This window comes from Eptesicus fuscus, chromosome 12 (genome assembly GCF_027574615.1).
Source record: "Eptesicus fuscus isolate TK198812 chromosome 12, DD_ASM_mEF_20220401, whole genome shotgun sequence".
In the NCBI taxonomy this organism is placed as follows: Eukaryota; Metazoa; Chordata; class Mammalia; order Chiroptera; family Vespertilionidae; genus Eptesicus; species Eptesicus fuscus.
Genome location: NC_072484.1, coordinates 13,252,326 through 13,324,414, shown reverse-complemented (window position 1 = coordinate 13,324,414; position 72,089 = coordinate 13,252,326).

Here is a 72,089-nt window from a genome sequence, read left to right as displayed (position 1 = left end):
CTAAGTACCCACTATAGGCTAGACCCCAAGGCAGACATGTGAATGACGCATCCGTATGGAAGAACATGATAACCACTCTAATAGCAGCACCAAGGGAGAGCTTTGAAAATGAGGAGGCTTACTCAGGGGCCATGCGTGGATCCTAGTCAATAAGCCCTTCTCCACTCTGCTCAGCCTACCCTGATGGCCCCCTCCTCCCCACTGCCACCATCTCCGGTGTGGAATTCACCGGAGGTCTGAGCTAGAAGCCAGTTAAGGGAGTGTCAATGCCTGCAGTGCAGCCTTCACCTTATGGGTGAGAAGGGGGTGGGTGGCCATCAGGGGCATGGCTCCTCACTCTCCAGCCAATGTACTTCCTGCTACTTGACTTCCCACACTTTCCCCATTTCTCACACTTCTCCACAGATCAAACACCCTCATCTTTCCCTCATCTCTGCCTGAAAAGGCTTATTTTTGAAAGAAAATTTCCTAAAGAGTCACACAGTCCATTGAATGAGGGATGGATGACTTAAATTGAATAGCTCAAACAGGTGACTCTATTTCTGACAGGTTTGGCATAAACATTTTTATGATGACAAATCCATAAATAATCATTTTTTCCTGGCATTTTCCAAATGATGAAAATTAGTCTGAATGGAAAAATAAAGCTCTATGTTATTACTGCCAGTCCCATAATCCTGGGTTTTTACACTGGCCTGACTTCATGGGTGCCCCGTATCATCTCCCAAGGGAGGTTTTTCCCTGGCCTTGGTGCCCTCTGGGTCAGCCTGGCATAGCAGACCAGGATCTCTGGTTCGGCACCACTTGCCACAGCTCTCAGCCAATGAGTGACAGGAGTTGGTAGTTAAATACCTCAGCACCCTCACTCCTCAGGTGGGATAACCAGAGACATGTGTTCCATGCTGTTCCCCAGAGATCCCCAGTGAAATGAGACTCCAGTGGCCACTGCGGTAATTTGCATTCAAATGCCCCCTGTACTGGCTGTCTTTCCTCCCTCTCAGCTCCCAGGAATTCCTAGTGCCATCTCCCAAATGAATGACCTGTCTAGACTTCTCATCTCAGGACATTCTCTCCTCCGTCAGATTCCAACAGCCTCAGCGATCATTTTCATAGTGCCTATAAATTTCTCTTCTTTAAAGCAAAAGCAGCCAAAAATGGTGCCTGCATACAGAAACAGTGAAGGGAGAACATCTTGACTCTGGAACTTTCCAGATGTTTTCATTCAAAAAGCCAGTCAAACTTCTAGGGTCTCCTTATTTACTCAACCCAGGTATAGACACTGAAATCCCTGCCAATCCAGTTTGCATGACAATTTTAGGTCTACATGCACTCCCTAACGTAACTCCCCTGTAAAATTCCCACAGGGAAATCAATGTCTGCCTGTATATTTATTTGTTTTTAGCAGTCAGGTGGGCGGTTTGTGTTTATTAACTCAGTCTGGCTTGCATACATATTGCAGGTAGGGACAAATCAGGATACTCCTCAGACTGCTTTCTCTTTTCATGTTTCCTTGTTTCTTAATATTTTCATGGTTGAAGGGAAACAGAAAGGAGAGACAAAGGAGGGGGAATATGTCACTTACATTTTTAAAAAGCAGATATAATTACCTTTAACAGGAAGCTGTTATATAAGAATAACAATATGGTTTGTTTTCCTAAAAAAGAGTAAAGCATACATGCCCTTTTCCCCCCAAATAATAAGAGAAGAGAAAGGGCATAGGGTTAAACTGTACACTCAAAATAGAGTGACATATTCCCATGATGTCAGATTATTAAGCAGTCTCCAGGATAGTGAACAGGAGAATAGAAAAGTGTCAAATCCTCCAGATCTAGATTTCATAAATACATATTGAATAGGCCCCTCTGAGCTAGATGCTGTGCAAATATAAAGAAAACAAAAATATTTATACTCAAGAAACACACAATCTGGTAGGGAAAATCAATGCAAATAATAGGATGGGATGAATTTTTTTTAAATAAAAATAAATAAATATGTATGTTATAGAGTTGAGAGGTTTAATGCCTTAGGAGAGATTAGGAAAGTTTTTATGGACAGTCTCTCCTGGGATAGGTTTTGGAGGATGAAAGGAGTTAGCAAAGTGAGGAAGGTGGGGAAGGGCATTTCAGGCTGAGGGAACAGCATATACCAAAGAGCAGTGCAATGCAGGTGCTATCTATCTATATAAAAGGCTAAGTGACTGACCGTCCGCACTGGCAATCTAAAAATAAACGACTTGCACATGCACAATACATATAAAGCTCTGGCTGGCACTAATTGCACGTGTGAGTTTCGATCTGTCATTGTCAATCGTGAATTTGGTTGTTTTTGTTGACATTCTTAAGCTGAAAGAAAGCAGTGTTGTGGACAGAATATGTCTGAAAACCAACTATTGGCACAATGTACCTCTGAAGTCGAAAGAAGCCGGCTTCGTCGACAGAATGTATCTGAATACCAACTATTGGCACAACATACTATTTGAGTGATGATTCCATCGATTCAACAGATGATGCCAAAAAGGAAAAATTTCCCATTGAATTTCTTAATAGTATTACTCCTTTGGGAATGCCGTGTCATAAATTAAAATTGAAAGTAGGTGCAATCATCATGCTACTGAGAAATCTTAATAGTAAATGGGGTCTTTGTAATGGTACCAGATTTATTGTCAAAATATTGCAACCTAACATAATTGAAGCTGAAGTATTAATAGGATCTGCGGAAGGAGAGGTTGTTCTGATTCCAAGAATTGATTACTCCCCATCTGACACTGATATCCCATTTAAATTAATTCGAAGACAGTTTCCAAACATTTGTGGTGACTATTAATAAATCACAAGGACAAACTCTAGACAGAGTAGGAATATTCCTGCCTGAACCCATTTTCGGACATGGTCAGTTATATGTTGCTCTCTGTATGACCTAAAAGGGTGGAGTTAGGGAAAGAGACTTATGGGAATCAAAAGTTTTGAGAGAAAGAGAAAAAGATAAGGAGAAAAATCTGTTTACTCTTTAAAAAATAACAATCCAGAACAAAAGTCCTACAGCAGCTCTGTCCCATAAATATAATGTGGGCCACATCTGGCATTTTAAATTTTCTAGTAGCCACATAAAATAAAGGAAAATGTTAACAATACATTTTATTTAAACCAATTTATCTAAAATATTACCTTTCAACATATAATTGATATTAAAAGATATTGATGAGACATTTCATTTTTTTGCCTAATTCTTTGAAGTATGGCATGGTTTTTACATTTATAGCATCTCTATATTTAGACGAGGCATATTGCAAGTGCTCACTAGCCACATGTTGCCAGTGGCTACTATACTGCTCAGCAGTCCCAGATTACCTAGTCATGGTTGGAAGCATGGGAAGGAGGAGGGAGGAAATGAAGTTTTATTTGGGAGGGGAAATTAATTCTCGACATTAATAAAAATAAAATTGTAATACATTTAAACAGTATAAATACTTATTAAAATAATGAGTAAAGGATATAAAGTCTATAATTTATAAAACAATGTAGAAAATATAAAACAAGGAAAAGTGATAAATCCAGTAAGAGCCTTCATGCACCACAGCAAGCATTGTAAAAAGGAAATTTAAAAGTGACATGGTGTGAATATGTCCAAATAAATCAGTAATCACAACTAATGTGAAGGGATAAGATTCACCTGTTAAAAGACAACAGATGCTCAGATTGGATTTTTTTAAAAGAATAAAATCACCTAGCTATGTCCTGTTTAAGACACACACACACACACACACACACACACACACACACACACACTTGAAATAAAACCAAGAGAAATGTTGAAAATAAACAGAAAAATATGCAAAACAAATGCTAACTAAGAAAAATAGGTATAGTTAATGCCAAACAAATAGAGCTCATGCAAAAAAAAAAAAACACTCTAAAAGGGTAATATTTCATATGAATAAAAATATATTGTTTATGAAACTTTATAGGTTCAAATAATATAAAACAAAAACCATGAAGAATAAAAAGGAATTGGTATTTCTAAAATTATAGGTAAGAGACATTAAGATGTTTTTTGGAATTCAATATATCATATACTCAGAAATAATAAAGGAAATTTGAATAATAAAGTTAATATACTTGATTTCAAAACTGTATTAATCTTTGTCACCCAAAGGCAAAAAATACACATTTCTTTATCTTAAACTATAAATTATGAAAGTCTCTAAACTTGCAAAATTACAATGTACCGGGCCCAGGCCCATCCTTCATATATTTGTGTCTCCCTCTGTAGGGAGAATACTTAACACACTTTGCTGTGTATTTTATATTACATCATCCCCAAACTTATGAGGCAGATCTTCATGGAGCAGGGATCCCCTGCTCTCTGGCTTCTGGATGGATCTGCCCATGGGGAGACCCAGCAGTGGATCACATCGGGAACAGGGTGAGGTCAGGGTCTTTCCCCCACACCTGACTGGCAGCTCCTGCCAAGCTGCCTTCTCACAGAACTGCCCATTCTGGACTTGAACATGGCCCTTCCTCTCTCCCCTTCAAGCCTAAGAGTGTTGCCTTCACTTTCTTGAGTAACCCTGACGAATGTCATCAGCTTTTTGCATGTGGTTCTTCATTTGTTTCCTCCCAACACCAATACACATCTCCTTTATTTGGGGAAAGAGGCTATTAAGGAAAATCCCATATATTTTCACTTCTAAATACTTAACATGCATCTCACAAAAGGAATTCTTTTTATATAATCACTATGTCTTATGATCCTTAATAAAATAAAAATATTTAAATAAAATAAAAAATATATTTTCTTAATAATATCTAATGTCTAGACCATTTTCAAATTTCCATAATTATCCAAATATCACAGTTTGTTTGTTCAATCAGGATTTCTAAAGTTTACTAATCATATGTATTTGTTACATCTCTTAATCTCTTTTCATCTGAAATTATCCCCTTTCCTTCTATGCTTATGTCTGGTTGAAGTCAATGGGCCTATTGAGTGCCACACTCTGGATTTACCTGACTGTCCCCTCCTGGTGTCCTTTCCTGCCCCCAACCCCCATAGAGCCCATTGGCTGGGGATTGAATGCAAAGACCTCATTAAATGTATTAAACTTTTTAAATAAATTTTTTTGTAAGAATACTTAACACACTTTGCTGTGTATTTTATATTACATCATCCCCAAACTTACATAATATCCACTGTAACACTTTCATGGATCCTAATATTGATCAGTGTGTTCAAGTAAAAGTTTACATCTGGAGGTATAGGAAGCCTTTGTAGCTTTTATATTTTATGTATTTTAAGAAAGAAAATTGATACATTTTACCACATCAACATTTGAAACTTTGTAATGACACATATCCCCCTAAATAAAATTAAGATAAATGACATACTGGGAGAAAATATTTTTAAAATATAGAACAAATAAATTATCTGAGACAAGAAAGAGAGAGGGAGAGAAAACAACAACTAATGACTAGCAACTAAAAGAAAAACAAGTAATAGAAAGGTAAGCAAAGGATGCCACCAGGATAGTCATAGAAAAGGGGAAAAAATCATTGTTGATAAAAGTATGAAAGGGTATAATTTCAGTAATAGTCAAGGAGCAAATTAAAATCTTACCTTATAATAGACAAATATGCAAATTGACCGCACCTTCGCTACGCCCAAGCCACGCCCACCAACCAAGCCACGCCCATCAACCACGCCCACCAGGAAACCGTTACAGGGACGCTGGGGCCGGTGGCTTTCCGGGCGCCTGCTCCGATGGCAGGGACCCGGCTGGGGTGCGGTGCGGCCGAGCCCAAGGACCGGAAAGCCGCCCGGGGCTTTCCGGGCCTTGGGCGCCAGCCGGGAGCGTGCTCCGATCGGAGCAGGGACCCGGCTGGGGTGCGGTGCGGCCGAGCCCAAGGACCGGAAAGCCGCCCGGGGCTTTCCGGGCCTTGGGCGCCAGCCGGGTGCCTGCTGCGATCGGCTGGGGTGCGGTGCGGCGCAGCCCAAGGACCGGAAAGCCGCCCGGGGCTTTCCGGGCCTTGGGCGTCAGCCGGGTGCCTGCTGCGATCGGAGCAGGGACCCGGCTGGGATGCGGTGCGGCCGAGCCCAAGGCCCGGAAAGCCGCCCGGGGCTTTCCGGGCCTTGGGCGCCAGCCGGGTGCCTGCTGCGATGGGAGCAGGGACCCGGCTGGGGGGCGGTGCGGCGGAGCCCAAGGACCGGAAAGCCGCCCGGGGCTTTCCGGGCCTTGGGCGCCAGCCGGGTGCCTGCTGCGATGGGAGCAGGGACCCGGCTGGGGGGCGGTGCGGCCGAGCCCTGGGGGTCTGCTCCTGCAATCGGGTCGCAGGGACGCTGGGTGCAGCTGAGCCCAAGGCCACCGCCCAGGGCCAAGCCCGGACCCTGAAAGAAGGTAGAGGGCAGTGGCCACAGCCAAGGCCTGGGTCCCCGGTGCTGGCAGAAAACTGGTGCAGGCAGCCAGGTGAATGAAGGTCTATTGCACGAATCTTCGTGCAAACGGGCTACTAGTTCAAATATAATATCTTACCTTATTATATTGGTAAATTTTAATAGTTTGATAATAACATTCATTCATTTATCCAATACATATTTTTATGTTCCAAACTTATGCCAAGCCTAATTCTAGCTGTAGCTGAGAACAAAATAGGTGTTCTATATTTGAGAAACTTGGATTACGTCCCGCGTGGTTCAATTTGGCGAAATGGGGGGCCAGGTGGTAGTCCAACTCTAGTGGGAGAACTACTCACTACTCTGGCCCTGCCATCCCTTTTACTGAGGCTTTGGGGAAAACATCTTAGGCAAGATAAACAGAAATTTACATGTAGCCCTTAGGCAGGAAATAACAGAAACTTACATGGGACAAACAAAGGTGGAGGCTGCTTCAACTAACAATGTCTCAACTAAAGGGTGAGTGGTTCGAGCAATTAAGGTTGTTGACCAGCCTTCCTGGCTTCCTGTCAACATCTCTCTTTTAGTGAAACTGATGTTTCCGGCAACTGAGCAGGTAGTGGTCAATAAATCAGTAAATAGATACAAGAACAACTTAATATCAGATAATAGCATCTTCACAAATAAATAGCATTACTTAGTAGCCCAGAAAGGGGAATTAGATGTACTATACAGGAAAGGCCTCACAGGATGAAAAGTGGGTGACTAAGATGTTGTTGGCCATGTAATGGGGATAGTGTTGGGTCGGGGTAGGGTGGGCAAAACTTTTCAGAGTGAAGATCTGGGCAAAGATCCAAAGACCAGAACAAGTCTTCCATTTTGGAGGAGCAAGAAGCCAGTGTGTCCAGAGCACTATGGATGGTGCAATGTGAGTCATATTACATCATGTCAGAACTTATATAATATATCCACTTGTCAAGAGCAGGATAGAAGTGAAGGTCAATAGCAGAATGGAACAAGAGCCTGTAAGAATCAAGACAGCCATTTTAAGAAGGTTATATTTGACTCAAAACACTGTAAGAATCCCTCAGAACTTTGTAACAGAGGAGAGATGTGATCTAATTTTTTTTAACTTTATTCTGTGACTGTGTGGATAACGTATCGAAGGTAGAAGACTGGAAACAAGGAGACAGTTAGGAGCTGAAGAGGAGTGAATGGGGACAAGTCATATTCTGGAGGCAGAGCCTCAGGTCTTGCCAATGAGATGAGTAAATAAGGTACAAGGTGGGGCCAGCGATGTCTTCAGGTCTTGGTTTGAATATCTGGTTGAATGATGGTCCTACTGACTAAAATAAGGAAAAAGTGTGGGAAGGAAGCAGAGCTCCTTGGAGTGGTTTGAACGTGACAGCTGGCTGATGGTGTTACTGAAGACATCATCAGGGGAGGAAAATAATCAGATTGGCACTTTTGAAGGATGACTTGATGCAGGATGGACTTGCAGGTGAATGTAGGGACTCCTAAAACAGTCCATGGGACTCAATAGTGAGGCTTAAAGCTAAGGTCATGGGGAGGGTGGAGAAGAGAGTACAGTTTTCAGAGAAGTGATAAGGTAGAACATAGAAATTCAAGTTGACTTGTTGAATGGTAAGGGAGGGGGCAGGAAGGATTAAGCTCCTTTGACCACAGTGGTGACTGGCTTGATGACTCCCCCTTTATGAACTGCCTTCTTGTCTCACTTTCCCCACTCTCCTAGTGGTATTTCCTGGGACCATCCCATAAATAAACGACTTGCACTTGAATCCTTGATTTTGACCTTCTTGGGGACCCCAAGTAGACAGTATGAGTTGACAGACATGTCTCCTTAGATTCACCCCGAGTAGGGTTAGTAGCAAGGGCTGGGCACCATGAAGGCCTGAGTGCTTGCAGAGTGCTCTCTCGCTCATGAGTTTTCTGAGATCCAGTTGGGTGAGTATGACCCACTTCTGCATTCCTTCCAACTCGGCACATCCGCTGCCAGGAGCAGAGAGCATTGAGGTAAACATGACATTTTCCTCATGCTCAGCAAGACAGGAAGTTCATTAAATTTGGTATAAATCTTTGCTTTTAAGTGCCAGTTGGTGATTTATTTTCTCCTTCTGTTTAGATTTTTTAGAGCGTAGGTGCCAACCTCTGAAATCCAATCCAAAACCCCAAGTGAAGTCTTGTTGATAAATCAACAAAAGCCCTGTTTGCACAATGCAAGCCAAATGCAAATTCCTTATCCTTGAGAGCGAGTCTACTGATCATTTTTCAATGTTATGAAAGGTGCCATGTCAAAGCATCTTACTAATTTTCACCTCGGCTTCTAAAAAACAGCCTCTGGCTGCCTTCCTTCAAAGAAAATCCACAGATAAATAAAACATCTAAAGAAATACCATGGCGGTAAACACATCTGAGAAGGGAAAAATTGCTTCAGGATGCAGTTGGCAGGCATATCCCCCTTTACCTCTACATTTGAGCAGCACAACTCCTCAGTGTGCATCTTCACCTATTAAGAGACATTAACATGGTACTTACACGGGATCTTAGAGATACCTACACAGTATAGCTAAGATATTGTCAACTTCTACTTGTTATTAGCTGAGACTTGGGCATGCTACTGAATCCATCTGATCCTCTATTTCATCATCTTTGGATTGTGAGAAGGATTAAATGCATTCGTTTGTTCATTCATCCAAGTAATACTTATTGAGAATCTACTCCTGAATCTAGGTGTTCCTCACTTGTTGATCTGAAGACAGTTGAAAAATGCAAACTTTTTTTGATATGGAGCTATAGTTGCAATTTTTGAATTACTTTTGTGTCAGTGGTTCCAGAATTGGGCTAAGCTTGGGAATACACAAGTGAACTGAACCATTATGGCCAACAGAAAGAAGATGAGTGGCAATGAAGCAATGAAAGCAAAGACACAGAGAAAAAATACAGCTGGGGACTTCTATGTGCCAGTGTTGAAACATGTCTCAGAGTCAACCCAACCAAGGGTTTGTGGGCTGTGGTGTTTTATCTACTCCCTCTCTCAGTTATTGGTTAAAGGCTCCCCCAGGGGTATTAATTCCTCTGCAATTCCAGCCAGTACCACCTTGGGGAAGAGCTGACTCCAGCAACCAAAACCCTCAAGCAAAGGGATTCAGTGATGGGCAGTTGGGAGTGGAGGGGCATTCACTGAACTGGTAAGGGCCTGGATGGGCAGGGCAGCAGCAGTGTCTTCTATCTACCTCAGTTATATCCTTATTTCTTTAATTGGTTCTCCTTTCTTAATATCCTTTAATAGTTTCCAAAAACTCTTTGTACAAAGACCAACCCCTTATCCCAAGGCCTGGTGTGGTTTGGCTCATACCAACATTATAAAAATGAATTAGAAGGCAAGAGGAGAATGGCTGCAAGAAGAGATAACATAAGGCACCTGGATCTGTGTGGCACAGGATAGGATTCAACAAATGTAAGTTTTTGCCATTTTGCTTTCCCCTCTTCGCCTCAGAAGCAAGAGTTATCATCTTACCCTTAACCATCTCCTCTAAGGCAATATTACCTGGTAACTGTTAAGCTGTCACCTAACTCCATGATCCAATTATCCACCAGGGGCAAAGATCACTTACCTTTGGCAGGAGGAAATTGGGAATTAAATTTTATGAGCTAACGTAGAAAAGGCTTATGTTTGACAAGAATCATCATAAAATTGTTACACATTTCACATCAATGCACATAGTAAAGCACCAAAGAGGTTATTAGATTTAGAAGTCATAATATATGATCAAAGACAGATCAAATGGTTGGGCAAGAGTGAAACATATGCCTTCATAAATATAAGGTGTGTGTCCTTGAAAAGTCCTTGGGAAATGCTAAAATCCTTTTTTGGAAAATAGAATAAATATTTGAAATAACAAGGGTATAGGTATTATTCATTTGAATTTGCAATTAGGTAACACATATAGTTTTTTATTATAAAACTTAGCTTGGAAAATGTTGGCATATATAAATTTGTTTAAAAAAAGGCATCTAACCAAATGAATGTGATAAAGATATTTCTGTTGAGCATATATCATTACAATTTCTAAAAGATGGACAGAGGTAAAGACAGAAGTATGTCACCATCACAGAAGAGTTTCAAGGACACCAGAAGACTGAATAATATTGATGCTTTCAAAGACAAAAATTGTGAGGACTCTCAGAAGGCTTTATTTTGTTGTACTTAAAATAAGTTAAACAAGGAAGTGATGAGCCCATTACTGGTTATAAATCTAATAGTCTATCTAGAGTAATAATCTTACAATTGGAAATATGAAAAAGAATCAAAATCCAGAATTGATGGAGTTCTAAGAAATTATCCAGACTTTGAAATGGAAACTAAAAGAACTGGCAGAGCTATATTTGGCAATTAAAATAGCAAACACGAATCATAAGAATTGTCAGAAGTCTAGAGAGAAACAAATATTGCCACATTTTTAAAATACTAGTCTATATTCTAGAAATAATAAACAAAGGGATTTGTTCTTGATCACTAGAAAAAGTTTCTAGAATGAAAGTTTAGACATGATTTCTGAGCTCTTAATAAGATGTGAGTATCAGGAGCCAAAATGTATTCACTAAAATCAAATCCTTCCCTATGGCTGTTGATTTCTCATTGTTACCAAAGAGGGAGATCATGACTACACAGTAGAACCACCTGGTTTACTGCCTGTAGATATGAACAATCACCTACTGAAAGAGTATTGTGCTAGATGTATCTAAATCAAATAAGTTCACTGATGATGATAAATGAAGATGAACTCCTCAATTCCTCATTGTATTCAATCACATCCAGGCTCTATCTGCTTTGAATTCAGGTTTTTAGTCTGGACTTTATTTGAGTGTGGGTGGACAAATCTACGTGTTAAGTTCCTCATGCAAATTAGATCATTAGAGTTGCCAACCTATGAACTGTGAGACAATACCATTTCCTAGTGTTACTCTTATTAATATTTAATGCTATCTTTTCTAACAGGTGGACAATAGTACTATCACTTTCTGGATAAAGATAAAGTTTTAGTGACTTGTCGAAAAGCAATTGTGTTTGGAATTAGTTGAGTAATTGTCATCCTATAGTCCTAGGCTGATGCTATCAGGAGAATGAAGTTGAGGTTCCATGATGAACAGTGAGGAAAGCACCCATTCTTTTGCAAGAGTTTTAGCTTGTCCAGAAACCTGGCTGGTTTTGCTTTAACATGGACAGTGGAGCCTGCATTCTTATCCTCCAAGTTCCATTCCAACATGGCCCCGGGGAAGCTCTGCACAGCAGAGCCCTTACATCATCTGTACTATATGTACACTTGGTCAGGCTGTGTAAACTTTGACATGTGGGTGTCAATCTTTCTCATATTTGCAGATGGCTTTATCAGAGCGTGATTAGTTTCCAGAACAAATTTGAGCAAAAGAAAACATTACCTACAGTATGTAAGCCAACAGACCAGCTAGTTTTCAGATTTGTCTATTTACATGGGCACTGGATGTTTTGCTAAGGCTCTCTAAAACTGATGGTAATTGAACAGTGCCAGTGTGTTAGTGGAAGCTGATGAGTTGTAAAGGTTTTATAAACAACCAGGGTGGATTTGGCCACAGCCTTTCTAGTAATGTTTGTTAATCTCCCTGAGCAAGTGTGCACCTAACACAATGTAAATACTCCAGAATTTGGAGGTGTCAATAGTGTAACTTTTACTGTTTGTAAAATAATTCTTTGATATCATCAGCAAGTTTACTGAATGTCCCATGGCCAAATATAATAAAACCTTAAGTAAGCGCTTGCGGAGAAATAAGGGAAAACATGTGTTTTATTTTTACCCCACTGCATGTTTGTTAAAGGATCACCGTGGACTGATACAGTAGTGCCTGTGCCTGAGTGTAGATTTCTGTTTGGCTCCCAGTGAAGGCTAGTTATTTATACTCCACTCAAAGGAGGAGAAGTATGTGTTTAAAATTATTAGATGGCTCAGTTTTATGTATTTTGTTGAGAAAGACTTAGTGTAGAACTTCCAGAGAACATCTTTATTGTCCCCAAATCATCAGCATCCAAGACAAAGTTTCTTTAAGATTTACAAGTAGAATTGAAGGTATGGGGTTAGGCAGTAACAGCTGTGTTCAGGTATGGACATCCCCTTGCATACACCTGTTTGTGGGCATGACTGTGCTTGCAAATGATGTCAAATATTGTCTGATGAGGCCTTCTGTTATTTATTTATTTATTTATTTTTTATTCCGCACACTTGGGACCACTAGAGGGCCTGTCCATTTGCAAGGGTTTTCAGAAAATTCTTCTGAATGTCAGAGAAAAAAATCTCTGAAAATACCCCCCCCCCCCCCCCTTTTTTTTTTTTTTTTTTTTTTAGTAAAGAACCTTACTGATCACTCCCTGAACCCACTCCCCACATTGTTGATATCTGTAAAAAGTGGGAATCTGCAGGGCCCCGGGGTGCATCAAATAAGACCACTGCCCTCAGGGTTAACAACCAGCTCCTCTGGCCACAGTATTGATGGATGGCAGAGGAAATAAGCTGCAGTGACATTTTAAAGAGGAATTTGTGAATCAGAGATATGAGCATGACTGGTGCGGCGTAGCAGCACATAAAATCAATACAAATAACCCAAACCTTAATACCTTGATCCAGGAAGAGTCTAGCTTTATCAGACACTGGGAGGGAGCAGCCCAAGGCCACCTGAGCTAGGCATGCTATTGACTTTCTTGCAGAGGTATTAAGCCAACTACAATTAGGAGGCTATTTTTTTTTTTTTTGAGGCATTTCTTTCCCCAGAATTTCCTGGGAAAATATGTACAAGTGTAAAAAAATATTTGAAAAACATCCTTCCAGCGACATTGAGCATGCCATGTTGTCATTGCAAAAACTAAGGTTTATGTTTTTCCCTCCCACATTTTATGAGTTGTCATTGTTTTTGAGTCGGTTAAAATAATCTGAAGACATGCATTGCTTTCCTCTGTGTGGTTTCTAAAAGCTGATATGCACCTCTCATTGTTCCCTATGGGAGGGAAGTCATTTTCTCTTCTTTTCGGTATGAAACTCTAACATGCATCACTAAGTTTGTGCAGCTCGCCATAAAAATCAATGGGAGCTTAGACCCAGCTTTATAAAAGGGCTATAGGCTATTGATGGCAATATTAAATGTTGCCTCTTCGCATAATTCCATTTAAAGGAATGGGCTAAAAAGGACCTGTGGCCAATTCCTTGTTTTACTTCCTCTTGATATGCTATGCAAAGAGTGATTTCATTTTTCAAACGTGAAAACTCAGAGTTAACAATGGTTTTGATTGTATAAAGTGTGTGGGTGATCACATGAAATCTGAGGGAGAGCGATTTAGTTTTTCAGACATGCCTTTTTAGTCATTTTCCATGTGTGCAGCCCTTGGTAGGTACTATTTGGAAGTAACTGGAAGGCCCAGTAAGCCCTAGACATAGGAGTGTGTAGACTACTCTTAATGTTGGGGTGGAAAACTGAATATCCCTGAATATCCGCTGAAATCACTCAGTCTCTTGTTTCTAGCTAAATGTCTGAGAAACCAAGGAGTCTTATTTATAATAAGCAAAGACTTGGCTTACTAAAATAGGGCCATCTTTAAATAGCAGGGGATTACATCCCTCATAAAATAGACAAAAAAAGAAACTATGCGAATTTATTTTCTTACTCATATTATTCAATGGTTGGAAAGAAAGCCCAAAACTGGCTTTTCCGGGCCTGAGTAGCAGGCGAAGATGATGAATTCTTCTTCTCTTATTAATTACTTACTTTTAAAAAGGGTAACCCTCTGCTTTTTAATTATGTGGGGTGTGGGATGTCTGGGCACGAGAGGCACCTGTCTGTCACACTGTCTCGCCGGACTGTGAGGAGATGGAAGACAAATGGTGCACACACTTGAGGATGGCTTGCTCTGAGGGCCAAGTGCACCCCAGCCCCCGTCTGAATTGGAGTTTCTCCCCTGCCCTCCTCTGCCCCAGACAAGCCAGCTACAAAAGTCCTAAAACTGGAAGTTCTTGGGAGACAGAGCCGGTGGGTTCTGAAACCCGCTGGTCCTGTGCAAAGGCATGTGTGAACCTGTGACCCTGCAAGGTGAAAGTCACAGCACATGGAGTGGCGTTTGTTAATGTGTGTACAGAGTAACTCTGTTTGTTTGTAGGTCCTTAGTAGAAGGGTGTCTAATGTTGACTTTTTGAGGCTAAAATTGTTTGAGTTTTCTATCCCGACTCTAAGCCACCTTATGGAAGGCTCTTTTTTTCTGTGCTATTTGTACATTTGTTACCTTTTAAAGTGTCTTGAAGTAGTAAACAGTTCAACCGTTCTCTCTCCATCCACCCATTACCAGTAAGAACGGGGTTCCAGCCCGCCAAGGGCGGTGTCAGATGCTGTTGCCTGCAGCTTGCCCTGCTAATAAATATTTGGAGTTTTGGCAATTATTCCCACACATTGTGCAGCCCTGCCAATTTTTAGTTAAAGAAAAAAAGGATACTTGGAGAAAAGACATGTTTTTAGGAGGGAATTTCTAGTAACATAATGGACACGGACTCTGATTTTCTGGTTGATAAACTGTCGTGAAGAAAGGGATGGCTAAGAAATAGAGCCCCTCTGTATTTGTACGAATGTGTGTGTGCATGTGTTTTCTGTAACTTGAGCAAACTCCTAAGAGCCACACTGCATTTTTCTTTAGTGTAAACTACAGTAAAGGGGTTCATAGTTTTCTGCTCAGGAGAAAAAGAAAATAATTTCGTTCCAGCCACCTCATTTCTAATCTTAGTGCATGAAGAAATGAACCCACATCTCTCTCTGTTCCTTTCGCTTAGTTTGGGGTAGGGGAAACGCACAAGAACAGGGCGGGGGCACCCTGGACATCCTTCCAGGAAAAATCCTCCTTTGTTTCTGTAGTTGAGCGAGTTAGAGAAGCCTTGTAATGACACCACTGTCAGGGGAATGAAACGCAGCGCCCTCCTGGCCTGGCAGCTTAAGGAGCATCCCTCTCTCTGTCTGAGCTCTTGCAGAGGCTCCTGATTGCCCCTTATGGTGTCAGTTAAAAAGCCAAGTCCGTGTTAGCCTCTTCTAATGTAGAGCTGTTTGGAACAGGTCCCAGTGCGTTTGGCCTTGGCTTTGTGCATGAGAATAGGTCTCTTTCTGTGGGGGGTTTAAGTAGGAAATTAGACTGGCTTGACTTTTATACTAACTTGACGAAGAAGCACCTCTAGCACAGAAGCAGTTGCTCTGTGGAGGATGTTAAAAAGCCCTCTAGCAACTGGAGTAGCGTCCGCATGCCCTCGGATGAGAAACATTAGAGCACTAAAGTGAGGTGTGTGAGGCAACCTGAATAGCATCCAGCCCCGGCTCCAGGTGGAAACTGAAGCCATTGCCAGGTTGTCTTTGCTTCATGAGAGTGACCCCCCTTGGGGACCAACATGCATTACCAGGAGGTAGAGTACTGCCTTATAACAAGGGCTGTGTAGGCACCCTGTCAGGCCTCAGCTGGAGTTTACAGAGTGAGACCCCCGTCTGGGCAAAGACTTTGGGTTTCAAAACTTGGTGTTGAAAGAACTAGATTCAAATTCCCATCTTTAAATGTCTATGAGCAAGGACTTGGCAAGTCATTTGGGCTCTCTGAATCTTCTCTTTGAAACCTCCTGGGAGTGATTTCCTATCTTGCCTGGCTATAGTGACAGTCAGTGAGCTAATGGGTATAAAAGCAAATGATAAATTGCTAATTTGGGGAAAAAACATAATAATTTGATATTCAAGAGAAAAGACAGGCTATCAAAAACTGTTACCTGTGATTGAATGAGTTAAAAGGAAAATGCTTGGTTAAGGGAAGGAACAAGGTAGAAAGGACACAAGCTATTTTTTCCCCATAAATTTTATTGAGTCTCACTTAGAAGTCTCTAATTTAGAAGGGTGTCCCTCTGACCAATAAAAAACCCTGCTATCACTTACTGTAGTTTATAAATAGGTAAGTCTCTAAGCCAGTGTAAGGTCATGGAAAGGACCACCTTCCCTTCATTCATCATAAGCAATTTTAGGAATTAGTGTCACTCCTGCAGGTTGGATTCTCTGGGAAGCAGACATTGAGAGGGAGATAAGTATGCAAATCAATTGCTGGGAGGCAACAGAGTAAAAGAGAGAAGGAAAGCACGGTTCGGGGCCAGTGGACACAGTGCAGACCTGGCAAAGTCAATGTCCCTTAGAAGAATCTCAGAGTAAGCAGAAGTCACTAAGCATCCGTATTCCTGTCTTGCTCTCTCGTTGGCCGGCTTAGAAGAGCTGAAGAGCTGAGGTGTGTCTGGAGGCTGCCACCTAACCCCAGTCCTTGTAGCTGGACAGAGTCCTTACTTGAAGGGGAATTCAGTGGTGCATCTGAGTGCCTTCTGCACTGACAGACACTCCGGTCCATTACTCTGGAAAAGAATGTATGTTAAGGACTTTATCCCATTGTTATGTTTTCACTGTTCTTTATATAAGACTAGAGGCTCAGTGCACAAAAGTCGTGCACTTGGGGGAGGCGGGTATTTCTCAGCCCAGATTGCGAAAGGACGCAGGCCGGGCTGAGGGACCCCACTGGTGCATGATCAGGGCCGGGGAGGGACGCAGGAGATTGGCCAACCAGGGAGGAACTGCGGGAGGGCTCCAGGGGATGTCCAGCCCATCTCACTCAGTCCTGATCTGCCGGACCCCAGCAGCAAGCTAACCTACTGGTCGACTGTCTGCCCCATGATGGTCAGTGCACGTCATAGTGAGCGGTTGAGCAGCCTTAGAAAATCATTAGCATATTACACTTTGATTGGTTGAATGGCCTACCAGATGACTGGGCACTTAACATATTAGGCTTTTATTATATAGGATGTGCACAGGTGAATATTTATTTATTTTTTTATTTTTACTCTTACCAGATGACATTTTTTCCATTGATTTTTAGAGAGATTAGAAGAGAGGGAGAAGGAGGGAGAGAGAAAGAGAGAGGGAGAGAGAGAGACATTGACATGAGAGACACATAGATTGGTTGCCTCTCATATGTGACCTGACCATGGCCAGGGATAGAACCCCAATGGAAATATATGCAGTTGACCAGTAATTAAACCTGAGACCCTTCAGTCTGTGGGCCAATACTCTAACCACTAAACAACAGGCCAGAACATGAATATTTATTTTAAGAGATGGATCAGATAGATCTGATAAACTCTTGCAAAACTGTCTTGATTCTTTTTTTTTTTTTTAACCACATGAGAGTTGTGAGATTTTTGGTTTTGCATTGGCTGCCAGGAGTCTGACAACTCCAGTGAATTTTTTGATAGAGAATCCATGACCTCTTTATTCCATATGATATTTGAACTTGTGTTTAATATTTGTATTCCTTATATCTTATGGTTAGTCTTCATAAATTTTTTTGGAAGTGTGGACATATAAAATGTAGATATAGATGTAGATACCTATTGTTCCAGTGAATCATTCCAGTAATTCCATTTTTATTTGGATACATACCCTGGTCCAGTCAATTCTGATTTTGTTTCGCTTTTTAGTCATCCCCACACACACACCTTTCCCTTATACATACTTTGTCAGGCAGCCTCTGCCTCAGCATCATCACCATCACTCTATGAATCTTAGTTCACCTTTTGGCTATACCAACACGCACAGAACAAACACCCTTCATAGCATATTGTCTCTGCAATGCCCCCTGTGACGTGTTGCTGTAGCACATGGGCCCTGCAGTGGAGATGTGGATTCTCATTATGAACTGGCCCTTAGGGGAGGTGTCGAGCTGAGATTTCTCTCCATCTCTACTTTACTTTTACAATTAATACCAGTTTGGATGATGCATGGATAGTGACTTCAACATCAAGAGGGAACACATTTCATTTTTACTTGATTTCCTCATTCTGGAATGAATACCTACATTACTAACTGCAGTGATCACTCAGGCTAATGTCAGAAAGTGTCTCCCATACTCTTGAACACAGGTCAAATCACATTAAATCTCTGTCTCATACCCCGGGGATATCCAAAGCTCCCAGATATTTCCATGCATTCCTGAAGGGCTTATGTTCTCAAGGGCAACTCTGCCTCCAGGTTCCAGCTCTCATTCTTGTTCTTTGTTTTCAAATTTCCCCCCAATATTATGACTAATTCACCTTTGTCTATGTCCACTTTTTAAATACCCACTCACATATAGAATTTGATAATGAATTAGACTTCAATGAGTATTTGGGTAGCTAGTGAGGGGACAGTCATATTGTGCCTAACACTAAACAAATTAATGTTTTAGCCATTCCTCTTCCAGAATCACTGATTCACATGGTCCTATCCCCCATGGTAACCAGTTTTCTGCCATATGATTGGTTCATCTGTTTTTCTCTTGTATATTGTTTGGAAGTCCATATTCTCCTCATTCTATTACATGAGAAAATTCAATAGTTACCAGCTATGATCTTGTGCATACCATAATATTTGCCAGAACTGATCCAGTAGAATTTACACTTAATCAAATAAATTTAAAAGATGGCAATTGTATGATAAGTGACAATTTTTCCAATTATATAGGTTTATGAGGTACTTGATTTAAAGGCTCTTCTTGACCTAGGAATTACCCCATCCTATATTACCCCCAGGTTGAATTAGGTAATATGCAAATGCAATATATTCTTAGGTACCAGTAATGGAAACTATCAATATTTTTAAAAATAATTTGGCATTTACTAGTGCCTACAAGTGCCTGGGGATGCTTCTCTGGCCCTGGGAGGTTGGAGCTGGGCCCCTTTGTGCTATTACTCAGGGGGCTCTTTGAATTTGCTAACACACATTTTTGTACTCCCAGGGCCAAAGGAAGCCTGATATCAGCCCAAAGAAGTCAGTGAACAGGGTGAAATCAGATGTGTTCCATCTGCCGAAGTTCTCGCACACAGGGCTTCCTCAACTGTTCCTTTCTCTTCACTTCTGAAACTAACCTGGCCTTTTGTGCCCTCGATGATTTTGCCATCCCCCCTTAACACAGCTTAGGGCAATTTCTTCTCCAAATGCCGCCATCAGACACTTTCTATAGGAGTCCAACAAGAATTCACAACGAGACATGTACTAGTACAGTGACATGTCACATCAATAGTCAGTATAAGATTGGAGCCTCAGATATTAAGATGGTTAGAGTGGTTTTCCCCAAGCAGGGAGACTTACAGGGAATTGTAAAATTCTATTTTCATCTACGTGTATTTCCCACAAGAAATGTTTTCTACAATAAGTTTTTTTTATTAAAAACAAAATGAAAAGAAGATATATTTAAAATGAAATTACATGGACAGATCACATGGCAGGCTTTCCCAGGTCAGGGGCTGGAAGCCTGCTGACTTGTCCTTTAGCCTGTATATGATTTTTTAAATCAAATTAGTTGTCAACACTTAGCAATAAAAATATTTTGCATGAGTAGATGACATGTCTTCTTTTGAAAACTTCCAGGAGGTTTGCCACCATGGCCCAGGTGTCAGTCCCAGTGTCAGGGCCTTGCAATTTACACTGCCACCTGGTGTGGATGCACTTGGTTATTTAAAAACTAAGAGAAATTAACTTTGAAACAAATAATAATAAATAAATAAATAAATAGAAATAACCCTATCTAATAAATAGGGAATATGCTAATTGACCCTCACACTGTCACAAAGATGGTGGCGCCTACAGCCAATAAGGAGGGAATATGCTAATTGACTGCCAAACCCTCAAAGATGGTGGCGCCCACAGCCACAAGATGGTGGTGCCCAGTCCCCTCAGCCCTGCTGGGGTGGCAGGTGTGCGGCAAGGCTGGGCCCACCCCCAGGCGGGCCAGGCCACTCCACGCACCTGCCTCCAGAGTCCACCAGTCCTCTCAGCCACCCAGGGCCAGCTCGAGGCACAGGCAAGCCTCAGATGTCGGTTGCCCAGCTGCCCAGGGCCGCCTGAGGCTCAGGTAACCAGGGCTGGCCGAGGCTTGCACTGTCGGCAGTGGCAGCAGCAGAGGTGTGATGGGGCATCGCCTTCCCCTGATCGCCGGGTCGCCTCCTGCCCCTGAGGGCTCCTGGACTGTGAGAGGGGGCAGGCCGGGCTGAGGGACACCCCTCCTCCAGTGCCTGAATTTTCATGCACCAGGCCTCTAGTAAATAAATAAATACCTATACATGTGACAGAATAAATAAGTACATGTGATGGGGTGTCAATTTGATCATCTACCTCTTTAAGTCAAGGGAACATGCTGGGGTATCCTCCAGGCAACCCCCGTGGGAGGTGAGAGGACATGCCGGGTTTTCCAGTGGCAGGAAGCTGTCTGCAGTGATGAGCTCACTGGGCCAGCAGCAGGTGAAAGTTTGGTAAAAGAGTTTTACCAGATCTGTTAGAGGAGAAAGAAGCAGGCCCCTTGGGTGGGCCCGACCTGACCCATTTAAATGAGAATCTAAAATCTCAATGCTTACCAAAAGCATGCCCAGCCTCCAGGCCCTTTTCAGGGCTGTGGATCTCAGTCCACATTCAGGACCTTTGCTTGGGATTAAGTGAAACTTAAGCCTGCTAAATAAACACAGGCACAAAAAATCATTGGGAGTCACCTGGCATCAATCATCGCTGCCCCAGTGTTTCTTGTCCTGACAGTTACTGTAGGGAGGGAGCCCTGAGCAGTCCAGAACAAAAGAGAGAGAAAAAAAAGGAAAATGACAACAGAAAAGAAAATTAATACATTATTAACTCAGGGAAAAAGTCAAATGAAAGAAAATAGTTATCAACAGGAAGATAAATCCATAATCAGACAAGAGGTTTCTGTGGTGGACTTCACACTGGTTTCTCCTTTTAATCCAATGGATTCAAATGTTTCACTTCACTGAATTCTCTCTGTGGCAAATACTGCCCTGGAAATTATATTTATTCATTAATTTGTTCTTTCATTCATTCATTTATGGTTTTACTTATACATTCATTTATTCAGCAATGTGTCCCAAGTGCTGGGGATATAATGGTGAACAAGGCAAAGGCCCTGCTAAAGGAAAAAAGTCAGAAAAGAAACAAGTGAACACATGAATATATCATGCTGAGAGTGATAGATGCTATGGAGAAAATAAACCCTGTAAGGGGTCAAAGGCTCTTTGAGGTCAGCAGGTCAGAGGAGCCCTCTCTGAGCAGGAGGCCCTGGAGCTGAGATCTAAAAGCAGGTGCCACCGTGGAATGATCCCAGGCAGGATCTTCCCGAAGAAAGAACAGCAGCAGCAAAGGCCTGTGCGGGACCTCCATCTGGCGCCATTTGAGGGGCAGGCAGGAGGCCAGTGGGCTGACCTGCACATGGAGTTCTGCCAATGAAAATCAGCGAATGAGAGCACCTCGTGGTCAGGAATGCCAACCTTTCATCCGAAGCTAGAGTACTGTTTCACTCTAGACCAAAAGACAGCTGTTGTTTGTTAAACCAAGTTCCTCTTGCTCCTGAAAAATCTCAGATATGATAGGTATACATATATGTATCAACCCAGAGGCAGACGCAAATCCACTGACAGGGAGGTGCTAAAGAAAAACTGGATTGAGTTCTTACCTGAAATCAGCCCCAGCTTTCCCCAGGGGCCTAGGAAAGCTGCCAGCAGGGAAGTTATCGCCAGGAAGACTGTGGGGCTCTGCCTCCAAATCAGATTTCACCCGTTTGCCATTTTAGCTAACCGTCTGAGTTCCTTAAGCCCATGGTTTCTGGGCTGCTCCCTCTGCCAGGAATGGTTTGTAGCTCATGTCTCCTGAGTCCCTCCAGGAGATGCACACATGCCCTGGGCCACCAAGTAGCCATTCCTGCATGTGCTCCTGCAACATCTTCCAATTCCAATAACCTGCAACACTTAAGCTTTTCAGAGCTTATGCAAACCTACAGGGCAGGTCTGAGTTCCAGGAAATTATTGGTGCATAAACACCCCACCTTTTTCTCCCAATGGGGGACTACTCTGAGACCCTCAGCAGCATGGACCCCTGGTTATCCACAGTCATCATACCTGAGGATGACAAACCTTCTATTGGCCTCCTTTCCTTACCTGTCTCATTTCCCCCTCCTGCTTCTGGGGCTTCCCAGCATCACCTCCCAAAATAAACACCCTGTCCTCACATCCTTGTTTCAGAGTCTGCTTTAAGAGAAACTAAATACCAGTGCTAAGTAACATTCATCATTTAGGACTCAACTTAGAAGTTATATCTTCCCAGGATCATTCCTTGGTCTCCTAGGCTCACCCCTTCCCACAACATACATGTTTGGGGTCAGGAATCTTTTCAATAAGCTCTCTCAACACATAGAAGATGTTCAATGCTGTTCTTCAACAAATTAACATGATACATCTCTCAATAAGCAGCAAATGTAAGGAGTGAGACCTGAGACCACCCCAGGCCTCAATCCGCCCTGGCCTCCCCTTCTGATTGGGATGATCCTGCCTCTAGAGCACATATTGATTAGTGCTCTCTGGGGACAGTCCTATTGACAATTGGGCTGTTCTCAGGAAAGCACAGCAAAGCAACCTTTCAGATTTAGGCCAACCTCCATTGCTCAACATTAGCAGTTTTTCCTGGAAACATCTGATGGGGAGGGGATGTTAAATACCAATAGGAATCATTTCCCAAACAGTGGACACATGGACCCAAACACATACTGGACAGTGAACTCTGACTTTTAATAGTCAAGCCTTTTATGTTTCAGCATTTGGCCCTGTCCATGATGAAGAGACTTTCTTTCCTCCAGGGACTTCTACTGGCCAAGTAGCCTCCCCACGTTTAAAGTACCCAAGCAAAGCAGCACTAAGTCATATCTCTCATAATTCAAAGAACAAAAGTACTTAAAATAGATCCTCATTTGTCTGAACTTGCAGTTATTTTACCTGCAAACAAAACAGATTAATTTCTTGGCTTGAACCCAAAGTAAATGGACGTGTGTTCATCGCATTTTGAGGTAAATGTGTCTCTTGCAAATCTGCACCAGTTCAATGGCAGCAAAGAGCTGATAAGGCGTTCAGAGATTCATTAGTTATTTTCAGATAACATCTCTACCAGGAGGTCCATCTACTGAGTAGTGCAAGCATGTTCCCCAGGAGCTAGAACCATACAAACACAGATCTATTTCCTGGAAACAAACCAGAGCAAGAAAAAAGATTCTGCAATGAAAATCTGAGGTGTAATTTTTGGATAAAAAAAGATGCTTTGATGGCCAGATTGCTCAATACCTTTAGGAAAGTACTGCTAGGGCTTTGCTAAATGTTGAAGGGAATGCATACTAGTACACCCTAGGTGGATAAAATAACTGGAAGAGTCATTTGCCAAATCTTCCCAGTGACTCTACACTGAGCCTCCCACTTAGATGAAGAGGTGAGATCAAAACAGCAGAAGCCTGCGCGTGCCCAGGTTGGCTTGTTTTCTGTGGCACATGGGTGCATGGGATGAGACACCAGTGTTCTGAGGCAGAATGGATGGGCTGTTAATAAATTTATTTTTCTTTAACTTCATGATGCTACTTCAGACAAATCGCAATAGTGGAGTTGGTAACATACGCATCTACACAGTCAGGAAGGTTGGGAAACAATCGTCCAAAGCCAGGAGGGAGAGAAACTGTAAAGGAAGGGAATGGAATATAGTCATCATCCCTATTGTGTGACACAGGGTCCAGGCAAAAGCTGGAGACTGCTGTAAATGAGAGTCCTGGGCAGGTGCTCAGAGAATAGCTGTTTTGCACACAAAGAAAGCTCACATTAAAGCACTGTGTTTACTGTACAATTGTAGTTGCCTTTAATGTCTTCTGGGCATTATTCACGTGCTCCATTATTGCCCAGTGAACATTTTATTTTACATAATGAAGGGTTGATTCTTCATTCTGTTCCTACTGAGCATCAATACTCTTTCTGAATTAGGGAAATTGGCACAGTTACTGAGACCAGTTCTGAAAGACTTTGTTGCCCTGATGGTTTATAAACCATAGGGTAAATGAGGTGAGAAGGCTAACAAAGCTTGGGCTCTTTCCCATCTGATTCCAGGTGTCATTTTAGTCAATACAGCACTGAACCAAATCCAAGTTTGCAATGGCAGAGGGAGAGACTGAGCGGAGCAGTGGTCAAGGGGCTCTCCATGTAGCATAGCACCGGACTGGCTAGCCCCAACCCTTCAAAATAAACACAATGGAATAAACCCCCCTTTATTTAGTAAGGAAATTCTGTAAGCATTAAAATATGACAAGTTTGCCCTGGCTGGATGGGTTTCATTTCCAGCCAGAGTCGGATTGGATATGGGAGGCAACCGGTTGATCTCTCTCTCTCTCTCTCTCTCTCTCTCTCTCTCTCTCTCTCTCTCTCTCTCTCTCTCCCTCTTCTCTCTCACTTCCTTCTTCTCCAAAAACAAATCATATGCTCAGGTGAGGATTAAAAATAGATATGACACATTGAAACTAACCTTGAAAAAACTACCACTTAGTGGGCTTTAGAAATTTTAAAAAATATCCACAATTATCTGAAAAGGTTATCCAGCAACAGTCCAATAATATAACTTCAGCCCAATATTCAACCCAAATAATATAACACAACAGATTGAAGCCAGATAGTGAGATCACAAAAAGGTGGGAAATGCCACTCTTCTCCCTAAATGTTTCTGTTTAGGAAATATAGGTGGGTTTTTTTGGTTGTTTTTTTTTTAATGGTATCCATGTTAACATTTAGTGGACTTACTATTGTTATTTCAAGATGAATTAATGAGTAAATGTGTGTGTTTTTTATATTCTCTCAGTTTGAAGTTCTAATATGCTAAGTATCACCATCAATAGATGTAGCCCACATGAATAAAAGCTCTTTGGGAACTTCAATAACTTTAATAATGTAAAGAGGCTCAAAGATCAAAGAGTTTGAGAACCATTGATATCTGAGTTCTTACCCAACTTAGCTTCATAGTAAAAGGTGAAACCTTTGGTCTACCAAGATCTGTTTGTCTCTTCCAGTCACAGAAAAGATGCCAAAACCGGTTTGGCTCAGTGGATAGAGCATCAGCCTGCGGACTGAAGGGTCCCAGGTTCGATTCCGGTCAAGGGAATGTACCTTGGTTGTGGGCACATCCCCGGTAGCGGGTGTGCAGGAGGCAGCTGGTCGATGTTTCTCTCTCATAGATGTTTCTAGCTCTCTCTCTCTCTCCCTTCCTCTCTGTAAAAAATCAATAAAATATATATTTTTAAAAAAAAGAAAAGTTAAGATCTTGAAGGAACCTTTGAGAAGTTCCCACACCAGTTTTCAGCCAAGCTCCAAGCTTAGTCCTCGATCTGTAAGTTCTTCCATGGGCTCAGCCAAGTTCATGCAGTGAAGTGAAGACTTAGTTACTAACCCTTCTAAGCATCCCCTCTCCTTTTAAGGAAGGGACTTCTATGATTAGATGACTGGATCAGAAAGGGGCAGGCATACAACCAGTCTCCACGGACATGATTCCTGTGTGCCTCTCACACAGGATTTCTCTCACAACTCATACAGACAAGGGCTGCCCAATGGAGCAGACACAAAGCAAGGCAGTCCCAGCCCTACTCTGCAGGAACTAATGAAGAACTGAAGCCACAGCAGAATTTGCCTGCTAGACACTATCTGCATCTCTTTGGATGCTGGCATGATGCTCCAAGCACCCCACTGTCATGCCCTGCAGGGAGGAACACCTCATCTGTTTGCTTATCTACAAACACTAAAGTGATCCCATCACTTATTTCCCCACCAATTCTCAAATTATTAAAAGACCAACACTCTCCACCCATCTATTATCTACTCAAATTGCTGTTGCTGTTTCCTGGAGCAAGCAAAAGTTTCATATATATCATTTTTTATATCTAATGTGGACAAAGTATAGAGATTCTTAAGAGATCCTCAACTGCAGAAGAGATGCTCAAACTTAGAGAAATTCCAGATCCATTAATAATTATAATCTGAAAATGCAGCTCTGTAAACAGGGGAGTTGACAGCTTGGCTGTTGGAGTTGGTCAACTTTGCCAAGACCAAGTATTCCATTCCTCACTCTTGATGATGCCAAGAACTTACTTCCCGTTAGTGAGTCTCACTTCAAAACACCCACCTGGAAAATGGTTAAAAAAGACTATGCCAAGTAGAAGATGACACTCACCTTTTTTTTTTTTATGATTCCTGTGGAATCCTGTGTAGCCTCTTTTGCATCAGGTGATAAATAACATCTTTAAAGCACTTTGCTGCCTTGATTCTCAATCCAAGTCTTCATACTCCATGATCTTTCTTATATTTCAGGTTTGCAATTTTATAAACAGGTAGATTATATGTAAAATGATACAGGTGATTTGCTGATTTTAAAGGAAAATAGCAAAACTAAAAAAAAAAAAAGAGCCATTTATATTCCCCATACGACAATGCTTCATCATTCATACCTTTCTCTTTAAAATTAGACATGCATTTATTTATTCATTCAACAAAATTCAAAGCATCTTTTAAGTAATGGGATTAAAGAATTTGAAATAAATGTTTCAACATGGTAGGCATGGGAAATATGACAGAAAAAGTCACAAACACTTAATGATGTTATATGAGGTAGTTCATTTTTAATGCATCTACCTTTTACAGATAACTTTTTTTAAAAAGAGAGATTCAGTAACTTGCCCCATGTCACACTTTATTTTTCCAAGAATGAAAAATAATGGAAATATTTTTTCCCTGCTGCTGGCCTCTAACTAGATATTTGATAAACATTAATTTCTTTCCCCTGTCTCTGAATTCAGATCCTGGTCATCATCCTCCAATTTTTGTTTTATTCTTTCCTTGGTTGTCACATAGAATTCAGCATCTATGATGAAATAGACCTGCTGACTCAGTCACAGAAAAAAACGATGATGAACACTTCTGGCTCTGAGTGAGTGCAGCTGACAAATAACCCTGGGGACTGTGCTTAAAGAGATACACCTGCCTAAGGTGGTTAAGGAGAGATCTATTTCTCTACAGGGAACCACCATAAATCAGAAAAGATAAAAGCATTTAAAAACAACAAAGCAGGCAACATTTTTTGAGTAATTGAGCCTAGTTTTAGAAAACAAGAAATGTCTGTGTCAGTCCTTGTCTTTCAAACATTATTCTCTGTTTGGTTAAGCTATACAAACACCAGGACTCTGATGTAAGAAAGACTTTTCTTTTTGTACATTGTACATAAATGTCTTTAATCTTTCAAGTTAGGAATTTATTGGTTGAGTCTTCATGGGTAAATTCAGCAAAGCTCTGAAATGTTTTTTTTCTCCAAAAAGAAATAGAGAAGGAGGAGGAGGAGGCAGAAAAGGGTCAGTGAGGCTCAAACCAGACCCACCACCCATTCTCCCAAAAAACTGTTTTCCTCGCATAAGAGAGTAGTTGAGAGTCCAGCCAACCTTCAGCCAGCTGACCTCTGGGGCCCAGATGGACAGGCTTTGGGTCAGGCAGGCGCAAAGGGACTGCAGTTGAGCTGACCAGTTGTAAATGAAGGTTCTTTCTAGGGATTTCGACAGCAACAACCAACCAAACAAACAAGCCTGCCACATCACAGGTAAGCCTCACAACTCTGTTCTGGCCACTTACTCTGGTTCTTATTTCTTCTTGCCCCTTCTTCAACGCCTTGGTCAAGGCCAGGTCACAGCCTTCTCTAGTTTGGCCCATGAACTGGAAGCCAACTTTCCTCTCATTCTTGAATGATAGAGAACAAGTGAGAAGTGCTTCATGAGTTGGTTGGAAAACAGTGTGTAGAAGAAACAGAGACTGCTGCTTCTGGTTTCAGTTCATTTGCTCTCTACCTTTCCTGCTCCCAGCCCTAACCCTACATCTGTATTTCCTGCTCATGAAAAGATTTCACACTGGCCACACACACACACAATACACCCAACACATACATCACATACAACATACACAGCATACACATACAACACACACACACTGTCTACTGTACACATATCCCACCACACATACCATCACCACCATCACTATAATATCCTAGGCACACACGCATATACATTCCCCACACATACATACAATACACATATCCAAGGACATATATACCACCGTATGCACATATACCTCATTTCCACACACACATACAATACTTATACATACACAATATATACACCTCATCTATCACACACATATCACATACTATAGATACTACCACCACATTACTATCACAACCTGTTCATACACACACCACCCACCACACACACACATTCATACACACACATAGCACACACATACCACATACACCAAGACACACCCACACATACAGACCTCATGCACCACAACACCCTCCCACCTCAGATACTTCCACATAACATACACTCATATATGCTCACCACCCCCATATACATACACTTTCAGGTCCCTCCTGTGTGTTCTGAATGTTTTAGTGATAGTTTTATTGATGGTCACCACATGTGGCTCTGTGTTACAGTTATTTCTATTTTCTCCCAACTTTTTCTTATTTGGTGCAGGTTCTAAGTCTGGTTAATTTTTGCTTCCCACAAAAAATCACTATCACATGTACAGTGGCCTCAGTGAACATTGGATAAATTAAACGGAATACAATAAAATTATAGTTAATTTAACAGGTGGAGGATGTAGAATAAATAAATGCACAGCAGGGGGATTTCACAGGCCATTAGGGAAGGAGAACTGGGCATGTTCTTAAGTCTGTGACAAAAACTCGTTATCTGACTGACTGTATACCAACTGTGACATGCATCTCATTTGAAGGAAACGCATATCTGTGTTGAGTCCATGGACTCAAAGGTCCACTCTGAAAGCAGCATTAGAGGACCCAGAGGGGGAATTCAACCTTAGACAGGGAGGCTGTTGCTGCTGAGGTCTGGACAAGCCAGGGCAAGGGCTTGAATTTCAATGGGAAATCACAGGGAGCCATTACAGGTCTTGGAGCTGCGGTGCAATATAATTGAGGCTGCACTTTAATAACGAACCATTAGGTATAGTTATGTGGAAAAATCTTCACATTTTGCAAATAAGCCAGGTAGGCATTGTCTGCCTCATCAAGAATTCCACACACAGTTTGATGCGCTCACAAATTCACAATTCAGAATTAATTGGTTTTTAGGCCATGCATTTAGGTCATATCATCCAGACACTCCATTCCATGTGGTGAAAAGAAATTAAGTCAATTTTCCCCCCCGCCAGACCCTCAGCTTCCTTACAGGCCTGGCGATCCATCCCCCTGCGTGCGCGGGAGGAGGACAACCTTTGAAGGCATTCTCATTATTTCTCAGGGAGATGTCATTAAGTACTGTAAACATGTCCTGAATGAGTCCATGTCACAAAGACTGCAAAGTGTTTGTAGAATAAAAAACCTAAAAGCACCAAAGTGAGATAAAACAGGGGAGGGAGAAAAGAAGAGGGAGAGACTTAAAATAAAAAGGAAAAGAAAATGCCTTTGTGATCAGCGAGTGGAGCTAAAGATGTGGACTAAAGTAAAGTTGCCCCCTAGGAGCTTTGACCACAGAGGAAAGAAGGATGGAACCCCTCTGGTTCAAGGGCCCACCCTCCCGGTTCCCAGGCTCCTGGCAGACATCACTAATCCATCACACACATCTTCCTCTCTGAATTTACAACTGGAAGACATTACTAATAAATCACACTAATCTTGCCCTCTGAATTCACATCTGGCAGATATCACTAACTGATCACACTCATCTTGCCCTCTGATTCGCATCTGGCAGACATTGCTAATCAGTCACACCCATCTTGGCTTCTGAATTCATACCTGACCTCAGAATTCTTGGCAACAAAGAAGTCCAATCAAGCAATTTAAATTAGTTTAAATTTACTGATATTTCTGTTTGTGAAGGACTCAAGTATCCTTAATTGGAGTCCATGATACTGCACTATTACAAGGAGGTTGATTGGCCAAGATGAGATGAGTACACTGTCTTGGTTGAACATTGCCTTCTTTGTTATTTTATTCTGCATGGTGTTTACAGTCAAGTTAGGGAGACAAGATACTCAGAGGTGTGCATTGATTTGAATTCCCAGGAGTTGACACTGTGTGTACACACAGCCCCAGGATAATGTCTGGTATACAAGATGCAAGGAACTGAAGGGATCCATGTGTTTATTTCCAAGGAATGATGATTGCATCAAGGCTCTCCTTTGGGGACTTACCTTCAGCTCCCAGGAACCCTTTGCTCACCTATGCAGACAGCAGAAGGCCCTGGGAATGTACAGCCCCATCCTCCCTCCCCCAACCCCAGGGCAGGCCTTAGCTGTGGACCAGCAGTGTTAAATCCCAGCCACCTTGTCTTGGGATGGGAAAACTCGGAGGCACACATTAGGCTCCAGAGTCTCCGCAGGGTCAGGCCAAAGGTACCTTCTGCACAATTTGGAGCTCACACACTTGCCTGGCTTCCCCCTCCTGCTCTGCTTCTCCCGTTTCCTCACCATCGCTGGGAATACCTTCTTCATACTTTGTCACTTGCACATGAATTTTCATCTTGGGCACCGAAAGAACGGTAGATAATAAACTCTCACAGACACAATGCAAACTTCACCTGTGTTTCTTCACAGGTACGCCAGACCTGCTCCTGGCACTCCACTTGACCTCTTCTCCCAGGGTGTGCCTGGCCAGGTCTGTACCCTGGAGAACAAGGGGCTGGGACAGCTGGGGCAGACCTGATGGGGTGTACAAGTTCCTCTCTTGGTGAGGACACACATCATCTGCCCCACCTTCTAGGAGCTACCTGCAGGTTTTGCAGGGATCCCTAGGAAATATGTCACCACATCAGCTGATGCAAAAACACTAAAGATTATCCAAAATCTCCCCAGGAGAAAGCATGAGTAGAAACTATAAGGCAACACCTAGCTCTGGTAAAAATTTTTGGAAAAAGTTTTAGGTATATAAAAATATTTTCTGAATGCCCAGCCAGTGTGGCTCAGTGGTTGAGCATCAACCTATGAATCAGGAGGTCACAGTTCGATTCCCAATCAGGGTACATGACTGCTTTGTGGGCTCAATCCCCAGTGAGGGGTGTGCAGGAGGCAGCCGATCAATAATTTTCCTCTCATCATTGATGTTTCTCTTTCTCTCTCTTCTTCTCCCTTCTCCGAAATCAATAAAAATATATTTTTAAAAATTTTTTTCTGAAGAAACTGAAAAATAAAAACAAATTTAACTTTAAGAAGCATAAATGCCTATCACAGAGTTGGCATTTGTGAAGTTGCTAAGCAATTTGCAAAGTAGTTTTACTCGTTTTATTTATTGTATTTCACAGGTAATGTGTTCTGCTTTTAAGTGGAGGGAGAACTTGTGTACTAAGATGGGTATTATTAGTTCCTTCAAATCAATAACCTGAGGGTACTGTGCTCTATTCAAAATGGGTCAATTGTAAAGTTTACCCTAGAGCCTATGATGCTTCTTCAAAAGACCCCAAATTGTGGGGCTCTTCATTTGTTTAAAACAGTTTAAAGTCAATCAGAAAAGGCAGATGAGAGAAATAGCTAAAAGCGTCTGCAGTCAAAATTACAGTGTGACAAGGAGGTAACAAGATCTGATGTACGGAAGCAGATGCAGGGAGGAAATCCGTTATTCCTGGAAGGACCACACTCAGGGTAAGTGAACCTTCAACACACACTAGCGTTGCAAGGGTATCATCTTCTTGGACTTATACTTACATTTTATGGCATTCATGTATATTAAACAGCAGTCTCATTCACAGGATATTTATGTAAGTTCTCATTTCTTTCCTACTCTGGGCCTCCTCTCCAACTCTGGTCTGTGCCTGCAATACCCCATGACCCTGTTCAAGACTTCTCAGACCTCCTCCACCTGAATCTGTCTCCCACTTGCCCACTCTGGACAGAAGGCAGTATTCCTGCTGCTCCAGTTACTACTTGAGTGTCAGACCACGAAAACCCTACCTTTTCCCTCTTTGTTAGCCCCACGGTGCCCAGTGCAGTGTTGGCACTCTGACTCTGCACCAGGGCACCTCAACACATGGCCTGTGGCACAGACTCTTGCATTTTGAAACTGTAGTGTGTGGCAGTAATCATGTGTTCTGAGGCCAGCAATGTTTAGTCTTAGAAGTTCTCCGTGTCTTGTTTCCTACCTGGAACATAGCTCTTTATGTCAGAAATGAGATTCTTCACCTGGAGTCTATCATCTGGGAAATCCTAAAATTGAATGCATTGTTTTCTTTTCAAGAAGTATGTGTAACTTTCAGCAGAATCTGAAAGGGGTCTGTATTCACTTTCTAGGGCTACTGTAACAAATCAGTGGCTTACAAGGCAAGTTTCTTTTCTGACGTTTCTGTGAGTTAGGGGTCCAGCACTGATCTCACAGGCCTAACATCAAGGTGTGGCAGAGTTGTCCTCCATTCTGGAGACTCTGGGGGAGGGGCATATTCTTGGGAGGAGAAATTTTGTTTGCCCATTCCAGCTTCTAGAGGTAGCCCATGTTCCCTGGTCCATGCCGCTGACCATCTATCTTTAAAGCCAGCAAGGGCGGGGTAGGGGGTGAGTCTTTCCTCTGTGCCATCTTCTGTAGTTACATCTTTCTCTGAACTCCCCTTTTCTGCCTCCCTCTTCCAGTTTTAAGGACTCTTCTCATTTCACTGGGCTCCCAAAACACTTAAAAAAAACACACACACAGATCAAAAGGTGTGTAATGAAGTGTCATGTGTACTCATTCCCATTCATCAAGCATTTATTGAGCATCTACCTTACAGCAGTGTGCTTAGATGGTAAGATACGATTATAAAGGAGAGAGGAGTAGGGTTACAACCATCCTGATTTACCCAAAACAGGGGTTTCCGGAGACACAGGACGTTCAGTGCTAAATCTGGAACAGTCTAGGTGTGTTCTCTGCCACGAGGAGCTTACGACCGAGGGAGGGACAGGAACAAAATGCAGTTGAATGGACTTCACAAGATGCCACGTGTGCTTTCAAGGGAAGAGAACGGGGCTGAGGCAGACATGAACGGAACCAGAGCACGCCTTCCTCTGCAGCACCCCTTTTGGAGAACATTGATTGAGCTCCAAATGCACGCCAGACGCTGGCTAAGTGCTACCTACACACATGATCTCGTTTAAACCTCAGAACAGCCACATGAAACAAAGAGTTATTCCCTGAGTTGGCAGAAGAGGAAACAAAGAAGGAGAAGTAACTTGCCTAACATCACACAGCTACTGCCTAAGGTCAGATCCCCAGGAACAGACCATAACATAAGGAGTTGTGAGCAAGCAATTTATTAAGGAAGTGCTCCCAGAAGAAAAGTGTAAGGGAGTTTGGGGAGCAGGATAAGAAAGAGAAAAGACAGCAAGGATGAAATTTCAGGAAAAGTTCCAGAGAGGGCACCTTCATTCTAATGTGGCAGGGGCACTCTGGGGTCTAAGTCAACCCTCAGTTTCCTCCGACAGGAAGTGAAGTTTATCCTCCCTCACATTTAGTTGGCTAGCTGTGGGGCCACTGAGGGAATGTGTGTGGAACTCCCAGGCATTTCTGGCTCTCTCTGTTTTATGGGTAAAGTGGCTCCTGCACACAAACAGGCTGTTAAAGAAGAGTCGCAGGTGTGGGCTGTAAAAGCAGAAGCACCAAGGCTGGGAGAAAGAAGGTGGCCAAGGTGGTCTGCATGGAGTATGAGCCGTATTCACTGCAGCTAGTAAGAGGTAAGGCAGACTGTGAACTCAACCTAGCAAGTTCCAAAGCAAGGTAGCTAAACTTCTCTTCCAGTCTGTCCATTTTCACATTCTTGCACGTTTTATTAAAACCTAACAATTATGGAATTTTTTTCCAGAAATTTTTAATCCTCTCTCAAGAATATGTTTATTGATTTTTTTTATTTATTTATTTTTTTAGAGAGAGAAAAGGAGAGAGAGAGACATTGATGTGAGAAAGAAACATCAACTGGGGATCGAATCCATAACCTAGGTATGTGCCCTGTTTGGGAATCGAACCCACAACCATTTTGGTACATAAGATGATGCTCCAACCAACTGAGCCACCTGGCCAGGCATTCATAATTTTTTTGCAAGAATACTTTCTACTCACTAGATCGTTGACACAAATATTAAAACTCAAAGTATGTTACCATTCGAAATGGACAATCATGTAGTATCGTGGCTTGTAGGTACTTTATTCTCATTTCCTTCTAACAGTTGACTTGCTAATAACAGGACTACTTAATATGTCCCTGATAAGATTATAAAGATTATGTACAACTATCTGGATCTCAATGATTTTTCAAATGGCTTTAAAGATCATAATTCATTGTACAATTTTTATACACAGGGAGATTATAGTTATGTCAATGACTTTGTGTACCTGGGAAACTAGGAGATAGTATTGTCTTTTCAGAATTATGACAGGAGTGGTAATTCCTAATTTCAAACATCAGAAGGCTCCCTTATTCACTGCAAATGAGATGTTTTAGTGTGACCTTGGCTCTTTACTGTCTGAGAGAACAGATCCTTTATGGGCTCCAGATGGAAAGTTCAAAGTTAATAACCCATTTTAGACTATCACCCTCATGCTTTCCTCAAACTGCAGAGATGTACTCTGCTGATAGTGTTATTTTTAAATGACATTAATATATAAATGGTGATAGAGTGCTGTTTCCGAATTTTGTTCTAGACATAGCAGAAAAAGGTATTTAATATAGTCATTGGAAAGTCTGAAAGAAGAAATAGGTTGTCCAATTGGTAATTAAGAATCACCAACCACAGGGTTTTTTCAAGATGGTGAGGGAGTAGGTGGATCTTTCTCACACCTCCTCGCAGAACCAAACTGGAAATAAAACAGAATTGGGGAACCTTCACCCTTCCATACTAACTGGAGACTAGCTGAAGAGGAGACTTAAACATAAACCACCTCAGACAGGTAGGAAGGGTGGGGTGGCGAAAGAAGCTGGCCCCACTCCCTCAGGCGGCAGGCCAAGGGTGTGGATGGGTTTCTCGGCTGTTGGAAAGGGGAGGATGGTTCCCTGAGAGGAGTGAGGCCTGGACCCCAGGCTGGGCCCCGAGTCCAGAGCGCCAGAACAGGGAAAAGCTGCCCACGTAGTATCCAGTGGTGAAAAGTAACAAGGCTCCTATTTGCCAGGGAGAGATGGAGGCTGTTGGAGACAAAGCCAAGTTTTTCTTTAAAGGGCTGGAGCATAGGATGTGCATTTATAGTCACTCACCCTGGGCTTCCGCAGAGGGAGGGTGGTGCAAGGAGACTCTAGAGTGCAAGGCAATGGGGAGAGATGTGTGAAAGCGGCTGCCAGCAGGATACCTGCATTCGGCATCCCCCTCACCCCCAATATCACAGCAGCCATTTTTCCTGAGAGGCACAAGCCCCTCCCAGCAGCGGCAGCCAGGGAAAAGGCAATAAACCCACCCATTGGGGTACAGCACACCCCACCCTGCCTCTCAACCCCTGCTGAGGAGGCAGCATCAGAGGTCAAGCCAATGTGTCTGAGCAGTCTCAGGGGTGGGTATCAGTGCCGACTTAGAGGTGGGGCTATTCCCCCCACATTCCCAGGAACCCAACTGATGTTTCCCCATCACAGGAAAGCTGATAGAAATTCCCGCCTTCTGGCAGACCCCACTGGATTGTCTATAAGGAGCTTTGCCCTGCTGAGGTCGGGGAAATACTCCAGGACAGACTCAGAAGGGTGGCTCAGGACCAGGGGAGCACATGCACCATCTTCCCTGATCTCTGAAGGGCACCTCCCCCTCATGGGATATTCAGAGGTTCCATCCTCCAAATTCTGCCAAAAGACTTTTGAGAAACAGCCTTTTCAGTGACTGAGTCTGACAGCTGACTGGCAGGCAGAGGTGGGTGGAGCAGATCCCAAGGTCATGGTTCCATTCGGGTCAAGGGCACATGCCAGGGTTGCAGGCTCCATCCCTAGTGGGGGTTGTGCAGGAGGCAGCCGACCAATGATTTTCTCTCATCATTGATGTTTCTATGTCTTTCTCCCTCTCCTTTCCTCTCTGAAATCAATTAAATATATATATATATATTCTTTTAAAAAGAGTTTAGCCCTGGCCAGGTAGCTCAGTTGGTTGAAGTGTTGTCCCATACACCACAAGGTTGTTTGCAGATTCTATTTCCAGTCAGACCACATACCTAGGTTGTGGGTTTGATTCTGGTTGGAAGCATTTGGGAGACAACCAACTGGTATCTCTCTCACATTGACGTTTGTCTCTCCCTCCCCCGCTTTCTCTTTATCTAAAATCAATAAAAACATATCCTTCAGTGAGGATAAAAATAGAAGTTTATTTCTCTCAGACATAAAAATCCAGATTCTGTTCCATAAATTCCTTACAGCTCACCAGTCACTCTCTCAAATCTGTGGCACTGGTGCCCATGATCCAAGATGGCAAGCCACACTCTTTTCAGGCAGGATGCTGGGTCAACTGTTTTTTTGTTTGTTTGTTTGTTTGTTTTTTACTGATTAAGGTATTACATATGTGTCCTTATCTCCCCATCCCCCCATTCATGCCCTCACCCCCCTGGTGTCTGTGTCCATTGGTTATGCTTATATGCATGCATACAAGTCCTTTGGTTGATCTCTCCTCCTTACCCCCATCCTCCCCTGCCTTCCCTCGGAAGTTTGAGCATCTGATAGATGCTTCTCTGTCTCTGGATCTGTTTTTGTTCATCAGTTTATGTTGTTCATTATATTCCACAACTGAGTGAGATCATGTGATATTTATCTTTCTCTGACTGACTTATTTCACTTAGCATAATGCTCTCCAGTTCCATCCATGTTGTTGCAAATGGTAGGAATTCCTTCTTTTTTAGCGCAGGGTAGTATTCCATTGTGTAGATGTACCACAGTTTTTTAATCCACTCATCTGCTGATGGGCATTTAGGCTGTTTCCAAATCTTATTTATTGTAAATTGTGCTGCTATGAACTAGGGGTGCATATATCCTTTTTGATTGGTGTTTCTAGTTTCTTGGGATATATTCCTAGAAGTGGGATCACTGGGTCAAATGGGAGTTCGTTCCATTTTTAGTTTTTTGATGAAACTCCATACTGTTCTCCACAGTGGCTGCACCAGTCTGCATTCCCACCAGCAGTGCACGAGGGTTCCTTTTTCTCTGAATCCTCACCAGCACTTGTCATTTGTTGATTTGTTGATGAAAGCCATTCTGATAGGTGTGAGATGGTACCTCATTGTCATTTTGATTTGCACCTCTCATATGATTAGTGACTTTGAACATGTTTTCATATGTCTCTTGGCCTTCCTTATGTCCTCTTTCGAAAAGTATCTATTTAGGTCCGTTGCCCATTTTTTGATTGGGTTGTTTATCTTCCTTTTGTTAAGTTGTATGAGTTTCCTGTAAATGCTGGAGATTAAACCCTTATTGGAGATAACATTGGCAAATAAGTTCTCCCATGCAGTGGGCTTTCTTGTTATTTGGGTCAACTGTTTTTGAAGGAAGGCTCCACAAAGCAAGCAGTCATGCAATACTTCTGCTCTTATCTTGCTGGCCTGACTTTGGTCATATGGTCATACCCAAACTTAGGGGGAGGCTGGGAAATGTAGTATTTTACATGAGTAGCCAAGGACCCTAATAAACCTGAGGTTATATTACTGTGGACAAGAAATTAAGGGATCTCAAAGGAAAAAACAGCCTCTGCCACAAAGCCTTTATGATAATTTCTAAAGTTGTCAATATGGCTAATCTCAATAAGGACTATTCCTGTTTCTTTGGGCCCTTGTCTTGCTTATTTCAGAGTGAGAATTAAATCTGAGGTCAACTCTAATTGTAATGTTGAACAACATTATTTTGGAGCATGTGAAATCAACCTGTGGCTTTGTAATGAATAATTTTATTGCTTCAGGGGCAGAAAGCCTCCTCACATCCATGATTCATCCATATGGAGGCATAAATGCCCTGCTTTCTCCCACAGCCCTGGGTCAGTGCTGAAGGGTCGTCCTACCTACAGAACTCTCAATGGTTGTCTGAGGCTTCCCTGAGCCTATATCACAGATGCCACCCCCCTACACACACATACACACACTTGCCTGCCCTGCTTTATCCCCAAGCCTACTCCTTCAAAAACATTTCACAACAAACCTGTGTACACTAGTCTGCATCTCAGAGGCTGCTTCCCCAGGGGAGGAATGAATCAAACAACCAGCTGAAATCTATATTAGATCACTCTCCAGTCATATTTCTTGCACTTGTCAACTGTTCTATAGGGCAGTTCTCAGCCCACCGTGCCAGTCAGTAAGCATCTCTCTGCTTCTGATAGAGATGGGCTCTGCTCAGCTCTCCTCTTCCATCCTGGGAATCCTTCCGGATATTCCAGGAACCCTCTTTGTGGGAGCAGGTGCTCACTGGGTCATTATCATCTTTAGAAAGAATGTGCAGGAGAGCTGGAATCTGGCTACCTGTGTTCCATCTCTGCTCCGCCATATCCAGGCAGCGGGATGCTGGCTGAGTCAATTTCCGCCTCTCGAACATGAGGATACCCACCTCTGCTTCACAGGTTTATTGGATTAATAATCTAATTTGGTTTAACCAGCTTTTCAATGCTTTCCAGAATACTTCTTGTATACCCCAGGCTGAGGTAAAATTTACTTGCCCAAATGGTCAAGGACATGCTTTGATTTTCTTACTGAACCCTGAGAAGTTCAGGGGATTTTCAAAAGAAATGTTCAAAACAGCCCCACTGTGTTGGAGCCTCTTATTTTTCTGGTGGTGGCCACCTTTCCTTTGGCTCCTGGCCTCTTGTCGCAGTGTGGACCTGTCAGAGTTCAGTGTCTGACCTTGTGTGGCCACTCCAGTTGCTGGATTATTCTCTCACCCTTTGTCGCCTCCAGGCCCAGCAATTATTTTTGACTCAGGAAAACATGGAGATTTCATGAGAACATCCACCAAACCACTGATGTAACCTCTGCCCAACTGGAAGACCTGAGAATAAAGCAGGGTCCCTCCACTAGAAGCATCAGCAGGAAACTTGTCAGAAATGTGAATTCTGTGGCCCCAACCCAGATTTACTGAATCAATAGCTCTGAGATCCAGACTCAACAGTCTGTGTTTCAGCCAGCCCTCCAGAGCAGGGGTCCTCAAACTTTTTAAACAGGGGGCCAGTTCACTGTCCCTCAGACCGTTGGAGGGCTGGACTATAGTTTTAAAAAAACTATGAACAAATTCCTATGCACACTGCACATATCTTATTTTGAAGTAAAAAAACCAAACGGCAATAACACCCGCATGTGGCCCGCGGGCCGTAGTTTGAGGACGCCTGCTCCATAGGAATCCTGTAAGTTTGAGAGTCACGGCTAGAGGAGGTGGCCCAAATGATATAAACAAGAGGGCTTTCCTTGAGAACCTTGCACATTAAATCCCCACCCCCACTCCATGCAAGTGGTTGTTTGGGGGCTTACTCTCACACAACCGTGTTTTCTAATATTGGTTCTATGCCTTTGAAAAAAAAACCTACACATTTGTAAAAATTTTAGAGTAAATAAATACTGTACTTCGCAAATCTTTTCCTACCTTTCCTCAGCATTCTGGCAAATAAATAAATAAATAAATAAATAAATAAATAAATAGTTATTAAACTTTTAAGCCACATGATCTGGAAATGATTCCAGCTGCTGACCGTGGGTCTGATTATCACACTGTAGGCAATAAAGGGCTAGCTAACCTGCCTTTATTTGCTTTCTGCTCAAGATAAACATTTATCACCAGGTGTATTGATTAACACCATATCACTTCCCTCCTTACACTTTCACAAAAGAAACAGGCTCCCCTGGGCACTCAAACCTATGAAGCCCTGTGAGCTTCAGGAAGGTAAGGGACCCCCCTGCCAAGGAGAGGCCAGTCACCATCCTCCAGAGCTGGTTTGTGCATCAGTGATGCTTTTCCAATGGGAGCCGATCAAGGAACAAAATGATTGTGACAGAATGAGATGTGGAGTCCCCGGTAGGATGTATAGGGCTTTAGAAAGTGGCATTGCTCAAGTGCAAAATCCCTGCTAAGAATGTCTACATTATTCATGACCTGGAAAATAAGCTGTAAATAAACCTTGCATTTCCTGAAATTTTGCTTTGGGTTTTTTGTTTTGTTTTGTTTTTATGTGTTTTTGCCAAGTATGGGAAAGCAGGGCTAGAGAGAAATCAGAAATATTGGCTTGATTTACCATTTATGAAAATCATTAATGAGTAACTATGATCTATGAGTGTTTTAATATTTGTGACTGCCTCAGTTCCTATCTAGAAGTGGGCGAAGTACAAATTATAAATAAATGAATTGATTCCCCACTAACTCTTTCTGTGATCTTCTGTTTTTGTTAATAAACCATTCTTGTAGCTAATAATGTGGGTTTAGCATCTATACAACTGGATAATTAAATAATCTATATTTTAAAATCATAATTATGCATCCCTAGAAGGGTATTTTTATCAGTTAAACATAGTATAAAGAGGTTGATTTGTGGTTAATTACGTACTGTGACTAACCTACCCTAACCTATTGTTTTTATTTATTTTTTTTAATTTCTTTATTGATTAAGGTATCACATATTTGTCCTCATCCCCCCATTCCCATCCCACACCCCTCCCCACACATGCCCCCACCCCCCTGTTGTCCTTAACCACTGGTTAGGCTCATATGCATGCACACAAGTCCTTTGGTTGATCTCTCCCCTTTACCCTCACCCTCCCTACCCTCCCTCTGAGGCCTGACAGTCTGATCCATGCCTCCTTGTTTCTGGGTCTGTTCTTGTTCATCAGTCTATGTTGTTCATTATTTCCCCTAGATGAGTGAGATCATGTGCTATTAGAAATACACTTATAAGAACCGAAAATGAGACAAGCAATAATGGTTATGCTGACAGGCAAATGAATCAGTCTGTAGTGAGTTTCTTTCTGGGCCAACAGTTCTTTTGAGACCCAATTTCAATGTCCAACAGTTCCTTATGTGTACATGTCAGCCATGACATTTCAGTTCTGGATGGTGGACAAATGGTGGTAATGCAGGTCCGACTCTCTCTGGTTTGGTCCTGGGCAACCTGCAGTGATGCACAGCTGCTAACTGCTAGTATGGGAAGGCCATGTCAGCGTCTTCCATCTCTGGACTGCTTCTCTTCTGTCTTCATGGCTGGAGTAGTCCTGTTGATTCCTCTCTGTTGCTGGAATCCACATGGTCTCGGAGTTGTTTTCTGAAAATATACAAACATATTCTCGACCAAAAGTTAATAAAGGAATATTTTCTATAAATTTGACTTGGGATCCTATTTCATTTTTTGCCCACTAACCTATTGTTTTTAAAACAAAATGTTCTGACAGTAAACTTGTTTCCTCTCTCTCTCTCTCTCTCTCTCTCTCTCTCTCTCTCTCTCTCTGTCTCTCTCTCTCTCTCTCTCTCTCTCTCTCACTTTCTCTCAGTTCTGGAGAGAAGCTTGGAATCTGTCCTATAAGGGAGCTAATGTGAGAAAGAGGCATTGGGTCTGCACCTCTGAGTCCATGTAGAGCCAGTGTGTGTGACATTAGGATCAGTGACTGCAATTGTTTCTTCATGTTTTTCTGCAAATAAAAATGTAACATATAAAAAATGTTTAAACTACAAATTTAAAAGTTGTCCTTTTTAAAAACTTTCTAAAATCTTTTCCAACCTTTATTTTTAGATAATGAGATAATTATAGATTCCTATGTCATTGTAAGAAATAATACAGACATCCCATGTACCATTTAGCCAATGGTAAAGCCTTGTAAAATTATTATATAATATCACAAGGATATTGACATTGATATAGTCAAGATATAAAACATTTCCATCACTATAAGGATCCCTCATGTTGTCCATTTTTGTCCAAGCCCATGTCTTTCCCATCTTGCCCTCTCATTAATCCCTGGAAAAAAATGACTAATCTGTTCTTCACTTCTACAATTTTGTCATTTCAAGAATGTTCTATAAATGGAGTCATAATACTATGCAATTTTGGAAGATTGAATTTTTTTCTCTTCAGTATAATTCTCTGAAATTCATCCAGATCATTGCATGTATCAATATTTTCTTCCTTTTTTATTGCTGAGTAGGATTCCAATGTATGAATGTACTACATTATATTTAACAATTCACTCATTAAAGGACATCTAGATTGTTTTAGGTTTGGCTGTTATAAATAAAGCTGCCACAAATATCTGTGCATAGATTTTTATGTGAACACTAGAGGCCTGGTGCATGGATTCGTGCACCAGTGGGGTCCCTCGGCCTGGCCTGTGCCCTCTTGCAATCCAGGATTCCTTGGGGGATGTCCAACTGCTGGTTTAGGCCCAATCCCCACAGGCCAGGCCGAGGGACCCCACTGGTGCACAATCAGGGCTGGGGAGGGACCACGGGAGGGCTCCAGGGCATGTCCAGCCCATCTTGCCCAGTCCCAATCGGCCAGACCCCATCAGCAAGCTAACCTACCAGTCAGAGAGTCAGCCTCCTGGTGGTCAGTGCATGTCATAGCAACTGGTTGAGCGGTCAAACGAATAGTCAGACACTTAGCATATTAGGCTTTTATTATATAGGACTAGGGGCCTGGTGCACGAAATTTGTTCACTGGAGAGGGGTCCCTCAGCCCAGCCTGTCCCCTCTCACATACTGGGAGCCCTCAGGGGATGTCCTACTGATGGCTTAGGCCCGCTCCCCACTGGGAGCAGGCCTAAGCCGCAGTCTGACCTCCCTTTGCTTGAGGTGACCAGGATGATCAGGGGAAGGCACCAGCCCCATCACCCTGCTGCAGAGTACAATAATGAAAGAATCATTATTTTTTTTTTTAGAAACTAAGCAGAACACATCTATTTAAGTGATTGTAGAATCCTTCAGAACAGTCACTTTGAAAGATTAAGCTCTTCTTTTGTTCAAATGGTTTAGGAACTTGTACCACACCCTGCCAACACCCCTGCCCCACCCCCTTAGCCCACCCCAGGGGTCATCTGCCAAAGGATCCAAACACGCATGAGGCTTTCACCCTCTCTTTGCCTGAAGGAATTCTCCAGCACAGCATAAGCAGCGTGTTTAGGTGCATGTGGAGCAGGCTGAAATCTCTGAGCTGCTAACATCATAGAAGTAGCCACTAATCCAACAGAGCAGGGGTTTAGTAGATCAATACCCAACTTCCCACCCTTGGTAGGATGATTCTGAGGCATATTCTGCACAGTTTCTCAGAAACTTTCTAGCTGATTTGAACCCTAACTGCCCACAGTTTGTGTTTTAAAATAACAGAGTGCCCCCCAAAATGTATACATACTTTGAATAATTATAAAGGAACTAAAAAGGCAGTGTTTATTAAAATACATTTCATTTTCAAAATGTAATAGAATCTACAGACGAAGTGTGTACACCTTTTTTGGGACACCCTGTATACGTATATGTATGTATATATAGAAAAATGTATACACTAACAGCTGATGGTTCAATGTTTCTTTCTTTTCAGATTTAACTATTAAATAGAAAAAGATATCCTGGTGAATATTCAAGACTGAGGCACAGAAGGGAAGTGAGACTAACTTTTATCTTTGTGGGGAACTAGATTGTCTGGATTTCATTCCCAGCCCTGCAACTGACTGTGTGACCTTAGGCAAGTTACTTAACCTCTCTGTGAACAGCATATATCTTATGGTTCACTGTGAGGACAAGAGTAGTAAGTATATGAAAAGTGCTTAGAATGTCTGGCACATAATATGCATCGTATAAAGGCTAGGTATTATTATTCTTTATATGTTTTGTTTCTTGTTGTTATTTCAAAATGTGTACCATATGTATGTATTGCATTTTTCAAAAATAAATAACTTGAGAATTCTAATAGACATGTGAAAGAACAGCTTTCTGACAAAAAATCAATCAGTAATCATTATTTCAGCCACAACTGCATTTTTTTTCAGTGGGTACGATGGGGTACTTGATCCATAATGGTGACTTTAAAAAACTTAAGGAATGCAATTATATCTTTTTATATTGTTAAATAACATAAAGAGGAAGAAAAGCCCTTGGGGATATACGAATAGCTGATTTTTCAGTTTATACGCATAAGAAAGCTCCTCAATGCCAGTGTCACAATCATAATCTTGTATTTCTGGTTTGGCTGCGAAAGTGTTTTTATTTAACTATGATTTTTATGTTCTAAGTAATTCAGGCAACAGCAATACCACCTGTCTGTAAGCATTTGAAAGAGTAACCCAATTATTTATCAGCTGAGAAATAATAAATGACTCCCTAAAATCATTTGGTGTCTGAAGTCCTCAATGGGCGCCTGTACTCAGAGGTAACCAAGTCTCCCCTGCAGCTGGGGCCTCTAGCCGCACCATCTCCATCAAAAAAATTCAGAGCTTAGGCCCAATAGGGAAGCATGCAGAATAACACCCCCACAAACCCCCAACATGCACACTAATAGATGACAGCAGCTTGGCCAGGGTGTTTTGGGCTGGAAGCTGCTAACGTTTATTCTGTGGCAGCATCAACTGGACGAGGAAAGCAGCACCCCACACCCCGCAGCTGTGTTTGAGTTGACATTCACCAACTCTGGAATACATTCGAGTGTAAAGACCTCACAGGGTTGTGGGTGTGTTTGTTTGTTTGTTTGTTTGTTTTCCCTTTAACTGGGAATCCAGCAGAATGCTGCATTTAAATATCAAACATTGCAAAAAAAAAATATCAAACATTGGTACTCATTTCAGCGGTAGTGTTAGTTCGGATGAAATGTCTTCCTCATTGTAGCTAATTGCTTGAATATCTGCAAACGGGTATACTCTTTGTAGAAATGTACGTTGTCTTCTTTTTATAACTTTATTTCATGTTCTGTTCATTGCTGGTATTGACTCAAAGGGCCTTTATCACCTCGCACTGATAATCTGTGCTTTATGGCTGCTGGTGTGATAGGGAACAGTTGAAGCAGCGTGCAGTCATACACACATATAAATATTTGAACAGGAAAAAGAAAGTCTGACTGATGGAGGCCAAGAAGAAATGCATTTAAACAAATAATGCCACTAGAGGGAACTTGACTCTAACCCAGGACTAGGCAAGGTCATCCTCTCTTTGCACTGCTTGGAAGGTGGGCAAAAGTGCCATGGCTGACTGCACAGAGTCGGGCCACACCAGGCCCCAGGGCACGGGTGCCTAGTGGGGTCCACTCTGGCTATCATGTCATTGCTGCAGCTTGCTGATCAGGATCGCTAAAATCATCCCTCTGAAAAGAATACATTTGCTCCTGCTGGGAGTTAAAGACCTGAAAGGTTTTAATCAGTTCACTCTTTGCGTTTGGTTGCCACATGTCACTGCAGGGAGGGTTCAAAGAACATGATGCTGTGTCTCCCTTTCCCATTTTTGCGTGGGGGCTTCCCCCCACTTTTTGCACCTCTTTTGAACAATTAAAAATGAGTGCAAAGTGGCATGCGACTTAGAAAGTAAGAGCACCAGGAAGCAAAACTGGAGACAAACAGAACAGCTAATTTTGCCAGGCATAGCTGGTGCTGGCCACGGTTGTCCCTGACAGCAGGCTGACTAGGAACCACCTGTGTTTGCTCACTAGCTTTCCCCAATCTGCGAGAAAATGGCCTGGGCTGGTCACATGGCAGCCAGATAGGCCAGGCAGCATGGGAATACAAAAGCCAGAGCTTTTAGCAGAGTTAATCATTAATGCGCCTTTTCTTTGTCCCATTCAGGAGTGCTGACAGGGCTTTGATAGCCAGTGTTTGCCATTGGGCGGCTGCAGTCACAGCCAGGTACCAATGAGCCCCTGGCTCCCTCGCAGCATAGTGCCCGCAGAGCCTGATCTGGACCCGGGCACTGCCCTCCACCCGGATCCTGCCCCCTGAACACACCACCTAGCCCCAAGTTGGGCCCCACCCCCTCTGGGCCTCCACCTACCCAGCTAGAGTCCTGGGTGTTTCTGCGTGTTTTCTGCCAGAGTCCAGCACAGCAAGGCTAGGAGATGTAATTGGGAAACCCCTAATCCTACCTTCCCCGTGTGTTATATTTCCCCCAACCAGAAAAAAAGCTAAACTGAATCTGGCTTTGTGTTTTTGTTTGTTTGTTTTTTAATATATATATTTTTATTGACTTCAGAGAGGAATGGAGAGTGAGAAAGATAGAAACATCAATGATGAGAGAGAATCATTGACTCTTGACTGGAATTGAACCCAGGACCCTTCACTCCACAGGCCGACACTCTATCCACTGAGCCAAACCAGTTAGGGCTGGCTTTGTTTGTTTTAATGTGGACCAGGAAGGGACTACTTTGGTATAACAGCAATGGAGTATTATGTTCTCAAAACTTAGCTTAGAGAATCACCCACGGGTATATTATGAAATTTCCATCTCAGGAACTAATATGCAGGTGTCCCTGACAGCTTTTTTTTTTTTTTTTTTTTTAATGGAAAGCCCTCAGAGTAAGTAGCTTGTGTGTCAACAGACTGAAGTTAGGGTAAATGGGAACCACATGAAAACTTCTTGCTGCCTGTCCGTTTATCTGACTCTGTGAAGCTGCCTCCCTCCTAGGAACAAGATCTCCAAACCCCCCAAAATCTATGCTTTTGCCTCCAGCTTTGGAAAATGTTCTTTGGGTTTGTGCAGCCAACTTCCTGCCAGTCCCTTGAAAACATAAGCTGGCTGTTAAGATATAAACCATGAATGTCCCATTGTCCTTTAAGAAGAGTTCAAAACAAGTGAATAAAAAGTACATCTTTGAAGCCTGGCTTACAAAGAGACAGAGATTTTAAACTTTTCAGCCATTAAAGGCCGGATCTTTTTTTCTAGGAGCTGAGTACATGGACAGTTTGCTGACTGTTGATTGTGCATGAGGTCATTATCAGTAAAAACATTACACTCGAAACATGGCACTACCGCCCGGCCACTGTGCTCAGTTGGTTGAGTGGCATCCCATACGCCAAGAGGTCGCAGGCTCGATTCCCAGTCAGGACACATGCCAGGGTTGCAGGCTCGATCCCCAGTGGGGTGCCCCAGGAGGCAGCTGATCAAAATGTAATCAATAAAAATGTATTTAAAACAAGTCATGGCACTACCATGTGTTTATATCTCTCCCATTGGGCAGAGTCAAAACGCCTTTAAAGATTTTATCCAATTGGTCTTTACAAAGTCTAGGGCATACTAGACGATGACAGATCTTATTACCATCTTTTTTCTTTTTCTTTAACAGATGAGGAAGTAAAAGTTGACTGACTTGCTTTATCGTCTTGGAACTGTAACAATAGACAGATAATTAGAATCCCAGAAGGATTAGATTGTGCAACCAGTGTTTTGGGATAGACTAGCTGCTTGTTATTGCATCCTGTGCCCAGCAGCCTGGTTTTATTCTTTTTTTTTTTTTTTCATAGCCATAAAAATGCTTTATTTTAGGGGCCTGGGTTTTACTCCAAGTATACTATAATGTGCCTAATACAGAGTGGGATTTAATATGCTATTCTTTCTTCATATAATATAGAATCTCCATTGTATTTTAAAATATTGATTAAAATATTAAATCACTCAATTACTTTATGTTCAAAAGTTCTGAACATCTTTTTTATTTTATTTTATTTTATTTTATTTTAATTTCTTTATTGATTAAGGTATCACATATTTGTCCTCATCCCCCCATTCCCATCCCACACCCCTCCCCATGCATGCCCCCACCCCCCTGTTGTCCTTAACCACTGGTTATGCTCATATGCTTGCACACAAGTCCTTTGGTTGATCTCTCCCCTTTACCCCCACCCTCCCCTACCCTCCCTCTGAAGCCCGACAGTCTGATCCATGCCTCCTTGTTTCTGGGTCTGTTCTTGTTCATCAGTCTATGTTGTTCATTATTTCCCCTAGATGAGTGAGATCATGTGCTATTAGAAATACACTTATAAGAACCGAAAATGAGACAAGCAATAATGGTTATGCTGACAGGCAAATGAATCAGTCTGTAGTGAGTTTCTTTCTGGGCCAACAGTTCTTTTGAGACCCAATTTCAATGTCCAACAGTTCCTTATGTGTACATGTCAGCCATGACATTTCAGTTCTGGATGGTGGACAAATGGTGGTAATGCAGGTCCGACTCTCTCTGGTTTGGTCCTGGGCAACCTGCAGTGATGCACAGCTGCTAACTGCTAGTATGGCAAGGCAACATCAGTGTCTTCCATCTCTGGACTGCTTCTCTTCTGTCTTCATGGCTGGAGTAGTCCTGTCGATTCCTCTCTGTTGCTGGAATCCACATGGTCTCGGAGTTGTTTTCTGAAAATATACAATCATATTCTCGACCAAAAGTTAGTAAAGGAATATTTTCTATAAATTTGACTTGGGATCCTATTTCATTTTTTGCCCAAATGATTTTCCTCTGGCTTGTTTTGACACCTTGTGTGTTTTTCATGGGTGTCTTGCTTTTAGCCTTACAATTAATTTTCTAAAGTATTAATTTTCTAGATGTAATTTACTTACAGGATATTTTTCCTTACATGATATTCTTCTACTATCCCCCCCCCCTTTCTTGATTTAAATATTAGGAGGCTTTTGAAAATTTTATAATGTAGTCTTGATGGCTTTTACATTTTAATTTTTTGCACTATAATATTACTGCTTTCGGTTCATTACATGGTGCGCAATTTTATCATGAGATGAACTACCAATGAAAATTTTAGTTAACACTTTAGGAACACCTTTTTGTCCAGTACAATTAATTTTTCTAGAATATTCGCTTGTTTCAACTAGCCAATTTAAATTTGTCTGAAAACTTGACTACTATTTTACTGTCAAATTTATTACTCTAACAACAATCTTATTTTACCCTGTAAATATTAGTGGAAGGGATTATTTGCCTTCTTGAGTAGGTCCTGAGCATTCCTGGTGGTAGGCTGGATTTAGATATCGTAAACCCACTTCCCCACACCATGGGTACAAGACAACTCAAACAATTCTTGTTGGAGTGAGAGGGCAGCTGCTGTCGGCCAAGTCTCTGTCGGTCACCTGGGTCCTGATCTGAGCTGGGCATGGGAAGCACGAAGCAGCCATGGGGGCAGGAGACCTCCCTCAGAAGGGGCTAGGGTTTAGGCACCTGCAATGTTGTGGGGGGCGATTTTATTCTTAAGGAAATTATTTAACTTCTCTCAAGTTCACTAGTTGACTACTATGGATTCCACAACACTTAGCTCTGGAGGGAATAAGAAAGACAGTATGGTCCCTGCTATTGAGAAACAGCTCAGAAAACAAGACTCGCACCGCATATAAATACAGCAGCAGAAGAAAGTGGGTGTCGCATTCAAGTGCCACGGGATGAAATGCCTAAATCCTTACATCCTGGTAGACTTTACCCCAGATCTGAAAACTCTCCACAGGCAGAAAAAGCTAGTGATTTCAGAACCCCTGGGTGTTAGAATGTGGAAAGCTTCCAATTCAAATAATCTTATCAGTTAACATAATGAGCAGGGTCTGTGGCATGATCAGCCTTTACTTTTTAAAATGCTCGTCATTCAGGGAGCATAACAAAAATATATACCCTACATTGTCCATCTCTTCACGGGTTTATCAACCATAGATTTGTGTTTAAGCTTACAGTTGACTCTACAATAAAAAAAAATCCATCTTTGTTCCTCTACATGTGCAGTGGCTGTAGAATACAATCTTTAGCTTTAAAAGGGGGCAAAGCTGTTGGTTAAGTACAAATTCAAATATATTTCAGTGTACACAAAGGACATAAGTAAAAAACATTGTTATTTTTGGGGCAAAATTATCTTATTTACTCCTTAAAATTTAACTGGTAATTAAATGGACATTTGAGGCAGATAATGATGGCTAAATTGATGTATTGATAATGATGCATTGATTGTAATTAATATTGACAGTCTCCTTGAATTGTTAAAATGGAGAGATTGGATCTGTGTTGTTCAGTCTTATTTCCTGGTGGGACAACAGAAGTCTTAGTTTAGGATATCCCAAGAGCAGCCCCTAAGTCAAGAATCTGTGTGTGTGTGTGTGTGTGTGTGTGTGTGTGTGTGTGTGTGTGTGTGTGTTTGGAATGTGAGCCCAGGAAACAGACAGAGTGAGTGAAAAGAGAAGTGAGACAGGGAAGGGAGGACAGATTATGCTCACACACTGCTGTGGATGACTGGAGCTTAACCCTGTAGGGACACCCACAGAGAACCTGCACAGAAACCACCCAAGGATTGTCCCACTAATGGGAAAGGAACCTGGGTTATTGGACCGCCAACTCCTGACCTTCATTGTTTGAGGGTCCTTCCTGGAGGTGGAAACTCTCCAACACTCTGACCACCCCACGCATTGGGGAGCACACTCCTCGGTTCCAAGAATACCCTTGCACAGAGGAGGCATCGATATGTGGGAGAACTGTCTCCAAGTGGCCTCTGATGGGCTAAGGGTATATGGGCAGGGCATGTACAGCATCAGCTACAACAGACTTCCCTGAGGCACAAGTGGAGGGAAGAGGAACGAGGTTCATGATTGGGGCCAGTTGAGGTCAACACAACTTGTAGGCAGAGCCCTAGTCATGGAAACATCTAAACACTGGATAATAAGATAAGAAGGTTGATCTTAGATCAACCACAGTTCTCTTTCATGCCTTCTACTTGCAATACAAGTATATTCTAAATTGGAGGGACAGGCTTCAAAAGACCTTGAGGCTGCAGGATTTACTTTAGAAGTGTAGGATGGCCCTAATCAGCTCTGGGAGGTTCCATTGCAAAGGATTTGCATGTGGCCATGTGGGCCATATGGGTCCTTGTTGGAGCTCATCTCCCCAGGAGTGTGGGGAGCTCATTTGGATTGGCTGTGGTTGTCCTAGAATGAAGAACCAGGAAGTGGAATAAGTGCACTTATACATTCATGTTCTTAGCATGTTTAAACTCCTGACATCTCTCTGTTTGCAGTCATTTTTAGACATTTCCTTCAATGAAGCCATGCCCTTGCAGCAGCTCATGCCTTCTATCAGTGATTCTCAGTGTGCACCCTGGACCAGCAGCACCAACATCAGCTAGGAACTTATTAGAAATGCAAATTTTCAGACTCTACCCAAGACCTACTCTTTCAGAAACTCTTATAGTGAGGTCCAGGGATCTGTGTTTTAACAAGCTCAGGGGAATCCTGCGACCTGCTAAAGTGTAAGAACCTCTGGTGGGATTGCTCCAGGGGACTAGAATCTCTGCCCCACCTCCTCAGTTTTATATATTTTCCTCACCATATTTCTCAGCTTTAAATGCGACTCAAAGCTATAATAACAATTTAATAATTGCTTTCCCGAAAGAGGGGAGGTTATCCTGATTGCACTGTACACATCCTAAATTTATATGCCAAAACATGAAATTGGAAATAACACCCATCTGGGAAACACACGCATTTGGGATGCCCCATATCTGACTCTAACAGCCTAAGGCTCTTAAAACAGTGGTTCCCTCTAGGTCTGTTTTTTCCCAGGACACAATCTAGAACACAAGAGAAAAAGAGTCAAGATAAGTTGTTCTTCCTGTGGAGTGGCAAGAAATTCCAGCAAATTCAGTGCTGTGCTCAGCACAGGAAGGAGGGAGACTATGTCAAAAGTGCAGGCACTCACCTCACTGTTTAACCCCATGCACTACACACCCCAGTGAGGGGAATGGGGACCTGCGTTTTTCTGATAACCTTCCCCAGGCCTGTGTGCCTCTCAGGATATAAGTATCTCACCCGTGGGTTTTAAGAAGGCGTGTTTGCTTCCACAATAGCCCCTACATGCAAGCTGTTGCTCCAGTTCAACTGAATACCTGTTATCTATACTGACTGAAGGGAATGCTGGCGCCTGGGACCCACTGAAAGGAGCAATGTCAATCTCCAGTGAGGCCCTGCTGATGGGATTTTAAGGATAAATTTGACTACACAGATCTTGCAGGTTGGGTTCTGTAGGGAAGCAGTCGCTGAAATGGAAACTAACAAGACATGTATTAGGAATTGAGATATTTACCTGCAGAGGGAAAGAAAGGAAGCAGATTGGGCAGAGGGAATCCCAGAAAAGCTCTAGCGGTCCCCATAGAGAGTTCTGGGACAGGGTTGACCTTCAGGGTGTTTCTCACTTGGTTGGGGATAGGAGTCGAGTCTTTACGTCCGTGTTAATCAGGCACATGCTAGGAGATGCCCCTGGAAAGGGGCACAGCCTTAGGCCAAGCAGTTCTTCAGCCCTAGAACAATGTTTCAAACATAAAATATATATTCTGGATGATTTCATGCACATCTAAATTTGACAGTTTACCTGTGATACACTCTTAGGATAAACCTTAAACCATGAATCCATTTATAACACCAAACTGGAAACAATCCAAGTGTCCATCAACAGGTGAAGGGAGAAACTGTGGTAACCCATACAATGGAGTACTGCTCAGCAATGAAAAATGATGAACTGATGATACAAGTAGCAACATAAACGAATCTCAAAAAACACTATGCTGGCTGAGAGGAAGCAGGCTCTAAAGCCTACATACCGTATGGTTCCACTTATATAATGTTCTAAACCTTGAAAAACTAACTTATGCTAAAAACTTTAGGAACAGCAGTAGCCTTGGGGGGAAAGGCAAAACAAAATAGACTGGGAAGGAACAGGAGAGAACTTTCTGGGGTGATCGGAATGTTCAACCTTGGTAGGGAGTTGGCTTACAGAGATGTCTATATTTATCAAAATTCAATGGCTGGTGAAAGAAAGATTAGTGATTTCACTACATGTCAATTTTTACCTTAAAAAACTGCAAGCAAATATTGAACTTTAGTCATAATAAAACGCATGCTGTTGTGGCTAGGGATGAAATGCCTGGTTGTGTAAAACTTAATTTGAAATGCATGAGGAAAGATGACAGATATGTAGAGCGGTGTGTGAGAAAGTAACTAAAGGGAAATTTTAACAAATACAGGATCTGTGTGGTGTTTATGTGGGTGTTCATAGAAACATTCATTCAACTTTACTTTTGAAGGTTTTCATTACATAATCACAGGGAACAGTCATTAGAAGTAGTTTGCTCTCTCCCATTGGTAAACCTCCCTCCCTGCTTAGTGATCACAATCCCTGAGCCATGATGGCAAAATCCCTCTTCTTCTACACAAAACTTGTTGGAGCCTTTTATATGAGTGAGGGGAGAATTTCATGATTACTTTGGAAGAACATAAATAAATGGCACTGTTTGGTTTGTACAGGAACCAAGTTTTTGCGTCTATTTAGAATGTGCTAGGTTACTTCCTCAAGATCAATCATTGAGAATCCAGGACAAAGAGAGAGGTTCTTCCACAATCTCTAGACAGACACAGTGTGCCTCTCTCTGCCCCCAGTGAAGAGAATGCTTAGAACAACAAGCTCATGGGCTCTGTTCCATATTTTTTATATATTTTTATTGATTTTAGAGAGGAAGGGAGAGGGAGAGAGAGAAACATCAATGATGAGAATAATTGATTGGCTGCCTCCTACATGCCCCCTACTGGGGATCAAGCCCACAACCTGGTCATGTGCCCTGACTGATAATTGAACCATGACCTCCTGGTTCATAGGTCGATGCTCAACCACTGAGTGACACCTCCCAGACTCTGTTCCATATCCTGAATTAAAACAAAATGATCCTCATTTGTTATGGACTAATTGTTTATTTATGTTCCCCTAAAATTCATATGTTGAAGCTGTAAGTCCCAAAGTGATGATATTTACAGGTAGGGCCTTTGGGAGAGAATTAGGTTTAGATAAGGCTATGAGGGTGGGGTCCTCATGATGGTATTAGAGTCCATATAAGAAGATATCAAAGAGCTTGCTTGCTTTCTCTGTCCTTTTGTCTCTATGTCTCTCTGCCAAGTGAGGATACTAAATGCCAGGAAGAGAGCTCTCATCTGACACAGAGTCTCTGAACACTTTGACCTTGGACTTTTTGGCCTCCAGAACTGTAAGATATATACATGTGTTATTTCAGTCACCTAGTCTGTGGTATTTTGTTATAGCAGCCCAGCCAACTAAGACACCATTGTTCTGAATAAACTGCCAATATTCAGGCTCATTCTAAAGACCAGGCTGCACTAAATGGCTTTAAATTTTCTCACTATTTAGCCCCCATTGGTAAATTACCCAACATTGTCATTCTCTGGTTTTATAGGGTGGTAGAGTGAAAGCATGCCCTGAGGTAGAATCTATCATGAACAGTGCAGAGCCCAGGAGCAAAGGGATGGGAAGGATCCTGGTCCAGTATCATGGAGGTGATGCTGATTGGTTTGTTGTCAGATATGCTATAGAAGTAACTTCCAAAGGCTGCAGGCTGCAGCTATTGATTATGGAGAAAGGCCAGAATTAAGACTGCCTTAGACATAGGTTCATACAAGTGAGAAGGGGTAGAGGTTACACAATGGAGACCTCAGTGACCTTGGAAAACCCGATAGGGAAGCATGAAGGAGATACTGAGAATAGAAACTGCTAACATTGATTTATTGAGCTCTTATTGGTGCCAAACACTACTCTACAAACTTTACACTTGATTCTTAAAACTCAAAAACTCCATGAAATAGGTGTGACTATCACTTCCATTCAGCAGACAAGGAAACAGACTCAGAGGTGAGGACTGCTCAGCATTACACAGCCACAATGTGAGCTGAGGGGGGCCAGTCCTTTGGACCACTTCACACATGAGCTCAGTGTACATCTCTGCGCCTCCCCTTCTCATCTGTTCAGTGATGGCAATGATGGCAACTGAACAGGGGTGCTGTGAAATGGGGTAGTGGATATGACTGTTCTGGAATATGAAAACCTCTCCACAAGTATCAGAAATAGTTTTTGTTATTTTTCTCAGCTGTTGTAGAGAAGAGAGGTTGTTCTTCCATTGACTAAGTGTCCTAGGCATGACGGAGTGGAAGCTCCTTTATCCCAAAGAGGAATAGATGGCTGTTGGTCACGCAAGTAGAGTTAAAGCCTCAGACACTCTCCCTAGCATGAGTAATGATTTCACAGGCAGATGGCTTTGGTAATGAAACGCTGAGAGGATTTCCAAGAAACACCTGCCTGCAAATAGGGGGCTCCCCAGCCACTCATCTTGCCATATTGTGTCCTCAGCTGCGGAAAGCTCCCAATGATGATGGTTCATAACCTTTCTCTTCTTTAGAGCAAGGTCACAGGTGTTATGCTTGGGTAATCTGATGGGCACCTCACCCTCTTGATAGCAGCAGCTGCCTTTCCCACGTGGCCTACTTGTCCTCATTTAGAACCTGGGTGGTGTGGGTAGAGACAAGAGACAACACGGGCTGCTTGGAACACACCTGCTTCAGATCTTGTTTACTGACCTTCTTGTCCCCCACCTCTACCAGGGACCGGGAGCCCTCTGCGTGCTCAGCAGATGTTTTGCTAATGCTGTTTTCACAGGCAAAGCTTTTGTTTCTTTCCCTTTTTTATATCAAGGACCCCCAAATAGCTATCCAATGGGCTACTTGCTTCTAAGAACACATTTCCTCTACAAATAGTAGCTTTCATCTGGAGCAGCCCAAAGACCTGCTTTCTCGGTGCCCATCCCAGCTTCCTCCCTTGTCAAAAGATTTCCTGTGAGAACAACAGAGAAAGTAAAGCTGAAGATGCATTTTTGACCAAATTCTACAGCCTTCTCTAGCTCAATGGCGATCTTTATGAAGCCCCAGTAACCTTCTGCCTTCCCCTCCACATGACAGTCCTGGTACCTGAAAGGGTCATCCTTGCCCCTGAAGGAAACCCAGAGCAATTCTAGAAATTTTTAATCACCTCAGTGTAACATCTTTGTCCTATACCAATAGCTGTCTTTTATACCTACAAAAAGTTTGCCTCTCTCTAAGACCTTGACATGAAAGTGTTTCCTTTGTGATCAGAGTGGTCAGTAAAGCAAGAGTGCATAGAATACTCAGACAGGGGACATTTCAGAAAAGGGGGAATGTAAAGAGGCTGAGAAGGTGTGCAGAGATGTTGTAGAGAAGCCCCAAACTATAACTCTTCTTCTTTTTTAAAATATATTTTATTGATTTTTTACAGAGAGAAAGGGAGAGGGATAGAGAGTTAGTTAGAAACATTGATGAGAGAGAAACATCATCTATCAGCTGCCTCCTGCACACCCGCTACTGGGTATGTGCCCGCAACCAAGGTACATGCCCTTGACCGGAATTGAACCTGGGACCCTTCAGTCCACATGCCGACGCTCTATCCACTGAGCCAAACCAGTCAGGGCTATAACTCTTCTTATACCATCCTTGAAATGGCTGCTATTTTTCTTCTGTGCCATGAATAAGCCTTCCCCTTCATCCCCTCTTTAGAGTCTTTGTTGCTTCTCTCCATCACTAGCCACCAAAACATTGACCCTGGGCCCTGATGCTCCCCTCTTAGGGTCAATCAGCCCAGGAGACTTGGGCTTGAAAGCTCACTCAGCCAGAAGAAGCTTTCTTTCACTGTCACTGGCATGGGTGCTATCATTGGCCAGTTTGTAAAGGGCATTATTAAAAACTATGGACAAGATCCCAATAATCCATTCTCAACAGCAGAAAACCAACAACAAAACCATGCTCTATAAATGGAGTCACTACATTGTTATTTTGGTACAAGACAGAACACAATTGCTGCCACCCTGTTACCAGGTGAGATGGACAACACACTGGACTTTGAATTAGGACACATGGGTTTGAGTATCAGTTTTGCCAGTTGCCAGTGTTTTGGGAAAGTCACCAACCCTTTCTTTTTAACTACCTAAAAATAATAGGCATATTCATACTAGCCATCAATAAATGCCATCTATGTGTCTTAGTTAATCTTGACAACAAGTTGGGAGGTAGATGTCTATGGTTCAGATGTATCTACCAAGGGCATAAAGTGTGGAGAGTAGGAAAATGGGATATTTAGAGATCTTCCATTCCCAGGGGAAACCTTCTATTACCACCCCCCAGAAAAGCATCGATTTGTCTCACAATAGAAACCACCTGCAGTCAGCTCAAGGCATTTGCCTTCAAACTATCACCCTCATCAGCAGCCCCTCAATGTGCTCTAGTCATCAAAGATGGCGAAGACATATTTTCATGGCCTTGGCTTTGCACTGTCCTCTCAGACCCAGTCTCACTCCTCTTCCCATCCTGCTTTGCTGCATGCCCAGCTGATGCTCTGTACCATGTTCTCTCCTCTTCCTGTGGCTTCTCTCAGCAATGGCCTTGTTATCTACCCCACTTCTGCTGCTTGGACCAAGCAATTTTCCATGTTTAACACGTGTGTGATGGTATGTGCTGTTTAGCTGGGAATTATATTCTCCAGAATCCTCTCTCCAGTATTGTTCTGAGTTAGAGGAATTTGCACAAGGTTGGATCCAATGATGGACAGAAGGAGGTACAAGTGTCCCCTGGGGTTTGGCTCTCCCTGGTTTTCCTCTGCTCTGTATCCAGCTCTTCTTTCAGATTCTCAGCCCTGCTTACCAAGAACTGAATTGGACACCCAGAGTTGTACATACACACAGGAAATAGCTTCCTATATATTTCCCCAAACTCAATCATGGTCCCTCTTCTGTGGGGATTGTGCTTGTCTTCTTAGGTGGACTGGCTGGTAATGCTTCTCTAATCTTCCAACATCCTTTGATACTAACATTCACTGTATCCCTGCCTCTGGTCTTCTGCAACATCCCTGAGGCACTCTTACCTCTGGCTTCCCATGATCATAAAATGGAAAGAGAGAAAAAAACATTATGGGAGACGATGGGTATAAAAAAATTTATTCTGCTGCAATATTTTATTTTTTAAAGATTTTTTAGTTTATTTTTAGAGAGAGAGGAAGGGAGAGGGAGATAGAGAAAAACATCAATGTGAAAGCAAAACATTGATGGGCTGCCTCCTGCACGCCCCGTCCTGGGGATGGAGCCTGAAACCCAGGCACGTGGTCAGACTTGGGGAATCAAACCTTTAACTTTTTGGTGGACGGGATGACGCTCAACCAACTGAGCCACACAAACCAGAAAAGCTTTTATAATAGAAACCTTTATCTTGAGTTGTCACTGCATTTTTCAGAATGCAGGAATCCTTTCACGAGACAGCAAAGACATATCTTATCACCTTATTTTCTGAAACCTTCAAGGTGATCACCCTGACAAAACAACTGATGACTGAAGCCCAAATCAGCCACTTCCCACAGCCAGTCATGATTTCTGACACCTGTGCAGGTCTTAGTAAATGTCAAAGGATGGTGCAAAATTCTAAAATAATAATTACCATAAATTAACTCTAAATATAAAGTGTTGAAAAAAGATAGCCAATGGTAAGTGAAGGGAGCTGCAAAATCAAATGATCAAGAAGATACCTCACCTGGGAGGTAAGGAGGTGGATTAGTGAGGTGTTGCTAGAAGCTACACCAGAGTCTGGGTGGCCACACCCAACCTTTCCTGGCTATAAAGATAGTGTGTCAGATGACAGATGGGCTCCAACACTCGTGGGTGACCTTACCTGGTGCCAGGGAGGGACCTACATTGAGGGGACTTGAGGAACAAGGAACAACAAACAGGAAGGAATAAAAATGTTTCCTACCAGCAGTGAAGATAAGCCTTTTATAGGGGGCAGGCTGAGCAGGATTTTTAAAAGTTTGCCCCAGAGAACAAAGAGGTCATTCTTCTCCTTTGTTATGTAGTAGGGTGGGAGTGGGAGCAGCGTGAGGAAGCCTTTACTCCAAGCTTGCAGGAAACTAAGGCAGCCTTTGAAATTCCCATTTTGAATTTAACAACCAACAATTGATTGTCCTATATCTGCTTGATGTGATGACTGAAGAGACATCCAAAAGTGTCCAGTGGGATAAAGCCACAAGGTGGCCCTCACAGGGCAGTGTGAGTGTTGCTGAGAGCAGATGCCACGTGGGGTGTAAACCAAGTTCTGAAGGGAGAGGAGGCACCGAGGCCTGGAAAGGAGCCCCAGACCAAGAGAATGACACCAGTGGAGGCACAGGATGTGAAGAGGGGCACAACATATTTGGGGAAACTAGAGTTTGGTTTGCCCAACCTTGTACAGGAGAGTGGAGGGCAATAAGATCAATATATAAGGCAGGACCACACGGGAAGGAATGCTAAGGGAGCAGCAGAGTTTGCAGCCCCTCTCGCCTATGGGATGGCAGCTGAGCGTAAGCACAACCTGCCTGGGTGTTAAGTGCACATATGAGGTAATGCCATTCATAGTCTCAAAACCAGATGATGCCCTCTGTTCCAATGACAGAAAACAGAAGTGTTCCCAAGTAGGCATTACAGGGGGCAAGAAAGTGGCAACATCAGTGAGCAGAGCGTTCTGGGGGCCAAGCACATGATTCTGGTCATCTTGGGTGGGAATGCCCAATCAAGCTATCTGATAAAAGGTTTCTTTTCCTAGTAGCAAGAGGGCAGAGACTGAGGGTCTAGCAGGGGTCCTCAAACTTTTTAAATAGGGGGCCAGTTCACTGTCCCTCAGACCATTGGAGGGCCAGACTATAGTTTAAAAAAAAAAAAAACTATGAACAAATTCCTATGCACACTGCACATACCTTATTTTGAAGTAAAAAAACAAAACGGCAAAAACACCCGCATGTGGCCCGCGGGCCGTAGTTTGAGGACGCCTGGCTAGAGGAAGGGGATAGAAAATGGAATTGATTCTGCACTGATTTGTTGAAGACTCTGAGGGTCTCCTATCAGAAATGGACCCACAGGGCTGCATTACATTATCCTACTGAATGCAGGATTAAATAAGAAACCAACCAATGGACACAAACACTGGGGCGGTGGGGGCTTGCCCGGGGTGGGAATCAATGGGGGAAAAAGGAGACATATGTAAAACTTTAGACAATAAATAAATTAAAAAATTTCAAAAAAATTAAAAAGAAGCCAACAGTTTATTATCTTAATGCTTCACAGTTAATGTAAAGTACAGTGTCAAAATATTTTCATTTTTCCATATAGATGTTTGCTGTCTAGACCAGGGGTCCTCAAACTTTTTAAACAGGGGGCCAGTTCACTGTCCCTCAGACCGTTGGAGGGCCGGACTATAGTTTAAAAAAAAACTATGAACAAATTCCTATGCACACTGCACATATCTTATTTTGAAGTGAAAAAACAAAATGGCAAAAACACCCGCATGTGGCCTGCGGGCCGTAGTTTGAGGACGCCTGGTCTAGACCAACTACTGAGGACAGCTCAGGTTTAAAAATTTTGTTTATTTTGCTTTCCTGGGATGTGTTTTGGGGGCCAGAAAACATTTGCTTGGTTTCTTTTTCCATATTACTATTTATATAGTCTAGAAATAATTTTGAAACTGGAGATGCAAATAGGATGCACACTCCTCTGAGGTGGAGCACACTGGACACCCCACCACATGAAGACAGGTTGGGGGCAACTACAGAATACAGCTTCCGCTGGCCATTCCTTGACTCTGAGGAACACCGAGATGGCAGGCAGATGGATCTTTGAAAAGGTATCACTTGCAACTGCTCCGTGCTGCAAATCAAACTTTATACAGACTGTAAAACCAATAACATTGTTTTTCAAAATTGTTTGCTGAAGCTGACATGATTTGCAATTGTGGTCTAAGACCCCAAATTTAACTTTTTATATAATAAAAGCTAAGTTTATGTGTTAACCATAAAATAATCATATTTATTCTCTTATAATGAGCAAATGTTATAAATATAAAGTAAGAACTAGTATGCCAGCTAGTTGTTAAACTAATAAAAGCTCTGTGTTTTGGTTTGTATTCATCAAGGTCTGTGCATAATAATTTCTTTGAAAATAGGAGCATTTTAAAAAATTTTATTTTTCAATTACACTTGACAGTCAATATTATTTTGTGTTAGTTTTATGTGTACAGCATAGTGGTTAGACAATCATACTCTTTACAAAGTGATCACCAAGATATTTCCAGTACCCACCTGGTACCATACATAGTTATTACAATATTATTGACTATATTCCCTATGCTGAGTGACTATTTTGACACTTTGAATTTAAACTCCTATAACCTTCACCTTTTTCACCCAACCCACCAATCACTTCCCTTCTGACAACCATCGGTCTCTTCTCTGTACCTAGGAATGAGTCTGTTTCTGTTTTGTTTACTTTGTTTTTTAGATTTCAGTTATATGTGACATTGTATGGTATTTGTCTTTCTGTCTCACTTATTTCACTTAGAACCTAGAGGGTATCATCCACTTTGTTGCAAATGGTGAAAATACATTCATTTTTATGGCCAGGTAATATTCCATTGTATATATGTAGCACAGCTTTTTTTATCTACTTGTCGGTCTTGGGCACTGCATTGCTTCCGTATCTCGGCTATTGTAAATAATGCTGCCATGAATATGAGGGTGCACATATCCTTTCCAATTGTGTGTTGGGTTTTTTTGGCTATATCCTCAGAAGTGGAATTGCTGGGTTATAAGGCAGTTTCATTTTTAATTTTTTGAGGACTGTCCATGATATTTTCCATAGTAGCTGCACCAGCTTACATTTCCACTAACTGTGCATGAGGATTACCTTTTCTCCACATCCTGGCCAGCACTTGTTTGTTGATTTATTGATGATAGCCAATCTAACAGGAGTGAAATGATATCTCATTGTGGTTTTCATTCACATTTCTCTGATAATGAGTGACACTGAGCATCTTTTCATATGTCTAATGGCCATCTGGAAGACCTATCCATTGATGTCATGAGGTATTAAAGACCGCTACTATGACTGTATTATTGTCAATCTCTCCCTTTATGTCCATTAATATTTGCTTTACATATTTAGGTGTTCCTATGTTGAGTGCATAAAGAATTAAAAGAGTTATATTCTCTTTATCATTATGTAATGTCCTTGTTTGTTTCTAATTGTAGCTTTTGTTTTAAAGTGTATTTTGTCTGCCTTGATCAGGTCACTCAGTTGGTTGGAGTGTCATCCTGTATACCAAAAGGTTTCTGTTTTGATTCCTAATCAGGGCACATACCTAGGTTGTGTGCTTGATCCCTGGTCGAGGTATGTATGGGAGGCAACTGATCAATGTTTCTCTCTCCCATTGATGTTTCTCTCCCCCCCATCTCTTCCTTCCTCTCTCTAAAATTAATAAACATATCCTCAGGTAAGGATAAAATAAATAAAGTGTATTTTGTCTGATATTGCTACCCAAGCTTTTTGTTTGTTTGTTTACATTTGCATGAAATATCTTTTTCCATCCTTTAACTTTCAGTTTGCATGTGACTTTGCATCTTGTAGATAACATATATGAATCTTGATTTTTATCCATTCAGCTACCCCTATTTCTTTTGATTGAAGCCTTTAATTCATTTAATATTGAAGTGATTCCTGATAGGTATTTATTGCAATTTTATTATTCATACTAGAGGCCCGGTGCACGAAATTTGTGCACGGAGGGGGGTTGTCCCTCAGCCCAGCCTGTACCCTCTCCAATATGGGATCCCTCTCACAATCTAGGACTGCTGGCTCCCAACTGCTTGCCTGCCTGCCTTCCTGATTTCCCCTAACCGCTTCTGCCTGCCAGCCTGATCACCCCCTAAACCACTCCCCTGCCAGCCTGTTTGCCCCCAACTTCCCTCCTCTGCTGGCCTGGTCACCCCTAACTGCCCTCTCCTGCAGGGTTGATCAACTCCAACTGCCCTCCCTTGCAGGCCTGGTCCTTCTCAACTGCCCTCCCTTGAAGGCTGGGTGCCTCCCAACTGCCCTCTCCTGCTGGCCATCTTGTGGTGGCCATCTTGTGTCCACATGGGGGCAGGATCTTTGACCACATGGGGGCAGCTATATTGTGTGTTGCAGTGATGATCAATCTGCATATTACTCTTTTATTAGATAGGATAGAGGCCTGATACAGGGGTGGGGGCCAGCTGATTTTCCCTGAAGGGTGTCCTGGATCAGGTGGGGGTTCCCTTGGGGTGTGGGGCGGCCTGAGCGAGGGGCCTGTGGTGGTTTGCAGGCGGGCCATGCCCCTTGGCAATGCAAGCGGAGGCCCTGGTATCTGGAATTTATTTTCCTTCTACAATTGAAACTTTGTAGCCTGGAGCGGAGCCAAGCCTGGGGCTCCCTCCGAGGCCTGCAGCCATTTGTGTTGGGGTTATAATTGAAACTTTGTTGCCTTAAGCGGGTGGGCCCAGACAGGGTGTGCGGAAAGCTTTGCTTCCCCTGTTGCCGGCAGCAACCCTGGCCTGCTCTCTCAAGCTCCATTCTGTCGCCATTTGTTTGAATTTGTTTACCTTCTATAATTGAAACTTTGTAGCTTGAGTGGAGGCTTAGGCCTGGCAAGGGCAGGCGGAAAGCTTGGCTTCCTCTGTTACCTAGGAAACCTTGCTCTCTGTGGCTGTAGCCATCTTGGTTTGGGTTAATTTGCATGCTCACTCTGATTGGATGGTGGGCGTGGCTTGTGGGCATGGCTTGTGGGTGTGTCGGAGGTATGGTCAATTTGCATATTTGTCTATTATTAGGTAGGATTTATGTTCCTATTTTAAAAATTTTTTTCTTCTTATAGAAGTCCCTTTAACGTTTTCAGTAATATTGGTTTGGTGATGATGAACTCCTTCATCTTTTTATTGTCTGGGAAGCTTTTTATTTCACCTTCAAATTTAAATATTAGCCTTGATGGTTAGATTAGTCTTGGTTGTAGGTCCCTGCTTTTCATTACTTTGAATATTTTTTTTTTGCAATCCCTTCTGGCCTGAGAAGTCTCTGTTTAAAAATCAGCTGACACTCTTAGGGGAGTTATTTTATAGGTAACTATCTGTATTTCTCATGCTGCTTTTACAAGTCTCTCTTTGTCTTTGACCTTAATGTGGGCCCCTTTGAGTTCATCTTATTTGGGACTCTCTCAAAATGCATATGGAGAAAAATTAACCTAGACGATCATCTGAAGACTAACTAAATAGAAGTCTTATAACTACAGATATACAGAAGAAGCCATGTCAAGACTGATAGGAAGGGCCAAGATACAAAATGGGCTGGCTTTGTTCCCACATTGAGAATCAGAAGGAAAATCTCAGTTATCTTCTATGATACCCTATGATATGAATGTTTTGGAAGCAATTTGAACAATATCTTCTTCTGTATATCTGTAGCTATAAAACTTCTATTCAGTTAGTCTTCAGATGATCATCAAAACTGGGCTTAGGGCATGTCAGCAAAATGCCAAACTACCCTGAGACCCATCATCGCCTGTCCTCTGACCATTATGCTCAACTACTGAAAGAGCCTCACACAGTACACAAATTGAATGAGGTAGGTACTCAGGGAGAGTGGTGTTCATTTGGTTTATACAGATTCAAACTCGGCACCAGTTGAAGTCTCTGGGTGCACAGAGGTCAGCCACCATCCACCTGAGGCCTTCGGACTTTTGCAATGGGGTGGAGTCTCAGAGGTTAACCAACATATTTCTTCAGGATAGAGAGAATAAGATTTGGCCATGTAGAGGGAAAGCTCAGAACAGAAATGTTGTCACCCATCGAGCATGTGAGAAGATGGCCCTCACTCTAAAACCACACAACTCAGTCTCTCCCTGTGTTTCTCTGGCACCCCCTGTGCTTGTCCATTATTCCTTGAGAGTATTTTATAAAAGAATGCAATGAGGGCTCAGGCTGGTCTCCACAGGCAGAGCCCACAGGCTTGTGCAGGCTGGGTAGGTAGGACCACAGGGAGTTGGGATGGTAGGGCTAGCGCATCTCTCCAGGTTGATACCATGGTGAGAGATTGCTCAACCCAAGAAAGATGTGGGTGGTGTGAGAGTGGAACTCAGCACAGGGATATTGGTGGCTGTCCCTCCAGCCCTCTCCCTAATGTCACACAATTCAGTCTCCCTATGTATGTCTCCAGCTCCCTTAGAGCTGCCATTCCTCCCCTGAAGCCCTGGTTGAGTGGCTGCTAGTGAGAGTGAGTTGTCCCTTTAAGAGGATGCTGGGCTTCTAACAGCCTCTGTCTAACCCAGGCAAATGGAATCCCCACTGGTTTTTACAGCCAGGTGCTTTGTGGACTCCTCTTCCCGGCACTGGTGGTCTGGGTTGGGGAGCTCAATGTGATATTGAGACCACCTCATTCTTCAAGGGGCCCTCTGTAACTGAGATATTCCTTCTGATTCTCAACGTGGGAGCAAAGCCAGCCTATTTTGCATCTCTGTCCTTCCTACCAGTCTTGACATGGCTTGGCTTCTTCTGTATAGCTGTAGTTATAAGACTTCTTTTCAGTTAGTCTTCAGATGATCATCTAGGTTAATTTTTCTACAAATTATTTGTAATTTTTATGTGATCTTTGGAGGAGGTGAGTGCAGTTCCCACCTTCTTTGCCATGTTGGATATCTCCAGGAGCATTATTATTATTATTATTATTATTATTATTATTATTTTAGTTTAAGTACTCAGGAACAATCCAACCTTCCCATTCTACAGATGAGAAAAATGAGGCCCAAAGAGAGGAATTAGTAAGTCATGGCCCAATTTATCAGCAGAGCTAAGGTAAGTATAATATCTTCTCTCTCTAGGTCCAATAAGATTTCTATTTTAATCTACTGCTTCTCTCCTCTCAAGAAGTTAAGAAACATGTCAGGATTTCTAATTCGTTTTTGAAATAAAAGTACATAGAAAAATAAATAAAATCTTAAAATGGTATAAAATTTCAAAGCTAATTGAGATACCAGCTTTTTAAATGGCATAGAGACAAGCTAGTTGCAATCCAGCTCCCGCCAGCCCAACACCAGATCTCTACAGCACAGGGTGACAGCCACTCCGCAGGGTCAGAGTAAACAATTCAGCAATGCTTTTCCATGGAAGGGACCTAGTCTGGCAGGCAGGTTCAAGGTCCTCACCTCAGTTTCATCACCAACTTGCCAGCCACTTAAAGCCACCCAAACACATTTTAATCTGGGTTTTAAAAACAAAACAAAACAAAACAAAACAAACAAATTTTAAAAAAGGGAATGAGCCATGAGGGAAAAGGTCATTTTCCTGGGAGTAATAGATGGAAAAGAAGAAAAATTGAAATAGCAGTAGTGGCTAATAAAGTTGTATGTGTAAATGGTTGTTTTTTAAAAATATATACATATATTTTATTGATTTTTTTACAGAGAGGAAGGGAGAGGGGTAGAGAGTTAGAAACATCAATGAGAGAGAAATATCAATCAGCTGCCTCCTGCACACCCCCTACGGGGGATGTGCCTGCAACCAAGGTACATGCCCTTGACCGGAATCAAACCTGGGACCCTTTAGTCTGCAGGCCAATGCTCTATCCACTGAGCCAAACCGGTTAGGGCTTTGGTATTCTTGTAGAAATCTAGTACCTACCGGCGACTGGTGGCTGCCTACATCCCCCAGAATAGAAGAGGCAGCAGTGGTCATGACTGCAGCCCAGCTAGTCAGTATACCCAGCCTGTGGTCTACTCTGTGCCTGAGGGGCCTGGGGGACCCTTAGCCCTATAATTAACAGGGTCTAAAAACCACCTAAGGAGTAAAAGTGCCTTTTGGATCAGTAATTCTATCTTGCTGAATTTGTACAAGCACCACTCAAGGAAAGCAGAACAGAAACTGCTGCCTGCTTTGCAGTCAGGGAAGTTCTGGACATTTTTAAGGTCATAGAGATCATTGACAACAAGACAAGCCTCCAGCTCCCTCATGGCCTATAAGTGTTCTTCTCATCACACCTACCATTTCAGAGGAGGAAGCTGTAATTGGCGAGGAGCTCTTGGCTTATCAACTTAATTTATCTGCAGGCTGGAGAACTTAGGAAACTTTTAGCAAACAAGAAAAGAAGCAAACAATCAACAGAATAACTCCCATTGGAGAGGCAGAGTTTCCTCCTCCCTCACTGACCTCTCTGTGACCACCCAGGTGGGCCCTGGGTGCCACTAGCAATCTGCTTTATTGGGTTTTGCTCCGCTCCTGTTTACCTGTTTTATCAAGACAGGGCAGTGTGTCAGTGCCTTGCAGGACATTAATAAAGATAAGAGAAGCCATAGCTACCAAACAGAGTTTTCAAAAACTCTCCCCTGGTTTCCCTGGCTGCAGGGCTGCGTGCATAGACACACAGAGTCACTGATGCAGTAACTATTATTGCCATCCAATTATTGTCATTGTAATGCCTATTCAACTGCCCTTTTGTAAGTTCCTAGAGGGCAGGGACCGTGTCTCAAAATGCTTTTCATGAATTCATGCCTTCCTGCTTCCATTCAGTCATCCTACACACATTTATTGAGTGCAGCCTTCCCCGGGCTTGCCACAGCTCTGGGAACCCAGAAGATACATCGCATCCTGTGTGTCCTCAACAGCACAGCCCTGGTCTGGCTGCCAGCCTTCATGCACCATTCCAAAAACGAAGCCCCAAATTGGGCCCAGGCTGCATCATCTACAGCAGCCAGAGGGCCAGACGGCTACAGGTAGCCTCTTCTGTCAACATCTTCATTTCATTCAAACTTCTACAGTGTGCCTTTGCTTGTTTTATAATAAAAACAACAATCTAATAAAGTCTACTTTTTAAACCTACTATTTTAAACTTAAAATTCCACTTGCCTTACCCTTGGCTGTCCTTTGGAATCACCAGGAGATACTGATGCTGGGTCTCACACACAAGTGAGCCTGACCATCTGGAGTCTTTAAAGCTCCTCAGGTGATTCTAATATGTAACCAAGATGAGAACCACCATCAAACTCAAGGCAGAGGAGGGATGGTTGCAGGCTCACAGGCAGGGATTGCTCTGGGATTTGTTTTTTGTTTTTTTTGTAAATCTGCCCATGTATTTTGGACCCCAAGATCCCTGTCTTGACCCTACAACATCCCACCTGCTCCTCCCATACCCAAGATCTTGCTGTGTTCTGTGACTTCCTGCCTGCTCTTGCATCAGGATGCCCCCCTGACCTGGGGGTTCAGGACACACTCTGTGCCTCCCTGGTTCAGTTAAGGCTTCAGGAATCTGGCCCACTATGGGATCATCTACCTGGAAATATGTTCTTTCCCCTGACTTCCCAAAGCCTGGCCATCCCCGGTCTCTGGACTCAGGGCCTTACTCTCTCTGCCTGGAGTTAAGACCCCTTTTTTATTCTCCTTACTATCAGATACACACCTGCCCCTCCTACCCCTCCTGCCCCCTGACAATGATATCTTTAGGAAGAAGGACCCCATTGGTATCAGAACTTGCAGCATATGGTAGCTTTCAAGAGATGTCAGGAGCGTCTGTAGACCCACAGATTGTGCCTGACAATTAGCAGAGAGTATATGCATACCCTTGTCCTTGATGTTCATTCTAAAGGTCCTATGAACAAAGAATGACTCCTGGAATGTGCAAGTCAAAAACACAATGAGATACCACTTGACACCCACTGGGTGGGCCATACGTTTTTTAGAAAAAGGAATATAAATGTTGAGGTAGAGGTAAGAAATTGGAACTTGTACATGCTGGTGGGCAAGAAGAAGGATGTGGCTTCTATGGAGGCAGTTTGGTGGTTCCTCAAAAAATTTACCATAGCATTACTATACTACACAGGAATTCCACTCCAAAAGAACTGAAAACAGGAATTCAAACAAACACATGTACACCCATGTCCATAGCAGTATTGTTCACCATAGCCAAGAGGTGGAAGCAGTCCAGATGTCAGATGAATGAATATATTCATGAATAAATTACCTATAATTATTTATCTATAGTTGTATTGATGTTTATATATTATAAAAGCTATATGATTATTTAATTAACAACATATGTTATAATTAAACATATTAATATACTCTGGCCAGGCAGCTCAGTTGGTTAGAGCATTGTCCAGTATGCCAAGGTGCAGTTTGAACCCTGGTCAGGGCACATACAAGAATCTATAATAATAAAAGCATAATATGCTAATTAGACTGGACGTCCTTCCAGACGAAGCCAGGGCTGCAAGGGCTGCAGCTGCAAGGGCCAAGCCTCTTGCACAAACTTCGTGCACCAGGCCTCTAGTCAACAAATAAAGGCATAAATAAGTGAAACAAAAAATCTGATGTTTCTCTCTCTCTCTATCTCCCTCCCTTCTTCTCTTTCTAAAATCAATCAAATAATTAAAAATTTAAAAAATAAAGTGTATTAATACAGCATGAATGTAATATTAGGTTACCTTACAAAACATATTATGTATACAGAAATTGAAAGATGAGATTAAAAATATGAAGAAATCTCTCTTTCCTCCAGCCTCCAATGGGGCCACCAATAGGGCAGAACACTCCCACATTGCTTTCCCTTTGCCTAGAAACTCTGAGAGTTAAAATCTTAAGAGATTCCCCCACCCCCTATCTCTGCTTTCCTTCCTGGCTTCACTGAAATTTTAAATTTAAGGACAAAATTTGCTGTGCTGCTGTGTTAATGGTGACTGTCTTGTTTTCCAATTTTCTTCTGGAAAGACAACAGTTATTTGAATGCCTTTATTAGGTATATCTGCTCTAAAGACAAAACTGTGCTGAGGTTGTGCCTGTGAGAATGATAATGTCGAAGTAAATGTAACCAAAGCTGCTGTAGTAGATGGCAGAAGCAGACACATACAGGGGCAGGCAGAAGTCGGTTTAGGGTTGTTAGTGTGGAAAGAGACATGCAATAGGTTATTACAATAGCTTTATTAACTCTGTATTTTATGTACTCACAACTGTAAACCTATATTCAAAGAACTATAAACACAGAGCTATTCCCAACTTTATACTCTATGCATTTTAAGTCCCCCATGCATCTAACCCAGTGTTTTTCTCTTCATATGTAGTCCCTTTGATAGATAAGAATCTCTTGTCTGGAGAGTCCAAGTGAGAGGAGGCAGGGATAGGGCAGCTGGGTGGTGACTGTCGTCCAGGCCTCGGTCTCCCGTCTGCTGGTGTAAGGGCCTGATTGGTGAGTTTCAAGGATGGCTCTGACTTCTAAGGGGATTCCCTTCATTGCCAATGTGAAGGTGTGCCTGATGGTCATAATTATATGAATATTGTGACATCTGGAAAAAGAAGATGGGAACTTCTGGGTAGGGGAAGGCAGAGCAGGAGAAATAAATTCTGAAAAGAAAATTTTGCTTTATCAATATTTTTTTTACAAAATGAAAACCGTGATTTGGATTAGTTATCTTCTCACACCTGTGCTGTAAAACAAAATGGACAATTTTACAAGGAAATATATATATATATATATATATATATATATATATATATACTTGAACATATGCTGAACCATATAAAAATGCCAATATCTGACTGGTTTAGACCCATGAAAGCATTATGTTCAAATGATTTATCCTAATACTTATGTACCAATCAGTAAACTCCTGAAAGTGTAATATTTAAGCATAAAATATTTTACTGAAGAATAAAAATATATATATGAGAGAGTGAGGGGGTTCTAATGTAAGAACAAATAGCCAAGATAAAAAATAAAATCATTAAGAGTTACTTTTGAATGAATGTTGAAATTCCTTGTCAAAGAAGAAAAATCAGGGGAGGGGGGGGGAATCAAATAAGAAAGGAAGACTTTTACACACATGATGGTGTGTGAAGTAATAGATAGTCTGAGACAGATTCACATCCCCCTCTTCAAAACTGAGGTTCCAGCAGCTGCCGCTCCGTGGAGGACAAACCATCATCAAGAGACCTGTGAAATTAATACAGCCCGGCGAGGAGATTTCCCTGGCTGCTGAGCAGACAGCAGACATGCTGGATGGGGCCCCGGCTCAGACAAAGGCTCCTGTTCAGCGGGAACAGGTACAAGACAGATGGTTTGTTAAACATTGCCAGCATACTTGAGCAGTGCCATTCGGCGGTCAGAGCCTGGATAATAGTCCCAAGGACATTGTGTAGCAGCGTGTTGGCTAATTTCAACCCAGCTAAAGCTATTGCTTATCTTTGTTGGTTTTGCAAAGATTAAGGCCGTTTTTCTGCTTTGAATGCACCATAGCTGCCCCGCAAAGCATTCCTGAAGTTTTGTCTGAATTCCCGCTGCTGAGTGGGGTCAGCAGGACTTGGCACATGCAAAGACTTGTTTTGCTGGTAGTTAGAGTTGCTTCTCCTTAAAAGATCTGGGCCTCTCTGGACTCTTACTTCTGGGGGCCACTCTGAAGGGGTGGCAGCCTTCTCAGTGAAGTTTCCCGTGGGCTTCAAAGAGAGTCTGCTGTGGATTTATGTTTCCTATTAGGACTGACTCATTTGCTACTTTTGTGGAAAAGGGTTAACATCCTCATAAATTCCATCCGCTGAATCACAGCGAGGTGGTGGTGCAAATTAAACGTGTTTGCTTTCGGAAGGGGCCCTTAGCTTCTTATCTTTATGTACTGAAGCAAATCAAGCTCAGCCTGGCCCTTGCGACCAATGGAAACATATCTGGAGGTCAACCGAGTCTGGGACTCCAACCTGCTGCCCTCTCTTCTGCAGACAAAGGAAGAGGGCATAGAGCTGATGCAGAGGGGGCCTGCAGGCCCAATGCAAAAGGTGGTATGGCCATTACCTGGATATGTTAGGAAAAAGCAATGTCTTGATCAATCGGTTATTTCAGACCATTCAGGTGCCTCATCCTCTTTTATAGGCAGTGCATGGCTCACCCCAGCCTCCACTGCCTAAATTAATTTCCAGCTATGAAATTAAGATGTTGTGCCCAGCAGATAAACTCTAAAATTAGTTTTTTATTGCATCTACAGAAGCAAAGAAGCCAAGAAAATGTATCCCTCCTTAACACCTCTGTCTCTCTCTCTCTCTCTCTCTCTCTCTCTCTCTCTCTCTCTCTCACACACACACACACACACACACACATACATCTAGGCTTCAGTATCTCTACTTAGCATCAGGTATTATCAT